Source organism: Vigna angularis, chromosome 5 (assembly GCF_016808095.1).
Source record: "Vigna angularis cultivar LongXiaoDou No.4 chromosome 5, ASM1680809v1, whole genome shotgun sequence".
Taxonomy (NCBI): Eukaryota; Viridiplantae; Streptophyta; class Magnoliopsida; order Fabales; family Fabaceae; genus Vigna; species Vigna angularis.
Window position 1 is genome coordinate 9,460,450 of NC_068974.1, and position 72,089 is coordinate 9,532,538.

The window sequence follows — 72,089 nt, forward strand, 5'->3', positions numbered from 1 at the left end:
AATTACGTATATCTCCACCGTCCTAAATAAATAACTTTTTTGATTTTTTTTATTAATTATTCAAATTTTTAGTCATGTAATTTCATTCAATTACTTAGATAATTACATTCTCTTTTCTTCCTTTATTTTTATTTTACAATATGTATTTGGTGGTGACATCGTAGGTCATCCGATTATTTTTTATTTAAAATATAAGTTATATCAATTAAATAAATATAAATATAACAATGAAATAAATAATATCAAACACAATATTGTTACTAACATTATATATTTAATCTAAAATTATTCATCATTGATTATTGTTGGACAAAACCAAAATTACGTATCGTTTTGAATAAATAACTTTTTTTATTTTTTTTATTAATTATTCAAATTTTTAGTCATATAATTTCATTCAATTAGATAGAGAGTTAATACTTATTCATCATTCTCTTCTTAACTCATACACTATAAATTATTATAATGATTTTTATTTCTAATATAAGTTTTAGATAACATTGTGTATGTCTATCGCTCTAGTGTAACAAAGTATCACTGAAACATCTTATATATGCATTGTATCTAAATTAATAATAGATATATACAATGGACAAAAACAAAAATTATATATATGTCTCTAACATACACTACAAAAATAATTAATTTTATGAGGGATTATTTACCGGCGGTTTTAGAAACCTCGAATAATTCCTGCGGTTTATGTCTAAAACCGCATGTATTTCTGGCGGTTATAAGAAAACCGCCCCTAAAATATAATTTTTTAATTCTTAGAATACTTACAACCTATATCCCCTCCCTCGCCTTCAGTCACTAATTTCAGGAATATTCCATCTAATCTAATTCTCTGAAACTATCTCTAAACCCTAACCTCCTTCCCCGCGTTCATCAAATTTTCCCCCAAACCTTTCACCGCACCACAATCTTCTCCTGCTTGGCTTCATGTTCGTCTTCTCCTGCTCTCCATCGTGTTCGTCTTCTCCTGTTTAGTTGAGCGTGGAGTTGGAGGCGTCGAGGCGTCGAGCCATTTGTGGGTTAAGCGAGTTCGAGGTGCTCTGGCGCGCTCCCGCACTGACCGTCAAGGTAAGACTGTGTTCGATCTTGGCTCTCTTGTTCTTTGTTCAATCTACTGATGTTTGATCTTTGTATTGTAACTCAAAACATTTCATCTCTGGAGAAGTTGTCTCTTTTGGAGTGGTTTGCAAATGAATATAAACGGTTTGGTTGCACTCTTGAGTTTGTCACCGATAAATCTCAAGAAGGTTCACAGTTTTGTAGAGGTTTTGGTGGGATAGGTGGAATCTCGCTTTACCAGCTTGATATGCGAACATTTGATGATTTCTCTCATGATGGAGGCGTCTATGACTCTGAATAGCAATCAATGAAATACTTCCTACTGCTGGTGTAGGAAAGGGGAGCCAAAATACCTGCACCATTGTTGGAGCTGGTTGCACTCGCTGCTCCTCCTCCTCCATATCTGTCCGTGGTGTTGCTTGGAATGTTTGATTGTGAATCAAGGTTTAATTTTATTACCCTTTTTCTGTTTCATTTTTGGAATAGGTTTTAGATTAGGTATATTGTTCTGTTGAAAATAAAGCAAGTTTCTCTAATTCTTTTCTTAATATGGTTTTTTCATATGCTTTGCCTCTGAAGTGCCTCTTTCTGATACGAGTTACTTTCTTGTTCTCCTATCTTGCACACTCTGGCTCCACAAATTTCTACAAAGCTTCTGGCAACACCTGGTGAAAATTTAGCATATCCTCTTACATGTAGTTTATTGCTATTATTTTTACTTAATGTGCGCATAATAATTTCTCTAAACATCATTGTTTTTTGTTTTCTAGCTCCCCAGCTCTCTATTGCTTGCCCCCAGAAAAGCCAGAACAAATATATGTTCCTCAGAGAAACGCTGCTTGGAATCAAAGAAGGTCAGTACTCATCAACGAACATACACAACCAAAAATCTTTTATTCCTTTGGACATTTAATTTTAAACTGCTGAAAAGCAGAATGTAGACGTTGAGTTGTTTCTCATGCTTTCAGATCCCTCACACTGGCTGCCATCTTTTTCATATTCTATGCTATGCTAATACACTTTTCTTGACCATAGATCCACTGTGTGAAGAACTTATTTTTTTGGCTTAAGAATTGACTGACTATTTCTTCATTGTTGGACATAATTGATGCCAATAACATTGTTTCTTAGAGACTTTATGTTAAAGATACATATTCTATTTGGATTATTCAATGAAGGATTTTTTTTATTTAAATAACGAATATCTAAATTTTAACCTTATCTTTTCGGTTGCCTTTTGAATTTGGAAACGTATTTTGTGGCTCTAGTTAATTTTGTCTTACTCTCCGAATTTATATCCGAGCTTAGATTGAAATCTTTGGTTATAGTTTTCTGTATTTTGGTGCATTCTTTTTTATGGTACAAGATTTCAAACAAATTGAAAGATTCTTTACATTGTAGTTTTCGTTGAACTTCAAGCTGCCCAAAGTTTATATTTAGAACCTTACTTTTTAAGTTATTCTGCCTTAAGGTGCATTTTTATTTTTACCTTTTTCAATTGAACATGATGTCACATACAGTTCTTTGTTTTTGTTGAATAATAAAATGTTTTTTTATTAATGATAAGGTGGCTAATGGATGTTTTTATTTGTTTCATGTTCTGAATTGAGTAATGGACCACGTGGTCAAGGAAGGGGGAGAGGAAGGAACCCTAACTATGGAAAACAATGCTCCTATTGTAATAAAATGAATCATACTATCGATGAGTGTTATTCCAAACACGGTTACCCCCCTTGGTATAAGAAAGCTGACAGTAATCAGGACAGGAAAGGAGACTGGAATTCTGCTAATGCTTGCCAAAACAGTTCAGGTTCAGAGGGCGTTCAATCTGCTCACCAGGTCAGCACCAATGCTGCCCTCAACTCTTTTACCCCTGAGCAGATGCAGAAGCTCCTCAAGATGATAGAGAAGGTTGATGAACCCACTCACAAGATCAACCAGGTGCAGAGAGATAACATAGAGGCCAAACAAGGTATTTCTTCTTGGATTCTTGACACAAGGGCCACAGATCATGTGACCCATGATAAAAGAAACTTTGTTACTTTTTACAAAATTAAACCTATCTCTATCAGATTGCCAAATAACACTATTATCACTGCTGAACATGCAGGGACTGTTCAATTTTCTAAAGTTTTGGTCATTTTTAATGTTCTATATATCCCAGATTTTTGTTTCAACCTGATTTCTGTCCAAAGTCTTATTAGAGACTTAAACTGCAGTCTAACCTTTTCTTTTAAGATTTGTCAGATAAAGGAGAATTCTACATTGAGGACGATTGGGTATGCTAAACAGTACCAAGGTCTCTATTATCTACAAGCCTTTCCTAATCTGGATCAAAATTTCATTTCAAAGTCTGTTTTCTCTTATGAACATGTTGATGTAAATTTGTGGCACTATAGGTTAGGCCACCCTGGACATAAAACTATGAAACAAATATGTGAAAAATTCCCTTATGTGCAATTGGGTCCTGATATTGTTTGTGATGCTTGCCACTATGCTAAACAACATAAATTACCTTTTTCTAAAAGTGATTCTTTGACTGCTAATTGCTTTGAAATGATTCACTGTGACATATGGGGCCCTCTTTCAATTTCTTCTGTTCACGGCCACAAGTATTTTTTTACTATAGTTGATGACTATAGTAGGCATACTTGGATTTTTTTAATGAACAATAAAGGTCAGACAAGGGATTTATTACAAAATTTCATTGTCAAGATTAAAAATCAATTTGATAAAGTGATTAAAACTATTAGGTCGGACAATGGACCAGAATTTAACTGTGTTAATTTGTATAATTTGTATGGCATTAATCATCAAAAGAGTTGTGTTGAGACCCCTGAACAGAATTCTGTTGTGGAGAGAAAACACCAACATATTCTTAATGTGACCCGTAGCCTTCTTTTCCAATCAAATATGCCTAATGCCTATTGGTCCTATGCCGTTAGTCACGCTGTTTACCTGATAAATAGGTTGTCTTCCCCCGTTCTTAATAACAAGACTCCTTATGATCTTGTTTATAGTGTTCCCCCTACCTATTTGAATCTCAAAGTTTTTGGGTGTCTTTGCTTTGCTTCTACCCTTGAGAATAGCAGAAATAAGCTTGACCCAAGAGCTAGAAAGGGAGTTTTCCTTGGTTACAAAGGTGGTGTCAAAGGCTATGTTGTTCTTGATATGAACACTAAGGAAATTTTCATAAGCAGAAATGTTGTCTTTTATGAAGATATTTTCCCCTACAAAAACCAGTGTGACAACAGGGAAGTTACTGACAGAGGAGAAGGTAGAACCACATCTCTTGATGACCTCCTAGGCAGTCACAACCCCATTGATGATGAAATACATACGGAGATGGATGCCAATGAGCAAAGGGAGACTCAACAAACTGTTGCTGATAACAATAACAGTGACAGTGCTGCTAATGGTGAAGAAAATCATAGTTGCAGGAGATCCAACAGGGTTAGAAGGACCCCTGAATATCTCAATGACTATGTGCATCAGGTTAATCAATCCTTATCTGTGAAAAATAATTTCAAAACTCCTTATCCCATTGCTGATCTATTGTCCTGTGACTCTTTGATAGCAAAGAACTTAAAGTACACTATGGCCATCTCTGCCAATGATGAGCCTCGGTCTTATAATGAAGCTAAAGGCATGTGTGAGTGGAAAGAAGCTATGTAGAGGGAAATCAAGGCCTTGCAAGATAATAACACCTGGTACTTAACACAGCTACCTCCAGGAAAGAAACCCATTGGATGTAGATGGGTATACAAAACCAAATACAATGCTGATGGCACTATAGAAAGACACAAAGCACGCCTAGTGGCAAAAGGATACACTCAACAAGAAGGGATAGACTATTTGGAAACTTTCTCCCCTGTTGCCAAACTCACTACTGTTAGACTACTTATTGCACTTGCAGCCTCTAATAATTGGCTTTTACATCAACTTGACGTGGACAATGCTTTCCTACATGGAGACTTAAATGAAGAGGTTTACATGGAACCACCACCTGGTCTTAACACCCATAAAGAGGGTCAGGTTTGTAGGCTTACCAAGTCCCTATATGGACTAAAACAAGCTAGCAGACAATGGTTTGAAAAATTGTCCTCCTTTCTCATTTCTGTCAACTATACTCAGTCTAAATCTGACCACTCTCTCTTTATCAAAGGCACTTCTACAGATTTTACTGCCTTACTTGTCTATGTAGATGACATCATATTGGCTGGAAACTCCATGACTGAAATCAACAACGTAAAGACTTTATTGCATAACAAATTTCAAATAAAGAACCTAGGAGAACTCAAATACTTCCTAGGCTTGGAGGTGGCCAGATCTAACAAAGGTATACACCTTTGTCAAAGGAAATATGCGTTGGACATCCTTAAGGAAACAGGAATGCTGGGATGCAAACCGTCTTCTACCCCCTTTTTAAGTGATACAAGCTCACTGTATCGAACAAACAACTACTTAGAAGATCCTGGCTCCTATCGAAGATTGATAGGGAAGTTACTATATCTTACCAATACCAGACCTGATTTGTGCTTTTCTATTAATCTATTAAGTTAGTTTATGAAATCTCCCACTAACCATCATTATCGGGCTGTGCAACATGTTCTTAGGTACATCAAGTCTAAGCCTTCGGAGGGATTGTTCTTTGGAGCTGATTCTCCAGTTCACATAAAAGCTTTTAGTGACTCAGACTGGGCAACGTGTCCAAATACTAGAAGGTCCAGTACAGGGTTTTGTGTTTTCCTTGGATCATCCCTTATTTCGTGGAAATCCAAAAAGCAACACTGTTTCCAGATCTTCCACCGAGGCGGAATATCGTGCCCTGGCAGCCACTGTATGTGAGATACAGTGGGTTCACTATCTCCTACAAGATCTTCAAGCACAGGAAGCTGGCACTCTTGCTCTATATTGTGACAACAAATCAGCGCGACACATAGCTCATAACTAGAGCTTTCACGAAAGGACCAAGCACATAGAGCTTGACTGTCACGTTGTTCGTGAAAAAATACAAGCAAATCTCCTACGTCTTCTCCCTGTCCGGTCGGATGAACAGCTGGCCGATATCTTCACTAAATTTCCCCATCGCGTGCGGTTCAAATCCATTGTTCCCAAGCTTGGATTAGTGACTATACACCATCCAGCTTGAGGGGAGGCTATTGAGCTAATCCCAAACAGTTACTGTCAAAAAGACAGTAATCAGTTTTAGTTTGTTATTCCCACTTTCCCAAAAGAACTCTATAAATAGAGTTCTTCCCCTTTATTTTCAGTTGTACAAAAACATACAGAAACATATATAACAAAAGCGTTCTTTACTTACCTCTGACCGAGTCTCTGTATATCCTTTTTCTTCTCGTTGAAACATCCATTGTTGCATCATCTTGGAAGGCATCATTTCACTTCTCTCGCTAGCGCCTGGAGAGCCCTAGGCTCTTTCCCTCTCTGCTGTCTGACACGAAGACCAGCTCCCTTATCTAAATGATGCCGCGCTTTCTTATGGGTTTCCAATCTAATTGGGCCACTCTGTTTTCAGAAATGTGCTGGGCCATATTTTAATAGTTTTGAAGGATGCTCAAAACCATACCCTCATCTGAAGTCCAGGTTGCCCCCTTCTTTATCCTCATTATTTGATTTCCACCAATTGTTAACAAGTTTGATCAAATAAAATACATTATCTGATCAATGTTCCTTTTAATTTTGTAGATACATTGTTGTGTTTGATCCTTTGGATGGATCCTCAAACATTGACTGCGAAGTTTCTATTTGAACTGTATGAATTTTAACTTCAAATTGTCAAACAAAATTGTTGCATTTAAAAACTGAAAACATTACAATAACTGCCAGCATTTTCTGTTGCACATAGATCTTTGGAATTTACATGGTAAAGAATGAGGCTAAAGTAAGTCTTGAAGATGCAATGCAACCTGGAAACCAAATGCTAGCAGCAGGTTACTGCGTGTATGGAAGCTCTTGCACGGTAAAACAGACAAAATCTGTGAAACACGACTTGTATAACTATTAAAAAAATATATTTTCTTTTCACAATGAATTTCAAGGTTGTCCTGTTTTTCTTATACAAACATAATTGGAAGTTCCCTATTTTTCTAGTCACGAATATATGTGATTGGTATTGATGAAGCACAATTCTTGGTTTTTGCACGAAAGTAGGTAAATATGCCCTATTTATTACCAAAATGGGCAAATTTTGACCCAAAGTCAAGTCGTGGGGGGCCCAAACGACTTCAATTGAAGAAGTCGTGCCCCCCTGCACGACTTCACACTGTTCATATCTACAGTGGTGAAGTCGTGCACCCCAAAAACGACTTTTGATGACCGTAATCGATTACAATGTAATGGTAATCGATTACAGAGTGTTGAAATCGTGACCCCCTGCACGACTTCAAATCAGTATGCCAAAATCGCACTGGTAATCGATTACCAGACTTGTGTAATCGATTACCATCACACTCGAACCTTAGTATCCGCAGAGACTCAACACACTATTTGGGCGATCACTACCTGGCCGAACACTATTCGGTCGAACACTATTTGGTCGAACACTATTTGCCGAACGCTATAACCGAGCACTATATTGGATTCAACGCTATTAGGTCGAACGCTAAAACCGAGCACCATATTGAATTCAACACTATTAGGCTGAACGCCAAAACCGAACACCATCTTGGATTAAATACTATTAGGCCGAATGCTAAAACCGAACATCATATTGAATCGACTACTGTTTGGGTGAACGCTCAAAGATCAAGCCTCATCAAGTCCGAACACTACCTTTGACGAGTACTTCCTGAGGATAAACATCATCGAGAACGAACGTTCCCTATGAACAATCACTAACTGAGAATAAACATCATCAAGACCGAACGCTTCTTGCAACACAACAAACCTGGTAATCGATTACCGAAATGTCGTAATCGATTACCAATACGTTTTCTGCCTACTCATTTCAAGTCCTGCAGGGGTCACGATTTCAACACTCTGTAATCGATTACCAAATCAATGTAATCGATTACGGTCATCAAAAGTCGTTTTTGGGGTGCACGACTTCACCACTGTAGATATGAACAGTGTGAAGTCATGCAGAGGGGCACGACTTCTTCAATTGAAGTCGTTTAGGCCCCCCACGACTTCCCCATTTTCGTAATTTTGGTTGAATTTGTCCATTTTGGTAATATTAAAGGCAAATATGCCTAGTTTGGTGCAAAAACCACAATTCTTCGATGACCTTTATGAATTCTGCCGTAAAGTTGCTGATGATGATGGAAAAACAATAATAGTTTCAGGATTAGATGGGAACACATGAGGTAATACTATATAGATTTAAAATGCCCCTTCTGTTTGGTGGGGTTGAAATAACGCCAAACTTTTAGATGATTTTGAAAGTGTTCATAATAAGTTTTATGTTGTTGGTCATATGTATTTTGATTTTATGAAGAATATTGCTAACACTGTTGCAATTATTGATTTAAATGATATTTTTCCTCATTCTAATATTCTTGGTTTAGCATTTGTCATTGATTCTATTAATATAACTGTTGTTAGTAATGTTGATTCTTGTTCATATTTAGATGCATTTTTTATAATGAAGTTGATTCTATACTTTTAAGAATAACAACTCTTCAATGTTAAAGATTTGAAAGTATGTTATAGATTTGGATTTTAGTTCTAATACTGCTGATATTCATGTGGATGCAGATTATTTTTGTTACTTGCTCTAGTCACTTTTTACCCATTTTAGTTTTTTTTAGAGTTCTCTTCATTTTGTATCATAGGTTTAAAGAGGACTTGGATACAATCTCATGTTAATGAATATTTAATATAATATATAATATTATATATTTAAAAGAATAAAATACTTACTGAAACATTTAAATAATAATAAATTTAGTTAAAATCAACATAACACTCTAGACTATCAACCTGTAGTTTACACTACCTTCACTTGTTGTATGGTGAAGAAATACACTTATGACAACTTATATTCTTCTGTATGATATAAAGTATATTAGTAAAAGAAATTCAAAGCTAAAAACAACAATTCATAATATTTTTTTCCCAAACAAACTATGTAACTTTGATCTTGTATTGTACTTGGATATGCAAGGGTAAGGGCTCGCCCTTTCTAAGCTGAAAACGATAAATAATAACTAAAAGCACTTTGTACTAGATCAGGACTAACTCTATTCTTGGACATAATGCGGCAAGTGTATGTTGTGTTGCTTAACCTAGATCTCTTTTTGGTATGCATGTTTCTTACCTATGTTATTTATATTTTATCCTGAGCAACTTAATCATAATGCACTGTGTATCAAATTACTCTTTTCTTCATGGATAACCATAATTGAGGTTGATGCTCCCATTTAAATAAGTCTCATTTTCTGTATGTGGCTGGATTGAAGGATATTTTGAAACTATATTTCCTCTGGGATAATGTATTCGAGCCTTTTCCATACACAGAAAGATACTCCCGATTTCTCAAAATTTGTCTCTCTCTCCTAACCATTATGCACTGGTAGAATGGGTTAGCTGGATAAAGTCTCCTTTCCAGGTCTTCTTCTACATGTAAGTAGCTCAAATGGTAAATTTGGTTTCTCATATAATTACATTCACTTTTACTTTAGAAGTGACTATGATCCATACCATTCATTATAATCACACTGAAGATGCTTCACTATTTATTTGTAAATATTTTTCTTTTACGAGACATGATATTTTCCATTTAAACCATAACTATATTAAGGTCACTTTTATGGGCTTGGCATAAATATTTATGTTGTAAAAATGTCCTCTGTTGTTGTTAATTTTAATGTTACTTTTGGAAACCTCACTCATAATCATGAATCAATCAAGAATGAATTTTGTTGTCATTTCCTCATATACCTTTGTTTGCTGCAGTTGGAGGTTACTCAAGGATTTTGTTACCCTAACCCTACAGAATATGTTGATATTGAGAAAACAGAGCCTGGACATCGATTCAATAAAGGGGAAGTTCATGAAGATTATAAAGAATGGCTATGAAGGTTCTCCTGGGAGGATGTAGATGTCCATCCTATTCACTTCTCAGCTGCCAAATTGATGTTAAGAAAAGGAATTCGGTCTTTCATATTGGCTTGTTTGCAATGTATCACCAGTTCGAGTGAGGATTATAGTGGCTAGATCTATTTTATTTTGATTTATCTGCTATCTTGTTGTATTATAGACCTGTATATTCTATGTTATATTGTAGGTATATGATAAAGCAAGTATGCCAAACAATGAGAAATGTAATAAAGAACAAAATTAAACATTGTTTCTTTTTAGTAATGTAATGAACATCTCAGTCATACTTTTAGTATTTTAAGTTAGAGTTGAACATATTTCTTTTTTAATATATATGAACAATTAGTTGTATGACCATATTAAAAGATATTGAACAATATAGTTTATTTTATATGTAATATTCAATTTTAGTTAATATTATTTCATCTGTATGATTAATACAACTAATTTTATCATAATTACATTTTATTATAATAAAAAAAATTGTACACATTTTCGGAGGTTTTAGAACCCCGATTAGGTAAAACCCTACAAATAGGGGCGGTTTTAAAAAACCCCGGTTAGTTCCGGCGGTTTTGAAAAACCCCCGCTAATATCGACAGTTTTGAAAAACCTCCGCTAATACCAACGGTTCTGAGAAATCCCCGCTAATACCGACAATTCTGTGAAATCCCCGCTAATACCGACAGTTTCTCCAAAAACCGTCGGTAATTTTTTTAGTGACAGAGCTTTTCCCCACGATTTCTCTAACCGCGGGTAAAGCACTTTCTGGGGGTTAAAACCGCCGGAAACTAAAAAAAACCCCGGAAAAATTATTAATTTTTGTACTATATGTTGATATTTTATTACATCAAACTTTATATTGTTTTTTTAATTTTAATGTATACTTCAAATAATTGCATATAAAATTATAAAGATTTATAAATTTACATTTCAAATATTTGTATAACAATAAATATCAATAATTTTTATATAAATATTAGGATTGATTTAAAAATAATAGTTTTATAAATTCAAAATTTAAATTTTAAAACAATTTTATAACAATGTAAAATAAATATATTTAAAATTTAAAAGCAAATTTTAAATAAATTTTAATATAAAATTTGAATTTAAATAAACCTCATATTATTAAAAATATTTAATAAAATATCAATTTTAACAAAAGCATAATTATAACATTTATATAAAAATTAAATTTGGTATTAATTTGAAGATAAACAAAATTATTCAATTTTAAAAAAATAAAGTTGAATTGAATCAAAATTTAAAATACAAATATCAAATTAAGATTAAGACGCTCACTGAAAAACAAAATAAAAGTAAATAAAAAAACTTAAAAATCACACATTAACATATGATATATATTTAAGAATATTAGATAGTGATAAATAAAAGAAAAATCTAATTATCACACATTCTAAAGAATAGAAACTAAAATGAAACTCTTTAAAATATAGAAACTTAATTTCTGGAATAAAATTATTGGTGCAAAATTTTTGAAATCGAATTTTTGAAACGCATGAAATATATTAGGAGAAAAGTTTTCTGGAATAGAATTTAAAAATAAAAAAACTTTTCAGGATATATATAATACTTGTGGAACGAATTTTCCGTAACATCCTTAGATAAAATATTTTTCGGAAAGAATTTATATTCTTACATATTTAAAGCTAAAATATTTGAGATTTTGTTTTCTGTAAGTCAACTGATTTGTTTCTCTTAACGAATCTTCACTAACATATGGATAATATAAAGGCTAATTTATTTTAAGAGGAAACTTTTTTCTGATGTATTTTTACATTCAAAACCACATATTCCAAAATAAGTGAGAGATGACAAAAAAAAAATAATCCTAAAACACAAGATATTGAGTTCCAATATAAATTTTCCCTCTATAGACCTGGCAGAGATAAAAGAATGATGAAAATAAGAGTTTGATTATATTTTTATTTCTGATAATTAGGCTAAACTTTTTGTTAGTTACTCAAATTACGAAATATTCATTTTAGTCCTTTGTTTAGTATTTAAAAGACATCAAATTATCAATCTACATATTAATTAAAAGTGATAAATAATTATAATAAAAAATTATAAAAAATAATTAAAAAACTAATAAAAATGATTGTTAATGGATTATAAATCAATCCAACTTAACCAAAATAATTGTTAATTATACTTTTATTATAAATCTTTATGGTGTCAAATTCCATGTCAAACATGAATACTCATAATAAATCTATGGATTGTACAGTTTGCCGCCACACGTGCATTTCCAGATCACAGTCTCAGGCCCAAAGTCATCGGGTCGCTGGAAGGCTGTGTGAGGTTGCTCAAAGGTAGAGTGGGTTTGTTGTGGAACAGGAGGTGGCAATGGTACAAGAATTGGTTTGCAAGGTGTGCAGTTGTTACACCTGGAAATGCAGGTTGGTGGACTTGATCCGATAAGCATCTTAGGCCTATCCGTTGATGACACCAAATTTTCTCCAATTTCACTATCTGCTAATACAATTATATAAAAGTTAATGATTTTATAGCCAAAATGACAATTTAAGTATATATATATATATATATATATATATATATATATATATATATATATATATATATATATATATATGAAAGAACTTCATACCCTTGATAGAAGCAGCACCGCTACTGAAGATCAGTATACAAAACAATATCAATAACAAGACATTGCCACAAAGAGTTTGCTTCACTGTGGTATCCATGTTTCCCTTCCTCACTAACAAGTCCAAATAATTCAAAGGTTGTGTTGCATTCACTCTGCCACCATGGATTTATATAACCAAATTCTCAACGTCCTACTCTTAATTACAAATCGAAAGTAACCTTATAAAATCCAAATAAATAACATTAAAAGGAATAACATTAAAAGAAATGTCACGAAATCTATGTAATTAATAAGATTTAATAACTTCTAATGTTTAGTATCATTTTTACGTGATAATAATTACATTTATAAATATATTTCTAAAAATTTTTAATGACATTTTTTCAATAGAAAATGTTACAAATGTGTTTTAACAAAACATTAATATTACAAGTTTACATGGTGTAGCTACAACTACAAACTCTGGTCCAAGTGATACTAAATTTGCACAAACGATGAGAGACTAAATTAGTTTAAAATTTTAAAAAGAGAGTGTCAATTTTCAATTTTGTCCGAGTAACTAATATATATATATATATATATATATATATATATATATATATATATATATATATATTTATATATATATATATATATATATATATATATATTATATAAATATATAAATTTTAAAAAAATAATAAATGAATTTTTCTTTCTTTTTTTATCATGTTCATTTTATTTTATTTCATTTGATTTGATTTATTTTTAGTTGATGTTCCATGTAAGTTGGTTTTGATATGAGCAGATGGAAGCGCGCTACTTGAAGAGGCGTTGGAAGAAGAAGTTTTGGAAGACGCGAACCTCGTAGACGTGGAAGTGAAGGCCGAACAGTAGGACGTTCGGTTGTAATTAGTAGTTTAGCATGAAGTGACCGTTTGGTCACTTCCTTTCCCTTTTGTAATTTGACCGATCGGTAATTTAACTTTTGTAAGCCGTTAGGTCATGTTTTTCCTTAATCTTGTACAGTTTACTTTTGGCAAAGCTATGTAAGGCCGTTCGGCCAGAATCGTTCGCTTGTTTAGTATAAAACTGAATTGGTTTATCATTAAATGTAATTAATTCTATTATATGGTTTTTACTGTATTTTTGGGATGTTACAGATTTCATGTCATTCTATTTTATTTTGTTACTTAATTTGTTTTATTTAATCTTATTTTGTGTGATTTTATTTTATTTTATGTGATTTTATTTATTTCAAATTGATTTTATTTGATTTGGTTTTATTTTATTTTAGTTTATTTTATTTCATTTCATTTTATTGTTATTTTATTTTCATTAACGTAATTTATTTTATTGTTTCACTTTATTATTCTGTTTCAGTTTTATTTATTTTTGTATTTTGATTTGTTACAAAATGATTTTATTTTATTTTATTTTATTTTGTTTCACTTGTATTAGATTTTATTTGATTTGGTTTTAATTTTTATTTTGTTTTTTAATTCGTCTGCTTCTTCCTTTTGGGAAAAAGCTCACGAGCTCCAAGACTGTTTTCTTCTTTTCCTTCATTCTCCCACCATGAAGCTGACAGACACCATATCACCTATTTTACTCCTCAGCTTCGATAAAGTTGGACCAGGAGTTACACAAGATTAATATTATATGTGTAAATTGAGCTCTCACAAGTTTTATAGTTGATGAACATCCTCTTCAATTCCACCCGTTTTCCAATGATTTCACACCAATCAACATCATGTTTACATATCTGGTCACTAATTCTAAAGATAAAAGATTAAATTAGTTTAAAAATTTGAAAAGAATAGTTTCAATTTTTACTAAAATTTAAAGAACTAAAAATATATTTAATTTTAAAAAACAAAATTGATTATTACATTTGACATCCAATGAAATTATAATAATATTCCTGTATTATCATCTCATCCAATCAATTTATAATCACTATAGCTTCAAATAAACAAATTTAATGAAACTAACAAAATAGAATTCATTTCAAACATTAAATAGTCTAATAATATTTAAACATCATTTATACATGAAACTATATATTAAATCCAAATATTACATTAATGTACATATACACTTTTGAATTGTAGCCAAGTTTCTACTAACACTTAAAATAAAAGAAGTTCAGTTCCTTCTAATGTCTTCAATGTCTGCAACTTCCATAACTTCCATGTGAGATGAATCACTATAGCTTCAAATAAACAAATTTAATGAAACTAACAAAATAGAATTCATTTCAAACATTAAATAGTCTAATAATATTTAAACATCATTTATACATGAAACTATATATTAAATCCAAATATTACATTAATGTACATATACACTTTTGAATTGTAGCCAAGTTTCTACTAACACTTAAAATAAAAGAAGCTCAGTTCCTTCTAATGTCTTCAATGTCTACAACTTCCATGTGAGATGAATCACTAAAGATCTACAAATAAAATAATAGAGTTAAAACAATATTGAAATGAATAGTTGATAAGTATTTAGTTAGTATTTTAATACCTTATTTCATGATTCAGTAATGTTTGTACAAATAATGGTATGCATGTGTTTTATTACATAATACCCACACTCATAGCTACCCAATTGACGTCAACACTACAAATTAAATATAAATAATCAAGACTCATTCAAACCAAAGACACAAAATATCATATTATACTCTAGCTAGCCTTTGCACCATGTAGCTTTGTATATTTTGCTAAACCAAATTTCACAAAACCAACAACACAGTCAATTCCTCATAAAAATAGAAATCATAAAACAAAAAACAAAGAAAGGTCAACTTCTCTTACATTAGGTGTGATTATTTGCATCTTCTTCCTAGAAACAGATGGAACACCTCGTAACCTTGAATGAGCTTCCAAAAACCTATAAAAAAGTTAGATATCAATTACATCATAATAATAATATAGGAAGGAATCAAAATAGAAAGGAAAACTTACGCCTCTAATATATTTTTGATGGACAATGTGTTAGCTTTCTTATGCAAGGAATATAAGAGAACTACAAGAGAACGATCAGGAACAATAACTAGCAATTGCTAATGACCCCTACAAGTTAGAATAATATTAATTAAAAGAAACTTTTAAACTAGTCATGAAAAATTCAAAAATTATGTACCTACTTATGCAAGTAAGGTGCTAAATAGACCTCTTTACCAGCTTTTTCAAACATTTCTATCAAGTACTTTTGCACCTCCTTTGATTTATTTCCTACACTTTGAATTATAACAAGATCAAGAAATCCATCGAGAGTACGTAGCATTCCTTTTCTCAATGCAGAGGTGATGCAAATACCTTCAATATGAACAAATAATGTTAAAATAAATACACGAATGCAATATGATAGTATTTTCATGGTTTGTGAATGTTTACTTACAAATTCCAAAGTTGTAGAACTGTTGTAGAGAGGAGATCATTACCAATGACAATTTCACAAATATCCCTATTACATACAAATAAAGTGGTGGTAGCAGTCTTATATGTGAGTTTAGGAGGCATATCTATCTCAATAGTTTTATTCCCCATTATGACTACCACTGCACCAAGTTGTTGGAGAGGAGACAATTGTGGTTGAGGAGGTATAACAATGTTTGTCTTCTTAGAAGTGTCCTACATTTGACCACAAAATAAGTCCAATATTATATGCATCCAGATACAACAAATACATAAGTAATTAAGGCAAATATGAATAGAAATACTTACTAAAAATGGCTTTGCCAATCTAGTTGGCCAAATGATAAAATTTCCTAGAGTTTGTCCTACTGTTTGAACCTCCTCACTAGGCAAAGGAACACGAGCAGAAGAATCTTTAATATATACAACCACCACTCGCAACATATCATCTTTAATAGCCTCGTGGTGGATGGTGCTTCCCAAATTATATATTTTACCTAAGAGACAAAAAAGATGACAATTATTAAGTAAAATGGTATAAATGACTTACTTAGTACATATATAGAGAGGCAACAAGTATAGAGAGGCTGCAAGTATAGACAACATTGTGGTTCAAAGGCTAAATGTAGTTTTAATGCAGATTTCAAAATGATTCAATATCGGAATGTGGATGCAGATTTAAATGATTCAGCAATGATACACTTGTGTTAAATGATTCAGCAATGATACACTTGTGTTAAAGTTACCTAAAGCCACCAAATGTCAGTGGGGATCATCAACATACAATTCACAATCAACAGGGACATCAACACCATCCCCTGATTCCTCAGGAAGAGGACAACTCCCCTTTGTGCTAGCAACATGGGAAGCCCCCTTTGGTAGACCTTGAATAGCCAATCCTAAGGATGTTATCTCTGATTTGATTTTTGACAATAACTCATCTCTCAATTCTGGGAACAATTCTTAAACTCATTTCTTAACACCTTTTTATCGGATTCACTAAGTTGTGTTAAAGTAACCTTTCGAGTAGGACCACTAAAGAATTGCTTAAGTCCTACCCCTCGTCCAACACCACGAATATATCCTGGATGCTCCGGACGTCCAATGAAAACCGCTAATATGTCATCTCGGCCTTCTTGAGTGAATGACCCTTGAGAGCTTTTTTCCCAATCAGTAACTACATTTTCCCAATGAAGTTTATTGTCTAATAAGTAAACTAAATATTCTAGAAAACTCACCAAATAATAATTAAATCTTTATGCCACCAAGTGAGGTTATGAGAATCAATTAATGCCTTTGGGCATAAAAATCTAATATTTCAGCCAAGCTATTTAAACAAGGTATTTTTATTAGTTTATTGGTCTAAATGTTTTCTTCATTCGACCTCTACTACTTTTCATCAGCTATCTTCAGTTTGATCCACTTTCTTCATTGGAGAGATTTCTTAACCTCAACCAAAACAAAAAAAGTTTAAAATAATAAATAAGTAAATTTATAAAAGAAACAACTTGTGGATAATTTGATGACTTTTAAATTTTAGATATGTTGCCCCCTAGTGGCCTACCAGGGATGGCTATTTATTAAATTCATTCAAATTAGTCTTTTTTAAACTATTCATTGCTTAAATTGAGTACTAGATCATGATGGACATTTAATAATATTAAGATGATGGATATAACTTTCATGAAGACAACATTTTGAAGACTTTGTGCTCGCACCTGCATACCCACTCACATTACCAAAATAATGTTATTTAAGATGGATATTTTCACAACTCCTTCAGAACAGATAATAAAAAATAATGTTATTACAGATAAATAGTCAATTTTTAAAATCTCCTTTGTCATCTGATTTTCAGGTGTCCCACCAACTCAACAGCCCACTAGCTAAAAATATTTCTAACCCCGTCAGAGTAATACACTAGTGCAAAAAGGACTTTAGACGTCTGTTATTTTGGGCTTTTAACGTCTGATCTCTGTCCGACGTCTATATGGGTGACGTTAATGAGACGTTTGATCCATACAGGTTAGATGTCTCTGAGGTTGCTCCTGACTCATGGTGATTCGAGTTTACAACTTTATATTTTAGTTGAAGAGAATGTATTGTACATTTTTTTTATTGGATGGTTTTAAAAACGTAGTGGAGGGAATTGGAGGAGTACAAAACACAAGAAATCGCCGCCATAGAACGCCGCCTAAACACACGAGAATAACTGCACCAAAACCCAACGAAAACACATTTTAATCGGTTCAAATGAAAGATAATGCATCAAAGAGTGATGTAATCGGAGTAAAATTAATTTAAAATGATGCAAAAGTGAGAAAACGAACCTGAAAAGCGTAACCGTAGAGAGAAAACGCGACGAAGATGATGAACAATGAGTGCGCGTAACGGCTGTCTCGCGTTCACGGTGTTTTAATGCCAAAATTTAGACGTCGGTTCCCCCAATTAACAGACGTCTAAAGTGCTTTAGAAGTCGGAGTGGTGGGATCAGACTTCTAAACAGAGTCAAAAAGTGACTTTTTAAATTTCTGGATTTAGGGTTTAGACGTCGGTTCCCCCAATTAACAGACGTCTAAAGTGCTTCAGAAGTCGGAGTGGCGGGATCAGACGTCTAAATGGAGTCAAAAAGTGACTTTTTAAATTTCTGGATTGAGGGTTTAGACGTCGGTTCCCCAATTAACAAACGTCTAAAGTGCTTCAAAAGTTGGAGTGGCGGGATCAGACGTCTAAATGGAATAAAAAATATATGAGTATTTAGACGTCGGGCCCTTCCATAACCGACGTCTAAATAGTTGTTTTATTTACGAAAAATGTCACCGGTCATTTTTTACGTTGGATATTCGAGGGTCAGACGTCTAAAGGGTGACGTTAAAGGTCTTTTTTGCACTAGTGATAATATATATTGAAACAATTAGCACCACAAAAAAAGGAATTAGGAGGGCTCACTTAATACCTATGAAGCACCGACTCTGACGTTGACACCACTAACACAGCTAATGACCAAAATATTGGACACCGTATAACTGCTGGTACACACCCATAACAAATGCATACATGTAATATAAGCATCATGACAAAACTCTCGATGAGGATTAAGATTTTCATGTTGTAAAAACAAATTTGTTACAGTTTTCCTTGCAATAACATCTTTCATAGTAGAATCTTAAATAACAAACATGTAATCTTAATAGTTAAAATAACTACTTAAGTATTTTTTATAAGCCTAAAAAATAAGTCATCCATTATATCTAATATAGGTTGTCTTCTTTCAATTTCTTTTTCCTATTTTTAAATACAGTAACGTCAACCAAACCATGTCAAAGAGATGTCAGCCAGCAAAAAATTGTGACAGTTGAATAGTATTCGTGGAAGCCTTAAAACTGACTTTCTTTTCATTATGGAGAGAATTAAAGCTATTTATCAAGATGGCTCAGATTCCCCTGCGATCTACTGATAGTATTGCTGACAATAGTATTGTTATCTTTAATAGTAGCAATAGTTTTCCACAATTAATGTTATTTAATAATTCAACAAACGGTTCTAAATATTTATGATATGACTTGATATGAGATGCAAAGACACAAATGAAGAGAACAGACTCTAGTTGGAGTTCTCACGATAGCCAAACAGGAAGTACATCCCAGAGTGACACTGCTACACAACCCCTTTAATTCTAAGTTGCGCTCAGACCCGGGTATAGGGCCTCACTCATGATTTGCATAATGTGTTTGGAGGGAGATTATAATGCAAAACAACACTTGCAAAATAAACACAAATAAGTAGATATATAACATGTCATCTACCCTAGGGTTCAATATGAAACAATCAAAACAAACGCACATGCAATTACACCAAATATAAAACATAGATAAAGAAAAAGGGGAAGAAAAACATAAAGTAAAACCACATCGAATTTGCGCATCTAATTAAATGGCTTGACTCTCTGAAGTCCCCAGTGGAGTCGTCATCTGTCGCAACCGGAATCGCGATGGGACGATGATCAAAAAGAGAACGTTTTTAAAAAAGATATTTGGAGTCGCCACCATAGTTTATTCTGGAAAACTACGGAAAAACCATAAAATGATAAGGCATGGTCTACGAAAATGAGATTCTAAGTTCGGGAGTCGGTTACGTGTAGGGAAGGTATTAGCACCCTACAACGCCTGCCCTAAGGCAGTACCTTTAACTAAACACGCGAATATGAATTTGGTTTTCAAAATGTTTAACTATTTCCTAAAATAAAACTCTAAAGAGACAAAATATTTTTTAGTTTTGAAAATTTGTTTTGAAATGATTTTGGATTTTTGGGAAGTGAACCTGACAAGGACTAGCCTTGCTCCTACATATCTCCACTTTTGATGGAGAATCAAGGATCACGTAGTTCTGGTTGAGAAATATTGTTTGTTGTTTGAAAATGTGGATGTTTTTAGTTTTTGAAGATTTTATATTTTTTTTTGGTATTTTTTTGAGAAAAAAGAAGGTGAAAACGTTTTTTAGCACAAGGACGATGCGAGCGATCACACATGTGCTTAACCCTTTAAATTGTTTTTGGGATTTTTGATGTAATATTTAGATTTTTGCATAATGAGCACTAGGCTGATGCGTACGATCGCACGAGCACTCACACAGCTTTTTTCTTATTTTTATTTTTTTGTGTAATGAGCACTAGGCTGATGCGTACGATCGCACGAGTACTCATACGACTTTTTTTGTTTATTGTTTTGCGTAATAAGCACTAGGCTGATGCGTACGATCGCACGAGTACTTATACGACTTTTTATTTTTATTTTTATATTTTGGGCAATGAGTACTAGGCTGATTCGTACGATCGCACGAGTACTCATACCGATATTTATATTATTACATGTTTTTTAAAGTTTTATATTTTTTTTATTAATAAAGATAGATGAGTTAAAATATATATCACATAAAAATGTGAAAAGCATAAAGAAAAATTGTGATAGAAAAAAAGATAAATTTGTAAACTAAAAAAAATGATCAAAATGCATATATAAATAGAATGAAGAGAAAATGTGTCCCTTGTTGAAGATTTGTGTGATGAAATAAAACCTTACTTGTAATAAGTTGTGAGAAAGATAGATGGAAGATGAAGAAGATGGCTTTATAGTAGAAATGTGGTATGGGATTTACTATGTATAGAGAGATTAGGAAATAGTAAAATGTGAGAGAAAAATGAAGTAGAGTTTTGGGATGAAATGAAGAGATTTTGAGAGAGAAGAGATGGATATTATGTAATTGTGTGTATGTGAAGTGAAGAGAATGTAGGTATTTATAGAGTTAAGAATGAAGAAAGTTGATGAATAAAAATAATATAATAAGTTGGTGGAAAATTTAGATGAAATAAAATATAATAAAAAAAAGATGAATAGAAAAAGTTAATGTGAAAAATAAGTGAAAGAAATAATATAAAAAGTTGATGGAGAAAGTAGGTGAAATAAAATATAGTGAATAGTAAAAGTTAATGTGGAAAATAAGTGAAAGAAATAATATAAAAAGTTGGTGGAGAAATTAGGTGAAATAGAATATAGTGAATAGTAAAAGTTAATGTGGAAATTAAGTGAAAGAAATAATATAAAAAGTTGGTGGAGAAATTAGGTGAAATAAAATACAGTGAATAGTAAAAGTTAATGTGGAAAATAAGTGAAAGAAATAATATAAAAAGTTGGTGGAGAAATTAGGTGAAATAAAATATAGTGAATAGTAAAAGTTAATGTGGAAATTAAGTGAAAAAATAATATAAAAAGTTGGTGGAGAAATTAGGTGAAATAAAATATAGTGAATAGTAAAAGTTAATGTGAAAAATAATTGAAAGAAATAATATAAAAAGTGGGTGGAAAAATAAGGTGGAGAAAAATGGATAATAAAAAATGTTGATGGAGAAGATATAATTAAAAAATATAAGTGGAATAATTAGAAAAGTTGGTATATAAAAATTAATATGGAAATGAAGTGGAAAAAGTGAATGAAAAAGGTAGATGATGTGGAATGTGATATGGAGGGTGAGGTGGATGGTGATGTGGAGAGTGGGGTATGGTAAGAGAAAAGGGGTGTTGAGGAAGTAAAAAAAAGTGGGATTATTTTGGGCCATTGGATTAAGTGTTTAAAAGAAAATTTGGGGGTGCAAAAAGTAAAATAAATAGTATTTTTTTATTTTGGTGTTTTTTTATGTTTTTTTATTTATTTTTGTGAAATCTTATTTACCCAGATGAAATTGGGTATTGACAATACGTAGGTAACAGTTGGACGCAAGCCTATGACTGCACTGAGACTTGGTCTAGAAGGAAACAAACAAAATCGACTTGCAATTCATCTGCAACATTTTGTCTCCCTCCCAAAAAATCTTCTACCTCACTAGGACACACACGTGGCCATAGGTGCTCCCAAAACATCTTCTACCTCATTGACAAAGAAAGGCTCCGATGACAAAAAGGAGGATACTTCAACTCACATAGGAAAACTGGCAAAAACTGTGGACACGACAGAAATGTTCAAGGGGCCTCAAGATATTCCTGGCCATTGGTTAGTCACAGGGGCTAAGCTTGGAGTGGAAAAAGAGAAAATTGTACTGAGGATAAAGTACTCTTTACTTAACTACTGATTGGTTTTTTCATCTTTTATTGTTTTGTTATTTTCCCCCTCCTTTCCAGCAGAAACTTACATGTTTTTCAACATCAACAGCAAACAAAGAAACTTACATGCTTAAAAGATGTTATCTTTCTTCTAATTGCCCTGTAACATTTGAAGCAAAACATTAGTTTTATATGTCCATGGTTTGATCAATGCGCACCCATTAGCTAAACTTTAATTGCTACTATATACACGTCTAGGTTAGGAAAAAGGAAGTTTTGATGTATATATTAGTCTTGAAAGTAAAGTGTAAATACATAGTAGACCTATAAAAATCAGACAAAAAACTAAATTAACAGGATAAAGAGGGGGGAAAAGTGTTATAAAGAAGGATTGGGATAGCACGTCGAGACAAAGATCCAAGAACAAGGGAGTGAAAGCAAAGGATCAAATCTCATAATTCTAACAACTTCTTAGCCTATCTTCAAAATTCTCCAATCACCGCTGTGGATTCGGCATTGAAGGCTCCCTCCTCCTCCTCCTCTCTCGTGCTAATGCCGCTAACTTCCCCACCAATCTAAGAGAAATTAGTGAAATTAATAGAAGAAAATCATAACAAATTAGGAAAAAACAAATAGTAGAAGAAATTTTGGAGATTTCGAACTATGAATCATAAAACCTACTTTGTTAGACTTCAGAGATTTCGACAAAGAGGTAGAGAAGGCAGAAGCAGTCTCGGAAGGTTCTATAACTTCTTGGTAAGTTGTAGAAACAATGCTTTAAGTTTGCTGGCCTTCGCCTTCCCCTAACCTAGCTCTCCTTCTCTCTATAGCCTAAACCACAACCACAGTTGCACCGTGGAGGGAGGAGTGTTCTCGGAGCCGAGAAAAGCACAAGCGCCAAGGAGTGTTCTCAGAGTGTTCTTGGAACGTGAAATGCCAAGAGCGGAAGAGGGAACGTGAAATGCCGAAGGAGTGCCGAAAGCGGAAGAGAGGAACGAGAGTGAAAGGGAACGTGAAATGAAATTAGAGATAGTGATGACAAATTTATGAACACCGAAAACGGCGCCACAAACTTGTTTAACAATCGGCAAGTGTGACCGAATCGTATCAAGTAATAAAACTAGGTAAGACCAAGTATCGTTTTCCCAAAGGACTCACGGCCTAGTTAGTTATCTGATTTGTTGATTATTTAAGACTTGTGAACAATTGATTGTAGGTTTTTAATGCAAAAGACAGTAATTAAACATGTATGCATGAATTTGATCAATGGCAAAAAGAGTAAAACAAACACGTAATGAATGATATGGATGAGTATGTTGTTGGGGTTATCAATTTCATCTTATCCACTCTCATATACTTTAGGAATTCATCAATCTTTTCATCAATGTTAATGCCACTCTCTAAATTACCTTGTCAAGAAGGTCTATCCTTAATTACGAGTTCATACAATTCCTAGAATTCCTAGTAATTAGTTCTGAAGTGCAGGAGCTTAAAGGCAACCAATATGCTATTGGGAGAAATTCCCCAGATCTAGACTTCCCCGTACGTTCCCATATCGACAAAATCAATGATCATGACAATGAATGAGTTAAACAATGCAAGCATTAAGCAAAGAGGAAAAACCCTAACTACTGATGAAAGAAAGCATGTATCTCAAATAAGATGTTTAAACACAAATTCCATATATGAGAGTTTCACAAGATTACATTGATTCCCCAACAACAATACAAAGTTTAGTTCACCATATTCATGGTGAATCTAGATGAACAATAATGAAAGAATGAAAGATAAAACCCTAGAAAGGTAGAGAGGTAGCCTGAGCATCCAAGATCTTCCTTCAAAGGGGTGGAAAAAGAGAGTGTTTGCTTCGTCCCAGCCAAAGATACAAACCCTAGGAAACCCTAAAGCTTATATACTATTTGTAAAATTACAGAAAATTAGGCCCAAGCCCAAAATAGTACCGCTCAGCGGTAAGTGCGTGAGTTGGTTTCCTCCCGTCAGCGGCCTTTTCACCCCTCAGCGGAGCCAACGTGGGTTTCTGAGTGCCACTCAGCGGTAAACTGCCGCTGAGCGGTGGTTGCGGCTTCTCCTTTTGCACTTTTTAATGTCTTTTCTAATTCCATTCCTATCCTTCTTCACTTCTTTCACCAAATTCACCTTAAAACCTGCATAAAACACTGAAATCAAGCATAAACCTGTCCAGCTCTCTTATTTCTAAAAATATAACCAAAAGCATGATTTCAAGCTAGTTTCTAAGTGTTAAAGGTTGCTTTTAGTATCAAATTTAAGCATGAAAATAACAGTTTTTCAACTGTTATCACAACCCCAAACTTAGAACTTTGCTTGTCCTCAAGCAAACAAAATGTAACTCAATCTTCTACCAATCTGTACAATGGTTCACTCATTCAAAAATCCTCTTTTCAAGATAAGTAAAAACTTCAATTAAACTCATGACAAAGATTTCAATCAAGACATGCACACGCTTTGAGTGTTGACAAAATCACTTAATATCCAACAAATGCTATTTTTCATGAATGATCAATCAACTAAGCAAAGATGTTTATGTGCTCATGGAATCTTTCCTCACTAGGTAAAGTGTTTCTCTCAAACACAAGTGTGTAAAAGGTGATCACTCATTCACTATACTATCACAGTGTCACATGAATTAGCTTTGCCTTTCATTTAACCACAATCAAATAAATTCACAAGCATGCACCATCACAAAGACTTTCAATGGCTTATAATGTGGCTGGGCTAACAAGAAAATTGGTTTTGCTAGATCACAAAACCCTTGAGTTAAGAGAATCATATAAACACAATCATTCTTACTTTTCCCAACTTTCCTTTGCATTGAGCTTTGCTTTTTCTTTTCTTTTCTTTTCTTTCTATTTTCACATACTTAATTCTTAGCTCTTAGCTCAATGCTTTTAATTTCCCTTTTTATTTTCCAACAACCCCAAACTTGAACATTTATCAATACCACAAAATATTTTCTACTTAACTCAAGGTAAAGCTCTCAACAAGGGTTTTAAATTTATGTTCAAGGCTAGGGGTTCAAATGATAGAACACATAGTGTTCTCTTTTATTGGCTTATTTCATGCAATTTGGCTAATATAAGGGTTTCCAACAAACGGCCTTGATCATATAATGCAAACAAGCAATTGATTCAATCATAGAAAACCTGGGCAAAGTTATTCATGCTTCCAAAGTAATAGCACTCAATCACAAAAACTCTGGAACTCAAAACCTCACATATAATCTCATTCACATTTGACATACACATCCTGCTTAATATCATAATCACAATCATAATAACTTGCATTTATTCACAAAGCTTGTGAACCACCTGTATAAACATGTAATTGTGCACATCTCAACATCAATCCATATCAAAGCATCATTCAAGCATTACTTATCACACATTCACAATCATCAAAAAACCATCATAACAGATAAAGTTTCCATTGAGTACATCAAACCCTATTCTAGTAACAATGAATTATAAAACAAACCCTGCTCTAGTGTTTTGAAAAACTCATCCCCATCAATGATGCTCTCTCCCAACCCCAAACTTAAATGGACAACAAGTTAGAGAGTGAGTGGAAAAGAAATTTTCTCAAAAGGGATGAGGGAAAAGTTGTAGAAAACCTTGGAAAAGTATGTAGGAGTGTGTGCAGAGAAGAATCTAAAAAGAGAGGCCAAGGCGCAGCTTAGGGTATAAAAATACCCCTAATGGGCTCGGGTTCCGCTGAGGGGCAACCCAAGCCCCTTCTGCGACACTACCGCTCAGCGGCACTTACGGGAAGTGTTCTTCTTCTTAGCTTGACATAGATGCGTCCTAAACATACCCCTCACTGGCTCCCTGCAATAAAATTCTTAGATCACTCATGCACAACCCTATAATGCAACTAAAGCAGGATCAAAACAAAAAATTATACAGAAAAGTCAATCAACTGGGTTGCCTCCCAGGTAGCGCTTGTTTAACGTCACGAGCCTGACCCAAAATCCTCCAGCACCCTTCAGTAGGTGCAAATTTTCCTTACCAACACCCATCAGTAGGTATATACAAACATAGTATCCTTCAGTAGATACTCTTCCGCCTAACATCCATCAGTAGATGTAAACCCTGTAACAAACTTATAACAAAAACAAAAAATAAACTATCCAAAAGTTCAAAATTGCATCACCAAACCAAAAATTAAAAGTTCTTAAATCACTGGGTTGCCTCCCAGCAAGCGCTCTTTTAACTTCATTAGCTTGACCTAATAAAGTTCAAGTTCCTTCTTCAAGATTAATATCCGTACCCCACCAACTCTTCAACTGCTTCCGGTGTACTGTTTTAACTCTTCTAGAATATGGAGACTCTATCTCTATCATCCCCTTTTCTTTATAGCCTTTCACAACCCACAACTTGTTTTTGAATCTCACATGTGTACCAAGTTTGAGTTGTTCTTTCATCCCATCATCAAGAACTTTTCTTCCTCTGCCAATCTTCTCTTTTTCATGTACCTGAAACAACAAACAATGTTTACCTTTAACTTTGAGCTTTTCATCTTTGGGGCTAGTCATGAGTACATCTTGAAATGCCGCTTTATGACTAGCTTCTTCCTCCTGCATCTGTCTCTCCTCTTTGAAAACATCTACAACAACCCTTTCTTCTCGGTCTTCGAATACAACTATACCTTCGTTCACATCAATGATAGCTTTGGCCGTTTTCATAAACGGTCTTCCGAGAATGATGGGTATCTTTTCGGTCTCCATCTCTATCACCACAAAGTCTGCCAAGAATTGTAGTTTGCCTACACAAACTATAATGTCCTTTGTTATTCCATAAGGTGTCTTCGAAGATCCATCTGCCATTACTAAGTTAACCTTTATAGGTTTCACATCCACATCACCAATCTGTTCAAGTAAAGAATAAGGTATCAAGTTGACACTTGATCCTAAATCAAGTAAAGCTTTTCTGACTCTTTTCTTCCCTATTGTGCATGGAATGGAAAATCCTCTTGGATCCTCGGCTTTTGGAGGGAATGACTCCTTTTTGACAGTTATATACTTATTTGTATCTTCATCTCTACGTCTTTTCTTTGTAGAGATTTCTTCCTCAGGTTTAGTATAAACTGCAATTTGCTGTAGTATCTCCTTCCAAGGTGCATCATTGTCCACCATACTGAATAATTTTGTAAAATCAAATTGTTTCTCATGATTTATTGGAAAAGGAAACATATCATTACTCTTTATCTCTTTTCTCTCTCTCTTCTCTTTTCTCTCTTCTTTTTCTTTTTCTCTCTTTTCTCTCTTTTCTTTTTCTTCCTCTCCTTTCTCCTTCTCTTTATCTAACTCAACTATTTCATCAGTTGTACTCTCCACCACTCTACATTCTTCCCTGGGGTTAACCTCAGTATTAGCCCCAAAATTTCTATTAGGCCTTTCTTCCACTTGCTTGGTAATCTGACCCATTTGAATCTCCAAATTCTTAATAGCAGCATCAGTACTCTTTTGAGAAGATTCAATTTTCTGTATAAATTGATTAAGAGTTTCTTCCATCCTTATGGACCTTTCATTAAGTGCAGAAATCTGTTGCCATAAAGTTGGTTGTTGCTGTTGCTTGTTGAATTGCCCAGTTTGTCCAGCCTGCCCACTTTGTCCTTGACCAATGCTTGGGTGTGGTTTCCACCCTTGATTGAAGTTCCCCTGACGGTACGGAAACTGATTGGCCATGAAGTTTACATCTTCCAAAGCTTCTGCTGGAAAGGCACACTGACCATTTATATGGTCACCTCCACACAATTCACACAATTGTGATTGAACCTGTGCAACAGTCTTTAACTCTTTCGGCAATTGTGCAAGTGTTTTCGTAAGAGCTTCCAGTTGTTGAGTTAGTATCTTATTTTGTGCTAGCAAGGCGTCATGGGTTTGCAGCTGTAGAACTCCTTTTTGTTGACTAGGAGCTCCTCTTTCACTATTCAGATCATTATCACTAGTAGCCATATTATCAATGATTTCTGTAGCTTCCTTTGGAGTTTTCCATTTGATGTTTCCTCCAGCTGTGGCGTCAAGCATCATCTTGGTTTGGGAACCAAGACCTGTAAGGAAAGCCAAGACTACTTCCCCTTCGTCAAAACCATGTGTGGGAGTTTTTCTCAGTAAGCTTTTATATCTGTCCCATGCATGTCCTAGTGATTCCTCCATACCTTGCCTGAAAGATGTAATCTCTTGCTTTCCTTTATTTACTTTTGATTGTGGAAAATATTTGTGTAGGAACTTTGTTACCACCTCTTCCCACTCTGTAAAGCTTCCTTCTGAAAAAGAGTTCAACCAAATCTTAGCGTTGCCTCCTAGTGAGAATGGAAACAAGCTAAGTTTGATCGCTTCGTCCGGCACCCCATTTATCTTTACTGTGTTGCAAATCTCATTAAATGTAGTGAGGTGCTCATATGGGCTTTCGTGAGACAACCCATTAAACTGGTTACTCTTAACCAATTGGATTAGTGCTGGTTTCACCTCCATATTAGCCGCATTGACTCTTGGTCTTGCTATGCTGTTGAAATGCTAAGGTCCAGCTACATTAGTATAGTCAGCAAGATTTCGTCTGTTATTATTGTTCTCCATCTCCTCAATGCTATGGTCAGAACTTTGTGGTGATGGTTGTAACAGAGTTTCCGGAGAAGGAAAGAGTTCTCTAGATGTACGGATTCTCCTCCTCTGTCTACTCTCGTCTAAACCTTCAAGAAGAGGTTCTGCAGTTTTCTTGCTCCTAGTTCGGATTGCTTCCTGCATACACAAGAAAACAAATCCCTAAAAGAATTGGTTAGCACAAAAAGATATAGAAGAAATAAGATTAAAGATAAGAAGATAAAATAAAAAACAGAAAACAGAAAAATAAAAACCGAAAAAATAAAGAAAAATAAAAACATAAAAATAAAATAAAATAAAATAAAATAAAAACTGAAAAATATAAACAGAAAATAAAAACAGAAATTCAAATTTCAAAATTCAAGTCAAAGATAATCAATAATCAAACAAATAAACTAGTTAAACCACGAGTCCCCGGTAACGGCGCCAAAAACTTGATGACAAATTTATGAACACCGAAAACGGCGCCACAAACTTGTTTAACAATCGGCAAGTGTGACCGAATCGTATCAAGTAATAAAACTAGGTAAGACCAAGTATCGTTTTCCCAAAGGACTCACGGCCTAGTTAGTTATCTGATTTGTTGATTATTTAAGACTTGTGAACAATTGATTGTAGGTTTTTAATGCAAAAGACAGTAATTAAATATGTATGCATGAATTTGATCAATGGCAAAAAGAGTAAAACAAACACGTAATGAATGATATGGATGAGTATGTTGTTGGGGTTATCAATTTCATCTTATCCACTCTCATATACTTTAGGAATTCATCAATCTTTTCATCAATGTTAATGCCACTCTCTAAATTACCTTGTCAAGAAGGCCTATCCTTAATTACGAGTTCATACAATTCCTAGCATTCCTAGTAATTAGTTCTGAAGTGCAGGAGCTTAAAGGCAACCAATATGCTATTGGGAGAAATTCCCCGGATCTAGACTTCCCCGTACGTTCCCATATCGACAAAATCAATGATCATGACAATGAATGAGTTAAACAATGCAAGCATTAAGCAAAGAGGAAAACCCCTAACTACTGATGAAAGAAAGCATGTATCTCAAATAAGATGTTTAAACACAAATTCCATATATGAGAGTTTCACAACATTACATTGATTCCCCAACAACAATACAAAGTTTAGTTCACCATATTCATGGTGACTCTAGATGAACAATAATGAAAGAATGAAAGATAAAACCCTAGAAAGGTAGAGAGGTAGCCTGAGCATCCAAGATCTTCCTTCAAAGGGGTGGAAAAGGAGAGTGTTTGCTTCGTCCCAGCCAAAGATACAAACCCTAGGAAACCCTAAAGCTTATATATTATTCGTAAAATTACAGAAAATTAGGCCCAAGCCCAAAATAGTACCGCTCAGCGGTAAGTGCGTGAGTTGGTTTCCTCCCCTCAGCGGCCTTTTCACCCCTCAGCAGAGCCAACGTGGGTTTCTGAGTGCCGCTTAGCGGCAGTTTACCGTTGAGCGGTGGTTGCAGCTTCTCCTTTTGCACTTTTTAATGTCTTTTCTAATTCCATTCCTATCCTTCTTCACTTCTTTCACCAAATTCACCTTAAAACCTGCATAAAACACTGAAATCAAGCATAAACCTGTCCAGCTCTCTTATTTCTAAAAATATAACCAAAAGCATGATTTCAAGCTAGTTTCTAAGTGTTAAAGGTTGCTTTTAGTATCAAATTTAAGCATGAAAATAACAGTTTTTCAACTCTTATCAGATAGCGAGAGGGAAATGTGAAAAATTAGAGAGGAAGAGAGATTATAACTGATTTCTAAAACTCCGTTATAATAAATTAAGAAATTTCCAACAGGTGCCCATATCTATGTAATAATAGGTTTTGAACTTATTTACAAGTTTGCCACCGCATTTCATCTTATAACTGATATACAAAACTACGTCATAATATGTCTCAAAATTATTTACAAGTTTGGCATTGCGTTTCATATTATAACTGATTTACAAAACTACGTTATAATATGTCTTATTTTTATTACCATTCTGCCACCGGTCAACCTATTATGATGGATAATTTTTATCCGTCATAATAGGTCGTCATAAAATGTCATTTTTCTACTAGTAGATGTACATCCTGAAGGGTCTCAAGAATCTTATGATGGACTTGTTTTTAAATGCTCCAACAATCTAGTGAAGTGAAGCTACAATTGCTCAACCTGCTCCCAAGAAGACGCAAAAGATTGTAATTAGATGTTCTTTCAGACAAACATCTAAGCTACGATGATGACCAAGGGCTACTCACCCATTTTTACGAATCCGTAAGTAAAAATTTGTATGTTACTCATTTTTCTGAATCCGTATGTAAAATACGTATGTAATATAATATTACATACGAATTAGAATCCGTATGTAAATATCGGTAAGTAACTCCAGTTTTTCTTGTAGTGACAACCTAGAAACTCACACATGCACCACCCACCTTATATGTCAAATTTATTCTACCAACCATCCCAAGCATACCTTAACCTACCACCCAACGCTATTATCACCTTACCCCCTATCTACATGGACAATCGAGACCTACCTAAACCATCCTAGGCAACCCAAATACTCCTCTATTAGATTAATGGCAATTATACGACCAAACCACGAGCATCCAGTTGGATTGTTAATTGCCATGAAGGACAATTTTCAAATATTTACCTTTTTTTTTGTTTTAGGTTAAATATTGGTTTAATGTTTCGGTAGATCCTTATTTTTGTCCAGAATCTCAAATAGGTTCCTTTCTTTTTCAGCATCTCAATTGAGTTCTTCTTTTTGTGAAAATTGCATCAATTAGACCCTACCATTAAATTGGACTTAACAACGTTAATGTAGACTTGACGTGGCACGGTGAACTGTCTTTTTTACCGACGTGGCTGAATGATGTGGATTTGAGTAGTGCTTCAGGTGAAGGGTATGGCTCGCTTACTGGGAGAAGGAGAAAGGGAGCACGCGTGCTTGATGAGGAAGAAGAAGGCAACATGAGAAGACAATGTCGTCAGAGGCTTATCTGGCCGCGAGCTGGTGACAAATCAAGGGGAAACTATGAGCAATTTGTTTAGTTGCAGACACCAGTTTCAATCTATTTCGTTTCCAAACCCTAATTGCAAGTCCTGTTTACGGTTGTTCTTGAGGTAAATTTGAAATCGAAAATTACTTTAACACTAATCAAATAAACCTTTTATTAAAACTTATTTCAAAAGAAAATAAAAAGTCAAATAATTTAAAATAATTTAAACTTTCAAATAATTTTAAATCCACATCATTCAGTCACCTCACTTAAAAAGATAATTCATTGTGCCACGTCACGTATACATTAACGTTGTTAGGTCTAATTTAACGGTAAGAGTCTAATTGATGCAATTTTCACAAAATAAGGATTCAATTGAGACGCCGAAAAAGAAGATGACCTATTTGAGATTCTGGACGAAAATAGGGATCTACCGAAACATTAAACCTTAAATATTTGTCTTCATAAGAAATTTTCAAATTTTGTAGGTGTATGCTATATAAATAGAAACTAACTTTGATGTTGATAACCTATTTTATGTATTTTTATTTCAACTATTTTCTTTTTTTTATTTAGGTGATAAATTTTTTATTAAGCAACATAGATATCGTGCATTTTGTCTCTTTTAATTTCGAATAATTTTTTACCTTTCACTTTTGGTTTTAATAATTTTAGTTCACATCTTGGTTTTCTATTACCGTGGTTAGAAAAACATAGTTTGCTAGTATTATAAAAGTGAAGTTTCGTATTGATTTATTTACTTCAATTTTAACTTTAAGTCTTTCATTTAAGTCTTTCATTTCAATTTTAGAGTTTTATTTACTTCAATAACTTAAAAAAAGTCAAATTCCAAATGAATAACTTTATTTCTTTTTTGACACATTTCTCTTGAAATATATGATTGTTCATTTAATTTTGTAACTGTTTATACAAAATTTTTAAATGTTGAGTTCATAAATGGATTATTTAGTTATTAAAATATAGGACTAGATTCAAAAATAAACTCATTTAAAGTTTTATACAACAAGTATAAATAAAACATTTTTTTATTTTAATTATAAAAAAAGTATGCAATACTTATATTTTTTTTTCTGATTTTGATTTTTTATTTATTGAATAAAATACGTCAACTAATGAATGAAAAATTTAAACAGAATTTTTTTCTAATTTTATCTTGAAAAAAAATTTTCTATGTTTTATTTTTTAATTGAATTTTAATATAATTATCTTTAACTATAAAACATAAAAAAATTATTATTAATTTAAACATAAAAAACGTTTTCCACATCACCTATTTGGCATTATGCAAGCAAAAAGTCAATTTTAAAAATGATCGGTGAAAACTTTTTAATTTTTTGAGTGAAATTGACGTTGGAGATGTAATCCTGAAAGGTCTCAAGATTCTTATGATGGACTTGTTACTAAACGCCCCCAACATTATAGTGAAGCTACATTTGTTATGTAATCTGACCATTTTCTTTAATACAAACTAATGATGTTAAGTCAATGCCACATGTCACTATGTGGTTTATTTTATTTTATTTTTTTTAAATTTTTATTTTAAAAATAATTTGTCACGTAGTGGCAGACAATGTGATGTGGAAATGATAATGACACGTGTCATGTGAAAATCTCAATTTTATTTTTTTATTTGTATTTTATCTCATTTTAATCCTAATGTTTTTTTTTAAATTGGACCAATTTCATCTTTGTCCAAATTAAAACCAAATTTAACTTTTATATATATATATATAATGATATCTTCATTAAAATTTATATTTTTATTAAATAATTTTTACAATATTAAATTTATATTATACATTGAACTTTATTTAAAATATGTTTCAAATATTTATATATTAATAATTTCTATACAAATATTAGAGTTGGTTTAAAAATAATAATATTATAAACTTAAATATAAAATTTTGAAATATTTTTATAACAATTTAAAATAAATATATTTAAGATTTAAAAACAAAATTCAGTGTAAAATATTAATTTAAATAAACTTAATCTTATTAAAAATAATAAAAATATAAATTTTATTAAAAATATCACTATAATAATTATAACATTTATTAGAGGTAACAAAACTGATCAACCAATCTTTTTAAATAAAGTTCAATGTAAATTAGATTAAGTTTATTTAAATTAGGTTTAATTGCTTCCTTTGTCCCCAGTTTGGTTGAATTGTGTCAAATTCATCCTCATTTTTAAAAAAGTTTCATTGTCGTCCTCACGTGGTGTAAAAGTGTCAATTGAATCCAAACATAGAAAAAATTTGTGTCAATATAGTCATCTCCGTTAAATACACACTAACGGTGTTAAGTGGCTGACATCCACGTCACCATCAGCGTCCCCAACAACCAGCTCCTCGCAATCGGTTCCTCCAACGCCACCGCCTCCTCCTGGATCCGCAAAAACGTCGCCGCATTCCGCCCCGCCACCCTCCGCCGTCTTAGTCGGCGACAAGGTCCTCACCACACTCCCCTCCGCCGCGCCGCTCCTCCTCCCCGCACTCCTCTCCCTCCGCCGTCTCCCTGGTTGATCCCAACACTCTTCTTCACTACACCAACCTCCTCGACGCCATGATCGACGCTGCGTACTTCTCCATGAAGAACCTCAATGTCTCTGACATCGTAGTTCTTGTCACGGAAACCGGCTGGCCTTCCAAAGGGGACTCCAAAGAACCCTATGCCACATTTTCCAACGCTGTCACATTCAATTCGCCACTTATTAAGCATGTTTTGGATCGGAGTGGCACCCCTTTGCATCCCGAAATCACTTCTAGTGTTTATATATATGAGCTTTTTAACGAAGATTTGAGGTCCCCGCCTCTGTTAGAGGCTTATTGGGGTTTGTTTTATGGGAATGCTACGCCGGCTTATTTGCTTCGTGTGTCTGGGGTTGGGGCTTTTCTGGCCAGTGATAATGCTAATCAGACATACTGTGTTGCTGGGGATGGTGTTGATTTGAAAGTTTTGCAGGCTGCGTTGGATTGGGCGTGTGGACCAGGGAGACGGCGGAGATTGGCGTGGAGGGAGAGGAGTGCGGGGAGGAGGAGCGGCGCGGCGGAGGGGAGTGTGGTGAGTGTAAGATCCTTGAAAATATTTGTAAGTTAAAATGTAAGATCCATAAAAAAAAAATATATTTATAATTGTAAATTTTAACATTTTATTAGTAATAATAATTTTAATGGATAGAAAAATGTAAATTTTTGGATATAAAGTTATAGTAATTCTAGAGGGAGAGCTTCAAATTTTTGATAACTTATTTAGGATTTTTTTTAAGAAAAGTGAATAGTGAATAGTGAATAGTAAATAGTAAATAGTGAATAGTGAATAGTGAATAGTTAAAAAAAATATATATATATTAAAATAAATTGTGGAAGAGAACACTCCACGTAGAATTAATCATTCAGAGATAAGAATGATGAATAAAAAATAATTTTTGAATAGTAAAAATGAATAGTAAAAGTGAATAGTAAAAATGAATAGTAAAAAATGAATAGTAAAATTTTTTGGCTATAAATAGCCAAGGGGGGGAGGCTGAAAATTGGCACCAAAATTCTAGAGAAATTGTGAGAGAAGAGAGTTGGAGGAAATTATAGTTAAAGAGGGGAAATTCTGGAAGTTTCCGGAGAACGGTTTGAGAAGAGGAAACTAAGTCTGGAATAGAGGTAAGGGAAGCTAACTTTGAGTATTTCTTTTTTGTATTATCTTGAGTCTTGAATATGCTATAATTTTTCTTTTGTCTGATTTTAAATCTTGAATATGGAGTATTTTGTTTCTGTATGATTTTGAATTTTAAATAAGAGTATGTTTTGTGTTAATATCCAAGTGTGATAGTTGTAAAATATGATGTTGATTATGTTATGCCAATTGTATGTTATTAGTGGTTTATTTTTGTATTTTGGAAGGATTAGAAATTGTCTAACCGGCTCTGCCAGATTCAATTTCTTGTTTCCCCAAACATTTTATTGTTTTCCTTATTTATTTTTATTGTTTTTGGAAGGATTAGAAATTGTCTAACCGGCTCTGCCAGATTCAATTTCTTGATTCCCCAAACTTTTTATTTCCTTCTGTATTTATTTTATTACATTTTTGGAAGGATTAGAAGTTGTCTAACCGGCTCTGCCAGATTCAACTTCTTGTTTCTCCAAACTATTTATTTCTTTGCTTATTTATTTTATTGCATTTTTGGAAGGATTAGAAGTTGTCTAACCGGCTCTGCCAGATTCAACTTCTTATTTCCCCAGACATGTATTGTTCTTGTTATTTAATTATATTGTATTGATGGATGGATTAGAAGTTGTCTAACCGGCTCTGCCAGATTCAACTTCTTGTTTTCCCATGAATTTTTATATTAAGATTATTTTTATGATTGTCAAATATTGTATTCTTCTATGACCATTTATAGTAATGTTTTATTATTGTTAATTGTTTATAATTATTTTGTATGAATTCTATTATGGATGTTTATTGTGATGAATTTATTTAATGAGTTTGTTGGCTGAAATTAATCTTGTTGGAAGGTTTGGAATAAGGGTTCTGTAATAGCTTGTATATGGGTATTAAATATATAAACAGTGTTTGAGGTTGTTGTGAGAGGAAGTAAAATTAGGCATTTTAAGATTTAGAGCATAAGAAAACAAGGCAGATAAATTAAATAAATAAATTGTTAATTATTGAAGGCCTCCCTTTGTTGGTAGGATAGAGGAACCTTAAAAACCTGAGTTGGCACATCCCTGATCATAGAGCAGCCCTGGCCTGGTCCAGTCAGTTGTGACTAGTCATATGTGCTGGCGTCGAAGGTGAGTTTGATGCGTTCAGACATCTGGGTCCTCTCCGGTGACCAATTGGGGTAAAGAAAAATCTCTACTAGGATGAAAATAAAATAAAACAAGTTGATTGTAGATGCATAATATTATCATGGTAAAAATTTCATATATATTTTATTTATCATTACATTGAGCCCAGACTTTAATATGTAGTTCCTAAGATATGTTGATATATTTTGGTTGATCCATGATCTTTGTTTGGTGAAAATATGTTGAGTTATACTCGGTATGGTCAAAATGAGTTTATAATATGAAGTATGATATCTGGCAATATGTTTAATTTATTGACACCAAAATAGGTTATTGTCAAATTATGATTAGAGAATGAACATGATTGAGTTATGCGGAGAAGATGTTATGAATTGTTGATTTGATGAAATGTTGGAGTGGATAAGAGGGTATGAAATGTTGATTTGATGAAATGTTGGAGTAGATATAAGAAATCATTGCTTATGAAATGATGTTTCCTACGGGAAGTAGTATGTTCGGTTTATACCATGGGAGCTTGATATGAGCAAAGTAACACCTGAGGTTTATGAAAGCAGGCAGCAAGTGGTCTGACCATAAGGCTTTGACATAAATATGTGGTTCATAAGTTTTATAGAAGCAGGCAGAGAGAGGTCTGACCATAAGGCTTCAGAGAGTAATACATAGTATACAGGTGAGGCTTAAGGAAGCAGGCAGAGAGCGGTCTGACCATAAGGCTTCGTGAGTAAGCATGGTAAAATTGTAAGGTTTATGAAATTGAGGAAGTTGATTTTGATAATGATGAATTAATGACATCGGGGTAATGATATTTTAGTAATTGTAGAAATACATGTTTGAACTATTCTTATTACAAGTTTAATGATTGATATGATATGGTTGGCTTACCCTTATTTGTTTATTCTATGATCATATAACTCATGTTATATGTGATTAGATAATGTTGCAGATGCGGTTGAAAAAGCTTAGAGATGAGAGAGATGCGGGGAAAAACTTTCAGGGATTTTTGTAAAAAGAATAAATTTGTATTGGGAAGATTATGTTGTGTAAAACTTATAAGTTGAAATTTCAATGATGAAGACTATATTGTTTAAAGTTTGTAAGTTTGGTATTGTACTTTGGAGTAATTGAAATAAAGTTTGATTGTTTATATGAGATATCAAATTAATTTAGTCTCTACTATCAGTAATACCCTTTAAAATATTTGGGTGTTACATTATGGTATCAGAGCAATGGTTTTCGAAAGTATTTTGGGACTATGGGTAGTGAAATTATTATTCTTAGTAAAACTATTAATTGTTATGATGAAAATGACTATTGGAGGAAATTGATTATCATATGCTAAATTGTATTGTTATCTTTTTGAAGAAATCATTTAAACTCGACAAAGATGCAGCAACAACAAGTTGATCAAGTACCTCAAAATCATTCTAGCTTGAATGACTTCTTAAGGCATGATCCAACTAAATTTAATGGGGAGGCTACTCCTGATGAGGCTGACTCTTGGCTAAGGCAGAATGAGAAGATTTTTCGGGTAATAACTTGCTCAGAAGAACAAAAATTAACTTATGCATCATTTCTTTTGGTGGGTGAAGCTGAATATTGGTGGGAAAGTATGCAACAGTTGATGACGGTTCGTGGTGAGGCTGTGAATTGGGAGAACTTTAAGATAAGGTTCTTGGAAAAATATTTTCCAAACAGTGCAAAATTTGCAAGGGAGGCGGAGTTTCTGACCTTACAACAAAGGAGGTTATCAGTACAAGAGTACGTAGTAAAATTTAATTATCTCTCGAGGTTTTATACTCAGAATATCACAGAAGAATGGAGATGTCGAAAATTCGAGGGAGGACTAAGGCATGAACTGAAGAAGGTACTTATGCCATTGGAAATACAAGAGTTTCCAGCATTGGTAGAGAAAGCCAGAATGATAGAATTGTTGGAGTTTGATCCAAGTAGAGTTTCCAGACTTGCAAAGGGAGAATCTTCAATGAAATTCAACAAAAAACCTTATGAAAAACCACAATTATCATATCGGGGAACGGTGAAGTGTTTTGAGTGTGGAGGGGCACATTTCAGACGTGACTGCCCTAAACTTATTGGGGAAAAAGTTGAAGGGAAGAGATGTTTCATCTGCAATGATCCGGGACACTTTGCTAATGTTTGTCCAAAGAAAAAGAAGGTGGGAGAACCACAACAACAAGATTCTGCTGAAGTAAAGCCCCGGGCAACAGGAAGAGTATTCGCAATGTCTGCAGAAGAGGCTACTAAGCCAGGTACATTAATCTTACACTCCTGTATGTTGTTAGGAGAATGCGTATATGTTTTTTTTTACTCTGGAGCCACACACTCCTTTATATCCCTAGCATGTTTAGAAAGACTCGGATTACCGATGCTTGATCTAGGGTGTGAATTAGTAGTTTCTACACCAGCATCGGGACCAGTTACGACCAGTTCAGTCTGTGTCGGATGCCCGATCCAAATTGCAGGACGCAAGTTCAAAGTGAACTTGATCTGCTTACCCCTTCAAAATCTAGACATTATTTTGGGAATGGATTGGTTGACTGCCAATAACGTTCTTATTGACTGTGGGAAACAAAAGATAGAGTTTCTAAATTTGAACGATTTAGAACTAAGCTCAACTCGAGTCGTTGTGAAGGATATCAAAGATGGAGCTACCTGCTATGTGGTGTTAGCTCAAGAGAAAAGAGAGAATACTGAAGAACAAATCATCGGAATACCTGTGGTAGAAGAATATGTTGATGTTTTTCCAGAAGAAGTGCCAGGTTTACCACCTAGTCGAGAGATCGATTTCACAATAGATCTAGTGCCCGGAGCTGGCCCGGTTTCTATGGCTCCATACAGAATGGCTCCTGCCGAACTAGCAGAGTTGAAAAAGCAAATCGAAGATCTGTTGGAGAAGAAGTTTATCCGTCCAAGTGTGTCTCCATGGGGAGCTCCTGTATTGCTGGTGAAGAAGAAGGATGGAAGTTCAAGGTTGTGCGTGGATTATCGACAGTTGAACAAGGTTACAATAAAGAACAAATATCCTTTGCCAAGAATCGATGATCTATTAGATCAGTTGAGAGGAGCAGAGGTGTTTTCAAAAATCGATCTCAGATCTGGGTACCATCAGATTCTTGTCAAGACGGAAGATGTACAAAAGACGACTTTCAGATCTCGCTATGGACACTTTGAGTACGTGGTAATGCCGTTTGGTGTGACGAATGCCCCAGCGATTTTTATGGACTACATGAACAGAATATTTCGATCATGTTTAGATAAGTTCGTGGTAGTATTTATAGACGATATTCTTATCTATTCAGAGAATAAGGAAAAGCATGCAGAACACTTGAGGGTGGCGTTGGAAATTTTAAGAAAACATCAACTGTATGGGAAACTGTCAAAGTGTGAGTTCTGGATAGAGAAAGTACAATTTTTGGGTCATGTGATTTCTGCTCAAGGAATCTCAGTGGATCCAGCAAAAGTGGAAGCTGTGCTAAAGTGGGAGCGGCCGAAAACTGTAACTGAAGTACGAAGTTTTGTAGGATTAGCCGGTTATTACCGACGTTTTGTCGAAGGGTTTTCCAAGATTGTAGGTCCTCTAACTCAGTTAACTCGTAAAGATCAACCATTTCTGTGGACTGACAAGTGCGAAGCCAGTTTTGAAAATATGAAGCAACGACTAACGTCAGCACCAATATTAATCATTCCAGACTCTAGCAAATCTTTTGAGGTGTACTGCGATGCGTCATATCAAGGATTGGGGTGCGTTCTAATGCAAGGAAGGAGACCTGTAGCTTATGCATCTAGGCAGCTAAAAGCGCATGAGAAGAACTACCCAACGCATGACATCGAACTTGCAGCAGTAGTATTTGCATTAAAGACATGGAGACACTACCTCTATGGGGCAAGTTTCCAAGTTTTTAGTGACCATAAGAGTCTAAAGTATTTGTTCGATCAAAAGGAATTGAACATGCGACAAAGAAGATGGATGGAATATATGAAGGACTATGACTTCGAGCTTTTATATCACCCAGGAAAAGCCAATGTGGTGGCAGATGCATTGAGTAGGAGACAAGCTCAGATAACAACGATGATGGTGAAGGAATTAGAACTGTTAGAAAAGTTACGTGATATGAACTTGGGGTTGCAGTTAAACCCAGATCACATATGGTGTAGTCATTTAGTAATCACTAGTGACTTCTTAGAACAAGTGAAGGTTGAGCAGTCGATGGATCAAGAGTTGCAACAAAAGATCATGTTGTTGGATACCGATCAAGCTAAGGAGTTCGTTCTAAGTAAAGATGGCATACTTCGATTTAAAAACAGAGTGTGTATCCCTGCAAAGAGTGAATTAAAACATTTAATTTTAGACGAAGGCCATAAAAGTCGTCTTAGCATACATCCAGGTATGACTAAGATGTATAAGGACCTGAAAGAGTCATTTTGGTGGAATGGAATGAAGAGGGATGTGGCCGAGTTTGTAGCAGCCTGCTTGGTGTGTCAAAAGGCAAAAGTGGAGCATCAAAAACCGGGAGGGATGTTACGACAGTTAGACATTCCTCAATGGAAGTGGGACAGTATCTCGATGGACTTTGTAACACATTTACCAAAATCATCAAAAGGTCACGATTCTATCTGGGTTATCGTTGATAGACTAACCAAGAGCGCTCACTTTTTACCTATTAATCAACGTATGTCACTAGAAAAGCTGACGGAGTTATACATCGGGGAAGTAGTGAGGTTGCATGGCATACCTACAAGCATTGTGTCAGACAGAGATCCAAGGTTTACTTCAAGGTTTTGGCAGACGCTACAGAAGGCTCTGGGAACACAGTTGATGATGAGTTCGGCTTATCACCCTCAGACTGATGGTCAAACAGAAAGGACTATTCAATCTTTGGAGGATTTGCTGAGAACTTGTGTATTAGATCATCTTGGAAGTTGGAATGAGATACTACCATTAGTAGAATTTACTTACAACAACAGTTATCATTCCAGTATTGGTATGCCACCATATGAAGCTTTATATGGAAGAAGATGTAGAACACCGTTGTGTTGGTTTCAAGATGGGGAAGCACTGACAGTGGGACCCGAGCTATTACAACAAACCACAGAAAAAATAAAATTAGTCCAAGATCGGATGAAAGCAACTCAAAGTAGACAAAAGTCATATGCCGACAAAAGAAGAAGACCGTTAGAATTTGAAGAAGGAGATCATGTATTCTTACGAGTAACGCCAACTACAGGAGTCGGGAGAGCTATCAAGATGAGGAAACTGACACCAAAATTTCTCGGACCGTATCAAATTCTCAAAAAGATTGGACCAGTGGCTTATGAGATAGCACTACCACCTCGATTGACAAATTTGCATAATGTTTTTCATGTATCCCAACTGAGGAAGTATATTCCAGATCCAAAGCATGTGTTAGAAGTTGATGAAATTCAGGTCAAGGAAAATTTAACAATGGAAGTTGGCCCAGTGCGTATACTAGATGTTCAAATGAAAAAGTTAAGAGGGAAGGATATTCGCACGGTAAAGGTACTTTGGAATGAAGACACACAGGAAATGACTTGGGAATTGGAAGAATTTATGATAAAGGAATATCCATATCTCTTTTGTAAGTAATTTTTTTTTTAGTCTTTGTTTAAATAAATAATTTTCGAGGGCGAAAATAATTGTTGTTGGGGAGATTGTAAGATCCTTGAAAATATTTGTAAGTTAAAATGTAAGATCAAAAAAAAAAAATATTTATAATTGTAAATTTTAACATTTTATTAGTAATAATAATTTTAATGGATAGAAAAATGTAAATTTTTGGATATAAAGTTATAGTAATTCTAGAGGGAGAGCTTCAAATTTTTGATAACTTATTTAGGATTTTTTTTAAGAAAAGTGAATAGTGAATAGTGAATAGTAAATAGTAAATAGTAAATAGTGAATAGTGAATAGTGAATAGTTAAAAAAAAATATATATATATATTAAAATAAATTGTGGAAGAGAACACTCCACGTAGAATTAATCATTCAGAGATAAGAATGATGAATAAAAAATAATTTTTGAATAGTAAAAATGAATGGTAAAAGTGAATAGTAAAAATGAATAGTAAAAAATGAATAGTAAAATTTTTTGGCTATAAATAGCCAAGGGGGGGAGGCTGAAAATTGGCACCAAAATTCTAGAGAAATTGTGAGAGAAGAGAGTTGGAGGAAATTATAGTTAAAGAGGGGAAATTCTGGAAGTTTCCGGAGAACGGTTTGAGAAGAGGAAACTAAGTCTGGAATAGAGGTAAGGGAAGCTAACTTTGAGTATTTCTTTTTTGTATTATCTTGAGTCTTGAATATGCTATAATTTTTCTTTTGTCTGATTTTAAATCTTGAATATGGAGTATTTTGTTTCTGTATGATTTTGAATTTTAAATAAGAGTATGTTTTGTGTTAATATCCAAGTGTGATAGTTGTAAAATATGATGTTGATTATGTTATGCCAATTGTATGTTATTAGTGGTTTATTTTTGTATTTTGGAAGGATTAGAAATTGTCTAACCGGCTCTGCCAGATTCAATTTCTTGTTTCCCCAAACATTTTATTGTTTTCCTTATTTATTTTTATTGTTTTTGGAAGGATTAGAAATTGTCTAACCGGCTCTGCCAGATTCAATTTCTTGATTCCCCAAACTTTTTATTTCCTTCTGTATTTATTTTATTACATTTTTGGAAGGATTAGAAGTTGTCTAACCGGCTCTGCCAGATTCAACTTCTTGTTTCCCCAAACTATTTATTTCTTTGCTTATTTATTTTATTGCATTTTTGGAAGGATTAGAAGTTGTCTAACCGGCTCTGCCAGATTCAACTTCTTATTTCCCCAGACATGTATTGTTCTTGTTATTTAATTATATTGTATTGATGGATGGATTAGAAGTTGTGTAACCGGCTCTGCCAGATTCAACTTCTTGTTTTCCCATGAATTTTTATATTAAGATTATTTTTATGATTGTCAAATATTGTATTCTTCTATGACCATTTATAGTAATGTTTTATTATTGTTAATTGTTTATAATTATTTTGTATGAATTCTATTATGGATGTTTATTGTGATGAATTTATTTAATGAGTTTGTTGGCTGAAATTAATCTTGTTGGAAGGTTTGGAATAAGGGTTCTGTAATAGCTTGTATATGGGTATTAAATATATAAACAGTGTTTGAGGTTGTTGTGAGAGGAAGTAAAATTAGGCATTTTAAGATTTAGAGCATAAGAAAACAAGGCAGATAAATTAAATAAATAAATTGTTAATTATTGAAGGCCTCCCTTTGTTGGTAGGATAGAGGAACCTTAAAAACCTGAGTTGGCACATCCCTGATCATAGAGCAGCCCTGGCCTGGTCCAGTCAGTTGTGACTAGTCATATGTGCTGGCGTCGAAGGTGAGTTTGATGCGTTCAGACATCTGGGTCCTCTCCGGTGACCAATTGGGGTAAAGAAAAATCTCTACTAGGATGAAAATAAAATAAAACAAGTTGATTGTAGATGCATAATATTATCATGGTAAAAATTTCATATATATTTTATTTATCATTACATTGAGCCCAGACTTTAATATGTAGTTCCTAAGATATGTTGATATATTTTGGTTGATCCATGATCTTTGTTTGGTGAAAATATGTTGAGTTATACTCGGTATGGTCAAAATGAGTTTATAATATGAAGTATGATATCTGGCAATATGTTTAATTTATTGACACCAAAATAGGTTATTGTCAAATTATGATTAGAGAATGAACATGATTGATTTATGCGGAGAAGATGTTATGAATTGTTGATTTGATGAAATGTTGGAGTGGATAAGAGGGTATGAAATGTTGATTTGATGAAATGTTGGAGTAGATATAAGAAATCATTGCTTATGAAATGATGTTTCCTACGGGAAGTAGTATGTTCGGTTTATACCATGGGAGCTTGATATGAGCAAAGTAACACCTGAGGTTTATGAAAGCAGGCAACAAGTGGTCTGACCATAAGGCTTTGACATAAATATGTGGTTCATAAGTTTTATAGAAGCAGGCAGAGAGAGGTCTGACCATAAGGCTTCAGAGAGTAATACATAGTATACAGGTGAGGCTTAAGGAAGCAGGCAGAGAGCGGTCTGACCATAAGGCTTCGTGAGTAAGCATGGTAAAATTGTAAGGTTTATGAAATTGAGGAAGTTGATTTTGATAATGATGAATTAATGACATCGGGGTAATGATATTTTAGTAATTGTAGAAATACATGTTTGAACTATTCTTATTACAAGTTTAATGATTGATATGATATGGTTGGCTTACCCTTATTTGTTTATTCTATGATCATATAACTCATGTTATATGTGATTAGATAATGTTGCAGATGCGGTTGAAAAAGCTTAGAGATGAGAGAGATGCGGGGAAAAACTTTCAGGGATTTTTGTAAAAAGAATAAATTTGTATTGGGAAGATTATGTTGTGTAAAACTTATAAGTTGAAATTTCAATGATGAAGACTATATTGTTTAAAGTTTGTAAGTTTGGTATTGTACTTTGGAGTAATTGAAATAAAGTTTGATTGTTTATATGAGATATCAAATTAATTTAGTCTCTACTATCAGTAATACCCTTTAAAATATTTGGGTGTTACAATGAGGACCTCGTCGCCGACTGAGACGGCGGAGGGTGGCGGGGCGGAATGCGGCGACGTTTTTGCGGATCCAGGAGGAGGCGGTGGCGTTGGAGGAACCGATTGCGAGGAGCTGGTTGTTGGGGACGCTGATGGTGACGTGGATGTCAGCCACTTAACACCGTTAGTGTGTATTTAACGGAGATGACTATATTGACACAAATTTTTTCTATGTTTGGATTCAATTGACACTTTTACACCACGTGAGGACGACAATGAAACTTTTTTAAAAATGAGGATGAATTTGACACAATTCAACCAAACTGGGGACAAAGGAAGCAATTAAACCTTTAAATTAATATGTTACAATGAATTTTATTTAAATTTTATTTTCAAAATTTAAATATATTTATTTTAAATAGTTATATGATTATAGATATATCTATATAAAAGTTAAATTTGGTTTTAATTTGAAAAGGATGAAACTGCATCATTTAAAAAAACATTAGAACTGAAATGAGATCAGATAGAAATAAAAAGATTAATTGAGATTTTTCACATGACACCGATCACATTTACTACTATGTCATACTGTTTCTACTACGTCACACTACCTCTACCACGTGGCATGATCCTCATTTGACACATGACAAAGTTTTTAAATAAATAAATAAATTAAAAGGAAATTAAAAAAAAAAACATCTTGACACGTGACATTAAATTAACATTATTAGTTATTGGGTTAAATATGTTTTTGGTCCCTTAACTTTCATTGAAAATTGGATTGAAAATTGGAATTAGTCCGTCTTCAAAACTTTGGCCTAATTGAGTCCTCAAACTTTAGAAATGTGTGAATTTAGTCCTTTTAGCTAAATTTTATTAGGTTTATTTGATGTTTTAAGTGCTAAAAGGACTAAATTCACATATTTCTAAAGTTTGGAGACTAAATTGGTCCAAAGTTTCAAAGAGGGACTAATTCCAATTTTCAATGAAAGTTAAGGGACCAAAAACATATTTAACCCTTAGTTATTAATCGAAAGAGTCCAATTGTATCCCATTTTTAAAATAGAACCCAATTGGAATAACTTAAAACTTAATAGTTGAATTGAAATTCTGTACAAATTCGAGGGTTTTAAGTTATAAAATTTTAGTTTTGTGAAATATGATAAATTAATTAATCATCAAATAAAAGTAAATTGTAAATTTTATGTGAATTGTGTTTTTTTTTTATTTTAAAATATTTATATTTAGTATGTTTGATTTTGAAGTCATCCTTTGTGGATGAATGGATGATGATTATAATGATCTCATAAATAAATTACTCAGGGAGTGGAAATAACTGGAGATGAAGAGAATAAAGAGTATAATTAGGAGAAAATACTTTTCTACGATTAGAGAATTATATATAATAAAGTATTTATGTTAAATTTTGTAGCGGAGAAGAGTTTGTAGGAATTTTATTTTAAATGTTTGGATTTAAATAATTTTAAATAACATATTTTGGATTATAATCCAAATTTGATAATTTTTTATTTAGACTTTTATATTTATTTTTATATTCAAAATAGAAAAAAATTAATACATATGCAAATAGAAATGCCTGGATTTTGGAGAAAATTTCTAGTTTACAATCTCAATTGCATAAGACTATTTTCGCAAATAAAATAAGATAAGGTTATAGGGACAAAGGTGATGACATCATGATATATTTTTAACTTAGGTTATTTTCTTTTTGTGTTAGATATGGATCTTCGTATTGATATTTAAGTTATTATTTATGAATTTGAAAACTATTTTTGTATTATCTTTATGTATTAAAATAATACAAACTATATTAGGTTAAAAATATTATATTTATTTATTAAGTTTAAAAAAATGTATTAAAATTTAAATTTTTTATTCAAATTTAAAAGGTAGACACACACACGTGTGTGTATATATATATATATATATATATGATAATACATATTTATATAAAATTAAAATTAAAATTAAATTATAAATTTAACACTCTGTGAACTGCAGTAGTTGAATCATAAGGGTGACCTAACCTGGGGTTATAAAATCCTATTATTTCAATAGCCATAAAAATCACCAGTACGGTGTCGTTTTGTTGTATCCTCTTGTAGACATCACTTCTCACCCGACCCATTTCAGCGCAAACCCAAACGAACACTGACCTTTTGCTTCTCCAAATTCCTCTGAAGTTTGCGCCACTATTCTCTTAGACTGCAACACTGAATTCTTCACCTTATTATTGAAGCGGAAGTGTAGGTGTACCCTTCAATTGACACTGCACAGCTTGCCTTCACCTTTTTCTTTTCTTTGTTTTGCCCTGTCCTTTGATCGAATTGATTAGCTTTTATTGCTTATTACGCGGATAATTTATCAAAATCAAGTTTTTAACTGTTATTTCAAAAGGGTATTTTCTTGGTGTTGTTTCAGGGTGTCCTGTTTCGTGCTTGAAAATTTTACTTTGAGCCTTTGATTGTTTCCGCATAGACTTGTAGATTGTTCTGTGTGAATACAAAGGAAGTTTTCTTTTTCTTGTGTGTCATTGTGGATATGGCTATAGTTGAATCAGTGGGGAAAATTCCCTTGCAAGACCCACCGGAGGAGGAGTTTAGTGCTGCTGACTTGACTTGGACCAAGTTTGGCACTGCTGAACACCATGATGTCGTTGCCCTTATTCCCTATGACAGAGTTGATGCTTTTATAATTGGTGAATGTTCGAATGTGGAGTGCCCCACTCGGTTTCATATCGAGAGAGGAAGGAAACGAACTATTGGAAGCTTGAAGGAGTACAAGGATGATGAGTATCTTGAGTACAGGCTGTAAGTTTCTGCCATGCCTATAATGTATTTCAAAAATAACTATGATCGAGCTTTTAGACAGTTTCTTCCTCTTCTGGCTTATATTATACATGTTTAGCGTTTTCTAGCTTGTTCTGTTTTGATAGAACACAGGAACTTTGAAGTGTGAAGGTACTTTCCTTGTAGGAAATTTGGTCCTTGTTAGTTCCTGTTTTTTTTTTTTTTTTAAATTTGTTCATAAGTTCAATAGTTTCCTTGTTGCTGTCTGAATTTTGGAAGCAGTAGCTGACTAGTAATGAACAATTTAAAATTTAAAGTGATGATCTGCCCAATTAGGATTCCTTTACTCATGTTTTGTAGTTGGACCCTGCTCTTTGTGAAGGTACTGGTGCTCGTTTGGCCCAGAGAATTATGGGGAGGGAGGAGGTATATTACCAAGTCGAAGGTATCGACTTAACACTCGAAATCGTGCTGCTAGACCTCAATCGATGCGAGGTTGTACTTGTCATTTTGTTGTCAAACGTCTTTATGCTCGTCCATCCCTTGCACTTATTATATACAATGAGAGGCGTCATATTAACAAGTCTGGTTTCATCTGCCATGGACCACTTGATAGAGATGCCATTGGTCCTGGAGCCAAAAAGATTCCTTATATAGGCAATGAAATTCAGCAGCAAACTATGTCCATGATATATCTGGGCATCCCAGAAGAGAATATCTTGGAGAAGCACATAGAAGGAATTCAACGATATTGTGGCTCAGATGCAAAAGTCAATAGCCTTGCTTCTCAGTATGTCCACAAGCTAGGGATGATTATCAAAAGGTCTACCCATGAGCTGGATCTAGATGATCAAGCTAGCATCCGCATGTGGATTGAGCGCAATAGAAAGTCTGTATTTTTTCACCAGGATACTTCAGAGTCTGACCCTTTCATCTTGGGGATCCAAACAGAATGGCAGCTGCAACAGATGATTCGCTTTGGTCATCGAAGTGTTGTTGCCGCAGACTCTACTTTTGGCGTGAAGAGACTGAAAGTAATTTTGTTTTTCCAATCATCACTAAGTTATGCTAGATATAAAGCAAAAGCAGTTTTCTTTTTCTCGTTGCTGTACATTTTCAATTGACCTTACTTAGTTATCTTTTCATATTGGCAGTATCCGTTGTTCACAATTCTTGTTTTTGATTCAAGACAACATGCACTTCCTGTTGCATGGGTCATTACACGTAGCTTTGCAAAGCCTGATGTGTCCAAGTGGCTCAAAGCTTTAATTGATCGAGCTCGCAGTGTTGAGCCTGGATGGAAAGTCAGTGGATTTTTAATTGATGATGCTGCAGCTGAAATTGATCTTTTGAGGCAAGCTTTATTGCTTTTGAAATGAGTTTGGTTTAATATTCAGCAGTGGTAATTAAGTTTCATACTTCTATTAATTGATTTTACAGAGATATATTTTGCTGTCCTGTGCTATTTTCTCTGTGGCGTGTCCGTAGATCATGGCTTAGGAATATTGTTAAGAAATGCAGTACTATTGAGGTTCAGCGGGAGATTTTTAAGCGTCTTGGTACAATAGTGTACAGTATTTGGGGAGGCATTAATACAGCAAGTGCCTTGGAACAATTCATGTTGGATTATGTTGACCAAACTGCTTTCATGGAATACTTCAAATCCTCCTGGTTGCCCAAGCTTGGTTAGATCTTTCTCCTTTTTTCTCTTGCATGCACATAAAATATCTTGTTGAGTGATGATATATTCAAAAGTATGTTTGAAAGCCTGACATTGTGAATGATATGTTCCTTAATATTTCACTTCAGAACTTATGGGCTAAGTCAGTAATTGATAAATTAGCTTGCTTTCCCCTTGTCCTTCTGTTCTGTTGTGCAGAAATGTGGCTTTCAACAATGAGAAATTTTCAACTAGCCAGCCAGGAAGCTTCTGGAGCATTAGAAGCGTATCATGTTAAACTGAAAGCCAAACTTTTTGATGACTCACATCTTGGAGCCCTGCAAAGAGTAGATTGGTTAGTCCACAAGTTGACAACTGAGTTGCATTCAAGCTACTGGCTTGATCGCTATGCAGATGAAAGTGACTCGTTCCAGAATGTGAAGGAAAAATATATTCTCTCTACATCATGGCATCGAGCACTTCAAATTCCAGACTATGCCGTTACCTTGGATGATAGAGACCACCTCTTTGCCAAGGTTGTGAGCCAAAAAGATATTAGCTTAACTCATCTAGTGTGGAATCCGGGATCTGAATTTGCATTCTGTGATTGTTCTTGGTCAAAGCAAGGTAACCTTTGCAAGCATGTCATCAAAGTAAACATGATTTGTGAAAATCTTAAAGGTTATCAACCTTCCATGTCTTTCCGGTCTTTTGAAGAGGTTTTGATGGATTTATGGAGAAAACCAGTGGATGATTCATTTGCATTAGATTTGTCATTGGCGTGCACCCATCAGATGCTAGATCAAATCCAAAAACTTGTTGAACTGAACAATTCTACTGATATTGGCACTGTAGTTAACAATATGCCTCTGAAATGGGTTTCTAAGAAAAGCAGAACCTGCATTGGCAAACCATCTTCAAGTTTGGCTCTTTCTCATGGTAGCAGTAACACAAAAAGTGTTGTTGTGCATAAGAAGAATCGGAAACGGAAAAGATTGTCACGATTAAGATGACCAATTTGACTAGTACCATAGTCATTATGGTTGACCTAGATTCTAGAATGTCTGACCAATGCAAACTGGAATTATTTCCAAATATTCTGCTAGTTTTATAATGTCTGACTTTCTAGTTCTGTTGCCTCGTGTCTCTGAAGTTGCAGCATCTGTTAGAAAGGTCAGCATACTTCCACCCTGATCAGAGAACAGTTCTTGCTGTAATTATATGAACATGGTCGGTAGTTGGGGATAAAGTGGACGAAACAAAGCAATTGTGGTGTGTATGCTGTTTTCAGCTTTTATGCCTGGCAATGCTTTTAGGGGATCGCGCGGGATGAGGTAGTGGTAAATTTTACATAGAAAGTAGAATTCGTTTTCCCTTTTCAATTTCATCGACTTCTTGTCACTTTCATAGCCATGCTAATGTAATCATTTATTTTTTTTATTTTTTACGTTGTACCATCTTAAGAATTTTAGGTCTTTTCAACATCAAGTCCTCAGTCACTGTGGAGGATAGGTCATTCCATAGATAATTTCTACTCTTTTAGATTTGGCTCTGTTATTCTTTTTCATTCATTTACATGTTATGTACATATACTATTTACTGATTTGTTACTTGAAATAAATTGCAAAATATATATAAACACACGCACACACTCTAGTTAGTGAGAATTGCATACTTATATCATTTGTTATCTTTACAGGAAAGTAGTGCGATTCAATACATCCTTCAAGCGAATACCTTGCTCTACTTGTAAAACAACAATTTGTCTCATGTTATGACATGTGTAAATTCTTTTGTCATGTTAGTAATCATATGTTAGCTACATGTATCTAATCCATCATACGCATGAAATAGTACTATTGACTAGAATTTATGCATTGGCCTAACCGTACTAAAGGTCCTGGAATTTTCTTAAAGTTCAGATTGCAATAGGATCAATAGGATAGAGGCTGCATTCACCTGTGAAAATTGAACACATTCCAACACCAATGCAGAATACCATTTACATTTATCTTCTTATGATAGCTGAAGTCCAATTGATTATTGTTGGAAGTCCCACATCAAATAGTGATAAAGTCAGTTTAAAATATATAAGTGGGTGCGAATCTCACCTTATAAACCGGTTTTGTGGGGTTGAGTTAGGCTAAAAGTCTACTTCTTAACATGGTATCAAAACTAGGTTTAGAGTCTATCATAGCGAGATTTGTTTTTTGTTGGGCATATTGTTCCACCCGCTATCGGGCTGCTGTCAGACTACCTATTAATGTCTAGTCTCACATTCGATATACCTCGGCATGAGAGGGGTGTGTTGGAAGATCTCGCATTGACTAGAGATAAAACTAATTTATAGTATATAAGTAGGTGCAAGTCTCACCTTACAAGTTGGTTTTGTGGGGTTTAATTAAACTTAAAGTCCACTTAATAATTATTATGCAGACATCCCGACTCTTTAATTCTTTTTAGTTGTCACTTTAGGTTCAAATTCTCATTGTACAAGTGATTCTCTCATTCAGCTTCATTATTGCGTTCTCATTAGCTAGTCCTATGCTTATTCTTTAGAGTGCTCTCGGGTGAGATCAGGTGAGATCAACTCAAGACTGTAATTTGTGTAATACAATCCATCTTCCATTAGTGATGTTGAAAATCAGCTTGGTTTTACATCATTAGATATCTTAGTTGATGGAAGAAGTACTTAAAGGATGTGAATAACTTCTCCCAAATTAGTTGGACGAGACTCCACCAGGGAACTAACAACCTGGTGTGGTTTCAAATGAGTTCAAGCATTGACTCATTTTTCTGTGCTTTTGAATACCATTACCTTCTTACTTATATCAGTGTTATCCATTTGTATCTCGAAGAGAAGTTGATACATAAGACGTTAAATTAGTTGTTTGATGTGATATTATTGATATCATATGTTCTTTCCACTAACCATCCAATCCAATTTGCCTGTGTTTGTATATTCCAGTAATCCATGACATGTTGAAACGTTATTGTAACTGTTGTAATAACTTAAGTCATGGTTAGTTGATAATTCACTTGATAACAAAATGGGTAAATGATTACGAAAGAGGCCAACCCCATAGTACATTTAGAATAAATGAACAATTGAAATGTTTAGTACTCACACCTGAACTCGAAAGAAGGGGAATCTCGTGTTATGTTGCATTTGTTTTTCTCTTCCATTCTACTTCCTGGTATCATTGGTAATCATGATTCCCAGTAATATATAGAGCTAGGAAATTCATGTTGAAAAAAGGTTGACACGATTATGGATTTGAGGCACAAGTAATAGTGTATAATATAAGTTGGGAGTACAATAAATAACCAAACAAAACACACTGTTAAATGTAATTGAACTAATACCATGGAGTTCAATATAGAATAGGTTGAAATGGCTAACTGTAAATGCTTTCCATTTCTGGAGAGATGAAACTGTTTACATCTTGAGTTTCAGAGGCAGAGAGTGATATGAGTTTTCTCTTGATCTTGTCTAGTGATTCTAATGTAGTGTCAGAAGTTGTAGGACTAAGGGATACAAAGCCAGGATTTTGGCTGTTGTACACTGAGAAGATAGTGGCTTCTTCAAAACCAGTATTTAGATAGAAGTGGAACAAAGCCTTGGGGAACACAAACACATCACCTACTTTAATCAACTTTTGGAAATACTGGTTTTTGGTATCAACAAATCCAGCCAACAACACTCCTTTGGTAACAAAGATAATCTCAGTAGCTCTAGGATGATAGTGGAAGTTAACCAGGCCATTCCCATCAAGATCAGTTCTTCCAATGGAGAGGCCAAGAGTATTCAGACCACCAAACTCAGCAGCACTGACAATTTTCATCGACGCACCAAAAATGTCTGTAGAGCCGGCAGTGCTTAGTTTTGTGGTCCTGAAATCTTGAGCTGATACATTAACTGGGTTTTTGCATTGTAGACCATTGATGAATATGGTCTGCTTGTTGGGTGGAACTGCTGGACAAGAATCCTGTAGGTTATCACAGTCTGCAAAGCAGATTTTGATGTTGGAAAAGGCAACAAAAAACAACATAAAGTAAAGGTGAGCAAAGGATTTCAACTTCATCTTGAATCTCCACTTGGTTACTATTTCTTAGATATCGTTATGTTGGCTGAATAAACCATCCTCCTCATTTATACATACCTACATCTACACACAATTAAGTTCTTGATCTTGTTGTCTCTGACAGTATGTCTCTCAGGATTGCAAAAAATGCAAGTAATAATAGTCTTGAAGTATAATGTAAGAAGTGTTTGCTTGAAAACATAGGAAACACTAGCCAATTCACTGAGTCTGCACTATGTCATAATTCCAACGTTGTTTTTGAGACTTGAAGGTTGTATAATGGGTAATTCCAAATGCGGATTACCTTACCAATAATACCATTCACTGATAGCAACTGTTTGAGGAATGACACTAAGTGGCTATCAATTTAATGGTCAAACTCAAATATAGTTATCATGTCAATTTTTAGGCCATGTTTCTATTTTGAACAGGACCTATTTTAGTAAACTACAAGATTTTAAACTTTAAAGGAGGGAAATTCCTTTGTACTCACTCTTCACTATTATATTAATTAACGGAAAAGTAAAGGGAAATTAATAGTAATAAAAGGGTAGTTTCAATGGTATAAAGTGGAATGTTTTCCTATAGTGAAGTCCTTTTAGTAATTGGCAACAAACTTTGGATATATTTGGAGTAAACTAAATTTTCCACTAGGCAAATACTATTATGATAATACTTTGATAAAAAAAAAATCAGTTCACCACTGTTTGCACAACTCCATTTCAGATTACATTCATTGTCAAACCAGTGAAAAATACAGAAATAAATTTATAAATAATTATATTAAAAATGCTGCAGTGAGCAATAAGGCTTCAATTACGTGTCCTCTATGTAAATTATGGTGTCTCTATTAAATTGATAATAGAACAGTTTTATCTCACCATATTTTCATGTGACTTTTCCTTTTTAAGCCAATTTAGAATATAATATCATTGATAATCAATTTATAATAAAAAATATCAATAAATTTAAAGCTTCTTAATATATAAATTTAAATTTATCCTTTTCATTTGCTGTTATCCATATAATTTTCTTTAATTAATCATTCACCAAAGATAACAGCAAAAATACGGAAGCTAGATTTTCAACAATTCTATTCAATTAAATAGTATAATTTATACAAACACGGTAAAACCCGAAGATAATAAAATAAAGTATGTAATAAAACAAAATGAATTAGTTGTGTGGATTTGTCTTAAAATTGTTGGTGGATAAATTAATTTATAGTTTTATTTATTTATTATTTTATTTATATGTAGTGTGTTTTGTATGATTTATATGTGTATTGTTGTGTGTAAATATCAATGAGAAACCTGTAGTTTAGTGGTTGAGGGTAGCATTGGTGATGCATGGGGTGAAGGTTTGGGCTAATTCACTTGGGTTGTTTTATTTAATATGTATGTAAGAGCAACTGGTTTTATTTGGGTTGGCACAGGGCACACGACTTTAGGAGTGTTTTCTTTGTATCACCTCACATTTCTTTCTTTTTCAATCAATTTCGAAATCCGTTGAAGAAAAAAATTCTTCAATGAATTTCAAAATTCATTGAAAGATTTTTCGAAAGCTTAAACGAATTTTGAAATCTATTGAACGCTTGAAAAATCCTTCAACGAATTTTGAAATTTGTTAAAGTATTTTTCTTTAACAAATTTTAAAATTCGTTGAAAAAAAGAAGTGGGTATAGGGTTTTTTAAAATATAGAGGATAGTTTTGAAATTTTTTAAAAATGTGAAGGTGTAGGGAAAAATGTGGGATGGTGAGAAACACTCTAACTTTAGATGTGAAAGGAGAGATAGTAGGTGTGTGCAATTTACTTGGTTGTTTTTTGGGTTAAATATGTTTTTTGTCCCTTAAGTATCACACGATTTTGGGTTTAGTCCCTACTCGAAACTTTAATTGCTTTTAGTCCTCATAGTTTTGAAACTATTACTATTAGTCCTTAAAATTGAACGACGTTAACTTTTGTTTGATGTGGCAAACGACGAGGTCACGTCTTATGCCAGCTTCTCTCTTCACTCTCTACCACATTGCTTTTCTTTTTATTGATGAGATTAAGTGATTGCCACGTGTTGGTGATTGAAATCAGATTAGCAATTAGGGTTCTTAATTGGGCAAACTTGCCACCCCAAATTAGGGTTTTCTAGATTGGGGAAACTTGCCCCTGCACCTGCGCCACGATTTTGCTCTTTTATCTTACGCCGTCATGAGCCTAGAATGCGAGAAGGGAAGGGTTATTCTCTTGCAGGTGGCGAATGAAGTTTCTGTTGTGTTTTTGGATTTGCAGGTCTGTTGCAGGTGATGGCGCATCTGGATGACGATGATGATGCGAGGGGGATGTCGCGACTTGCAAGGATTTTGCACGTTGAAGGTGGCGTTAATGGAGGATGGCGTCGCTGTAGGGGAGCTTGCGAGATGAAGTGGCGACGGCGGAGAGGCTTAGGCGATTTAGGGTTCGTCACAACACTCGTGATTTGGGATTTCGCTTGGCCGTGGTTCTCGATTGGTCGGAGTGAACTCGGTGTGCGTCTTCCGGCACAGTGCGATTTGCGATTGGGGTTGCTCACATTTTCTAGATTTGTCTGAGTTTTAGGTGATTCTAGGAATGCCATGGAGGACTCACGAGGAAGAAGAAAGGGCTCCGTTGTTTGGATTCTTTGCAAGTGAAGAATGAAGATGCTTGCTTGATCTACGGCTTAGGCTGTTGCGCGATTAGGGTGATGATGCACAAGAAGCGAAACTATGGTTGCTCTGCTGGAGAAGATGAATGAAGTTTTAAGCACAAGCAACGTGGCAGAGAGTGAAGAGGGAAGCTGGCATAAGAATTGACCTTGCCGTTTGCAGCATCAAACAAAAGTTAACGCCGTTCAATTTTAAGGACTAATAGTAATAGTTTCAAAACTATGAGGACTAAAAGCAATTAAAGTTTCGAGTAGGGACTAAACCCAAAATCGTGTGATACTTAAGGGACGAAAAACATATATAACCCTTGTTTTTTTTATGGATGGGCCTACGAATGCATGAAATAAGGGGTTAAATGAATTGGTTTGCAAACATAGGTGTGCATGTGAAGTGTGGAAACGTGAATGGTCTTGCTTTACAAGAACAGTGCAAGGGTAAAGGCGGTTTTCTTTAAATAAATTGGAAACGTGAAAGAGAGAGCAATCTTTGGTTTTAAACAAAAACGAGAAAATGAATTGGGTATGCATATATCTCTAATGAAATTAAAGATAGAAGAGGATAAAACACGTGGGGTTCTTTTAAGGGTTTGGGGGTTCTTAGATGAGAAAACAAGGACAATCGTGAAGGTGTAGAAAGGAGAAAAGATTGTTAATTCTGAAAAGGAGACGTGGGTAGTACGATGACTCAAAAGAAGATGAAGAGTATTAGTTTGGAGTTAAGGTAGAAAGAGCTAACCCTCTATGTTTATGAATGTGAATTGTGTGCATCTTCAAACCGGATGGGTTCTGGTTTAGGGTGAGGTTACGGTATGTGTCGAGATGTTTATATCTGTGATAGGTTAAATGTTTATATCTGTATTGGGTTGTTTATTGGATTATGGACCATATTACACACTTGGAGAAGAGAGAATGCACTTTTTATGATTTTGCAAATGATTGAAGAATATTCTCTCACCTACTACATCACTAGGCTTCTAGAAAGATACTTTGTGATTTTGTTAAGTAGTCCTTTGTCTTTGTATCATTGTTAGGAGATGTCTTTCTCTAACCTATTCAAAAAGGACATTTTCCTTATAATATTTTTTGAATGAATAATTAAAGTTATTATAACTATTTTTTTGTTGTGAGTTTCTCTCATTGACAATGAGCTATACCTTAGTCTTATCTTGAACTTTGTTCAACTAGTGACAACCACTACTCATCTTTGGTTGGTTCATCTCCAAGTGGCGTCTCACCATCCCTATCCTCTTCCATTCCTTTTATTTTTCATCTTTGCTTCTTTATTTCAATTACTTTATGTTTTTATCGTCATTAATTTCACTATTTTTGTTTATAGATTCTTGTCATTTTGTTCTTTTCTTTATTATTTTCAATCTATTTTTTCTTCTTTCTTCCTATGAAGTAAATCTTTATGGAGATATCTTTGTTATCTTAATAGTCTAGTCTATGTGAATCTTTCTAAGAGGTTACCATGACAAACACCTTATAATCTAAAATCAACAAAAGTAACTATAGTAATAAAACATAATTATTATTTTTGGAATTGTTAATTATAATATACTAAATTTTTATGTAATATGAAAATAAATATTATTCTTTTTTATCCCTATATAAATTAAAATCAATATAACATAAGTTTATTCATACTGTGTCCACAATAAATTAAATTGAAATGATGATTTGCAAAATGTCATAAAGTTTTTATTGATGACCTTTGTATAAATATCTATACATAAAGTAAAATTAATTTATTCATAAACTAAATATTATGTTTTGGAAAAAAATACGTATACGAAAGCTTTGATAGATTAAATTGTATGTAATATTATTTTAAGTTATGAAAAAAATATTTTAGTTTTATCACGTAGATATTTATTGGAAAATTTTGAAAGCTGAAGCTTCAATGATAGACAGAAGCAAGTGAAATGATAAACCAGCTTAGAGGGTTACTATCTACACCACCCCACTTTACTTCCTGTACCACCACATTTTTTATAAATTCTAAAACTATCATTTATATTTTAAAATATCCTACACCCCCACCTCTTTTCTTCAACGGATGTGGCGACATCCGTTGAGTTTTTTTCTTTTTTTAATTTTTAGTTTTTTAATTTATTGTATTTTAAATTAATATATAAATATTATTTAATTTTTTTAAAATTATTACTTAATTATTTATAAATTAATTTAATTTTATTTAATAAAATAATTATTATTAATTTTAATTTATTTATTATTATTTAAATAATAATTAAAATATTTTTTATACATATATATTAAAATGGATGTGGCACATCCGTTGAGTTTTTTTTTTAAAGTTGAATTTTTTTTATTTCTTTTTATTTTAAATTAATATATAAATATTATTTAATTATTTTAAAATTATTACTTAATTATTTATAAATTAATTTTATTTTATTTAATAAAATAATTATTATTAATTTTAATTTATTTATTGTTATTTAAATAATAATTAAAATATTTTTTATACATATATATTAAAACGGATGTTGCGACATTCGTTGAATTTTTTTTTTAAGTTTTTAGTTTTTTTATTTTTTTATTTTAAATTAATATATAAATATTATTTAATTATTTTAAAATTATTACTTAATTATTTATAAATTAATTTTATTTTATTTAATAAAATAATTATTATTAATTTTAATTTATTTAAATAATAATTAAAATAATTTTTATACATATATATTAAAACGGATGTGCCACATCCGTTGAATTTTTTTTATACACATATATATAACGAATGTGCCACATCCCGTTAGTTGAATTTTGTTTTTTAAGTAAACGGATGTCAACATCTGTTGAAGGTGAAACAGATGTTGACATCCGTTTTATAGAAGGGCAAATTAGGTATGAAGTGGTGCAGGGAGCGGTTGGTGGTGGTGGAGGGAGCAACTCTCAACAGCTTAATACATGAAAGAATTATAAAGCCCAAAGATAGATTCTTCGTGCACCTGCATAACTCTTTTCGTATTATACAATTCAATAATTATTTTTTTTTAATTTTTAATTTTATTTTGTAGGTTAAAATCTTCTGATGATATTCATATTTGTACAAGAATATCAATTCAGTTATTTCATTCTAAATTGTTTTAATTGGATCTCAATTTTAAAGTATAATGTAATTGAGTTCTTTCTATTAGTACAAAACTAACAACGTTAACTCAATGTCATGTGTCAATTCGTGAATATTTTTTAATTTTTTAATATTTTATTTTCAAAAAAAGAAAACTTTGTTACTGAGTCTTTTTATTTGTATTTTGTCTCACTTGAGTCCTAATTGTTTGTTTAAATTAGACTAATTTCATCCTTCTCCAAATTAAGACCAAATTTAACTTTATATAGATGTATAACGGTATTTTCTTTAAAATTGATATTTTTATTAAATATTTTTAACAGTATTAAATTTATATTTTACATTGAAATTTATTTAAATTTTGTTTTAAATATTTATATACTAATAATTTATATACAAACATTAGAATTTGTTTAAAAATAATAATATTATAAATTCAAATATAAAATTTTAATATTAAATTTATTTAAATTTTTATTTTACATTAAACTATCAGTTTTTACCACCTCTAATAAATATTATAATTATTATGATATTTTTATTAATATTTTTAATAAGATTATGTTTATTTAAATTAATATTTTACATTGAATTTTATTTAAACTTTTCTTTTAAATTTTAAATATATTTATTTTAAATTGTTATAAAACTATTTTAAAATTTTATATTTGAATTTATAATATTATTATTTTTGGACCAACTCTAACACTTGTATAGAAATTATTAATATATACATATTTGAAACAAAATTTAAATAAAGTTCAATGTAAAATATAATTTTAATATGGTTAAAAATATTTAATAAAAATATCAATTTTAATGAAAATATCATAATACATTTATATAAAAGTTAAGTTTGGTCTTAATTTGAAGAGGAATGAAATTGTTCTAATTTAACAAAAAATATGACTGAAATGAGACAAAATACAAATAAAAGAACTAAATTGAGATTTTTGCATGACATTTTTTAAGTAACGAAATGTGACGCACACGATCCTTATTTGACACATGACAATAAAAAAATAAAAAATCCACGGACTGACACTTGTATTGAGTTAACGTCGTCAACTCTATACCAACAGAAAAGGTTAAGTAGTAATTAACAAAACCCAACTTACTCCTAGGATCAAGCACAAATGAAGTACTTGAAAACCTTAGAAGGAGGTGTGGTGTGATGTTGAATAGTGTTAATGAAAAACTTTTTTACAACCTATATGATATAACACTTTTGTCGAGTATAAAGATTTTTGGGTAAGTTGTCAAACGCTTGATCTTGCGATTAATTTAAACGATAAATTCTTTTCAAGTACTATTTAGAATATTGGCTACAATGTTTTAATGAAACTCCTTCTTTAATGAATACTTGTTTAATATAGGAAGCTCTTATATTTGAAACGAAAATAGGTTTTTATGAGAGAAGTGTTGAGATAGAATAAAATAGTAAGTGCACAAATATTTTTATACTGGTTCACTCCAACTAAGCTACGTCTAGTCTCCTCTAACCTTAGAGAGTTCCACTATAATCTTCAACAAGATTAGAATTGAGTATTCTAACCACTCCTGGTATCCCTAGGCAATGTATCCCCTGATACGCTACCTGGTTGAGTTTTACCCAGTCTTGGTTGCGTAATATTCTTCACTACACCTTCTCCTGGTTTCCGCTAGACAATCCTGGTATCCCCTCATATGCTACCTAGTAATCCTTAACTCTCCTGAGTTAAACAACAAGTGTTTGAATTCTCTTTAGAATTTGTAATCAATCTGATTGCTTAAAAGACGTTAGACGATTACTCTCATAGAGAGGATATATGTTCAATACAATATTGTCTACAAACTCGTTAGGTGTTTTTCTCTCTATTTACAAATAGAAAGCTAATGTTACAATGAAGCTTAAGAGTGTTTCTCGACTTTTTCTTTTTCTCTTCTCAGATATTCTCTTTTTGATCTTAACCTCTTCTGTGCTTTTCTCTCGACGATATTGCTTTTCGTATGATATTATCTTCATAAGTTATTCTCGTGATTCTTTCTTCAAATCTTCTTCTATATAACGGCTTCTAAAAAAATATTTCTTATCACTTGTTTTGGTTTTTGAAAGTTGAACATTTAATACTTGTTCAGAAGAACAAAGTGTTTTTTACATTTTCTACTGTTCAGGTTGAATTTTATCATTTAAGTTTTTCTCTAAGATACCAATTGTTGGATGAAATAGGAGGTTTAACTCATGGTATCATCTAGTCTGTTGTAGACGTTTTAATATTCTGCTTCCTTCAGTTGGAGCATTTAACAAGTTTGTCTTCTACAAGTTTTTGGAATATAAAAGGAGACTCTTAAAAGGCTTACCAAAAACATTGTCTCGACACTTTTACATTCTTATCTTTTTGAGAGTTTAACTGATTACTGTTTGGTATAGTATAACTTTCACATTTAGCACAATTCTCATAGACGCTTTAAATTTAGGAATCATTTAGTGATGCGTCTCATTTAGGCCTAAGTGTTTTTCTAAGGCTTTCTTATGTTACTAGGTTATTAGGGATTTTGAGCTTAACACTTAAGTTTTTGCTTTCTTGATATTCTACTGATAACATTTTCATCTTCTTATTCCGTTTAATGTTGTTTTGTTAAACTTCAAAACATGAGAGCATTTAGACATATTAGTCTTATAGACGATTTTGTCTTAATAACAACAACAACCAATAATAAGATAATAATTCCATTAGAATTTCCCCAATATTTTTCATACTTACCCTTTATCCTCATTGCCATCAATCTTATCCTCATACTTACCAATTCCAAATACCTTTTTCATATATATATGATATGCGTATGGTAGAGTCATAAAACAACTTTAAAAATGGTAGAATAGACCTCACATATTACTAATCCTCTTCTAATGGTACACCACAATTATATTTGGCCATTTCAACACCAAATTTCTTATCTTGCATATCTAGCAAGACAAAGGAATCTTTGTACTTCAAGCTTGCCTTTAACATTAAGTAAGTTGAATTCCACCTAGTTTCAAAATCAAGACAAACAATATTACAAAAGGAGTGTCCACAAGAAGACAACTAAATCAATTCTGTATAAATGTGGCTTTTGTATCTCAAATTGAGCCCAAGAATGTCAATGATGCCTTGAAAGATGAAAATTGGTTCTTAGCAATGCAAGAAGAATCGAACCAATTCAAGAGAAACAATGTGTGGGAACTTGTTCCAAGAAAAAGTGCTCACAAGTGATAGGAAAAAAATGGGTCTTTTGAAACAAGATGGATGATTCAAGAGTCACTATAAAGAACAAGGAAAGACTTGTGGCAAAATTATATAGCCAAGAAGAAGGAAGAAATTATGATGAGACGCATGCACCTGTGGTAAGACTTGAAGCAATAAGAATCCTACTTGCTATTGCATCTATGCTTAACTTCAAGCTATATCAAATGGATGTGAAGAGTTCATTCCTAAACGATTACATCAAAGAAGAAGTTTTTGTGGAACAATTGTCTGGCTTTCAAGACTTTGAGTTTCCAGATCACATCTTCAAGTTGAAGAAAGCACTTTATGGTCTAAAGCAAACACCATGCTCTTGGTATGAAAGTTTAAGTGAATTCGTCATTAAAAATGAATTTCAAAGGGGTAAAGTATATTCTACTCTTTTTATTAAGAAATTTGGAAAAGATCTATTATTTGTGCAAATATATGTAGATGATATAGTTTTTGGCTCTACTAACCCTCTATTATGCAAGGAATTTTCTAAAAACATACAGGAGGAGTTTGAGCTGTCACTGATGGGAGAGCTAAAGTTCTTTCTTGGGTTGCAAGTAAAACAAGGAGATATAGGTATATTCATCCACCAATCCAAGTAGTACACTGAACTTTTGAAGAAATTTAAAATGGATGGATGTAAAGAATCTGCAACTCCAATGACCACTAGCTTTTATCTTGATAAAGATGAAAAAGGTAAGGATGTTGACTAGAAAATGTATCAGGTATGATTGGTTCTTTACTATATTTGACTACTAGTTGTCTAAATATCATGCATAGCGTGTGTTTATTTGCTAGATTTCAGTCTTGTCCAAAAGAATCTCACTTAACTGCTGTAAAAAGAATTATGAAATATCTTAAAGGAACTAAAACAGTAGGTTTATGGTATCCTAGAGGTGCCAATATATCTCTAGAGGAATACCGTGATTCTGATTTTGGTGGTTGTAAGCTTGATAGAAAAACTACTAGTGATACTTGTCATTTACTAGGATGCTCACTCATTACATGGCATTTGAAGAAACAAGCTTGTGTGACTCTTTCTACTACAGAAGCTGAGTATATTGTAGTTGGAAGCCGTTGTGCTCAATCACTATGGATTAAGAGTTAATTAGAGGATTATGACATTCATTTAGAAAACATACCTTTAAAATGTGATAATACAAGTGCAATCAACTTAACCAAGAATCCTATACTACATTATAAAACAAAGCATATGAAAATAAGACATTATTTTATTAGAGATAATGTATCAAAGGATGAATGCAAAATTGAATTTGTAGATACTTTACACCAATGCACAGACATCTTTACAAAACCATTGCAAAAAAAAAAAAGATTTTATACCATAAGAAATGAACTAGGCATTCTAGATAAAAGTTGTGCAATATGAATTTGAAAAGCATTTTGAAATTGCATATTCTTACATTATCATTCATTGTTCATACATTGTGGCATAAAACTATTGTACACATCATATTCTTATAGTACTAACATGATTCAATGTTCAGAAAGATGCTTTTGCAGGTTTTAATGTGAGCAAAACGATCATGTATTAATATACTCTATTTTTTTTACCACCTCTACACATTTTAACAAATTAAATAGATGATATAATTTTTTAAATGACCACTACTGTAGTTTTTAATCTGTTACACTGATAGTGTAATCGATTAAGTGCCTGAATCTAGTTTTATAAGCATATAACTACACTTTTGGTTTGCTGAAAAAGTTTAAAATGCCTTGAAATACATGTTTTTGAGTAAGATTCATGTTATATGATGCATACTGCACAAATTCACTTTGAATCTCATTATACATAGTGCAACTTGCATCATTTTGAGTTCATTTATGCACTCATATCTATGCTACATCTATGCTGATACTTTTATCATATTCTCTGTTGCTAAATAAATGTCATTTATGCAATAATACTCGTTGCTTCATCTACATTTTGAACCTTATATGAGTATTGTAAAATGACCTTGGTATCAATTGCTATATCATGTGAAATCAATATACTTGCTCTAATACATGTCAAAATTACTTTGATATACTATTTTGAATTAGTTACATTGAGGTGATCTTAATTGTGATATTATTCATATATTGCTCACACACTTTCAAAGTGCTTTAACTCTTTTTGATAGGGGAAGCATCACATTCTTTAATGGTTTATAAGTGATTTTGATGTTTTTAGCACCAATGTATTCCATCTTACGTGTTTGTTCTGCCATGTTTTGCTAATGCCCAAAGGGGGAGAATAAGTGGAAAACAAATTTTTTTTGGTCATCATAAAAAAAGGGGGAGATTGTTGATAGGGGGAGCTTAACCTCTTATATCTTAGTTTTTGATGATGAAGAATTAAATGATTATTAATGGTTTCTTGCACAACAAATGGAATAAAAAATGTTTTATCTATATCATGTTTGTGCTAAATATGTGAATCCATTAATGATGAATGAATCAAGCTTAAAAAAGATTAATAATCTCATTTATGGTATAAATAATCGATTAAATCTGTTATATAATCTGTTAGATTTTGCATATCACTTAGAAATCTAACAGGGGCAAATTGTTCCGTTATAATCGATTATAGAAGGTACATAACCGATTAAAATAGAGAAAAAGCATAATCTGTTATATAAGTGAGATAATCTGTTAAGGATGGCAAATGGATAACTGTTAGAAAAGAATTTGCCTTGTTTCCCTTACCAAGAGGGGGGAGAAGGTGAATTGATGATCAATCAAAATAATTGCTTTTCAAATCTTTTTGCAAACTTAGAATGATCTTGAAATCTATCTTGCAATCCAAGTAATAAGGGCATGCAATTGAAAGTGAAAGAGATAAGGAAAGAAATAAAAACAGAGGATTTATATTGGTTCGCCTCAATGCGTACATCCAGTCTCCATCCAATCAATCTTAGATTGAAGGTTCTTTCACTATAATGATTTGAGTTTTACACCAAAGGTTTTACAAAGAACTCTCTCAAAATGTAAACACCTCTCCCACTGAACAATCAAATATAGAAAGATAACACCTGCATAAAGAACCACATGTCTTCACTACAGAACCCTTTGAGAACCCCTCTCAAAGTACCAAGAGCTCCTCACTCTTCTTCCTGGCCGCATGCACAGGGAACAACACAATCCAAGATTGCATAATCATGTTTTTGACTAATGTAGAAACACCTCAGTAGTGTAGAGAATGATCAGCCAATACGTTCACAGTTCGTCTCCATAGGAATCCTTCAAGCTTCTTCCAATTCTTTGAGTTCTTGATTCTTGGAGTGTTTTAGCACACTTGTAATTCTTTCCTCAATTCACAATATCAAATATGAAAGTTTTGAAATGATCAAAAGTCTTTTAAGATGTGTTCAGTGCGTCAATTTATAGTTATCTCATATAAGACGCAAATCAATCGATTACGTTAGTAATGTAATCGGTTACATTAGTAGCAGATGTAACAAAATTACAATCAACACAGTTCTAATTGAATGCACAATTAATGTAATCAATTCACAATTAATGCTAGTCAACATATTTGAAAAATATGACCGTTATCAATGTTATGAACTATCTTGGAAACAATTTTCAAATAATAACAGACTTAATTGATTACATAAACAATGTAATTGATTAAGCTTTACACTTAAACAAATTCTGAAAACTTTTTCACTTTAAAAACTCATCACAACACAATTCAAATGATATATGCAAGGACACAAATTTTAATCGATTTTACACTTAATGTAATCAATTAAAACTTGTTGTTTTGCCACAATTTAAAACATAAGTTGTTTGATAAACTTAATTGATTATAATTTCACTATAATCGATTAATTCATACAAAATTCCTTTCTGTTGTATCATGAAAACATGTATGTGTTGTTACAATCAATGTGTTGTTATCATAAAAAAACAAACACATCAGGGAGTGGGTTCAACACTCATATTGCTCCCCCTATCAACAATAGCTAATATGGTTAAGTGTTGAAATAATCGATTACATAAGTTTGATAATCGATTAAAACAAAGAAATAACCTAGTCAATTACATAAATAGCCTAATCTGTTAAGACTGTTAAATGAATTAATAATAGGCTTAAGTGTTTAAATAATCGATTATACATATAGGATAATCTGTTAAAATAGAGAAAAAGCATAATTGATTATGCAATTAACATAATCGATTATAATGCCATAGGATTTGAAAATCCTATATATATGTGACTTGAAACTTGTTTCCATAAAGTTACAATTTTAAAATAGTAACATTCTTGTTGAGCTTTGATTACAAGTGCTCTCAAGAAACATTCTTGGAGGATCTAAGCTTCATTGGTTGATTACACATCAATATTCCTTTAAGACTTTGTGCTAAAGTGGTTCTGATTCAATCTACACTTGGAGAGTGTGTTTTAAAGATCAGGTTTATTCAAACAATTTGTATTGTGTACCTGTGGAGGTTTGCTAAGGGTTAAGAGCTAGAATTGCTCTTTGTATTTGCAAGAGATTGAGGGTGTTCATCTCTTGGGTTATTATTTTGATTTTGAGTTGTGAGAGGAATGGATTGAGAGGGTTGTCTTTGTATTATAGTGGAATCCCTTTAACTAAGATAGTTGAAGGAGGAGTAGATGTAGGCTTGTGATAGCCGAACCAATATAGATTGTTTGTGTGCTTGATCTTTCTCTGCTCTTTCTCTACTTGTTGATTCATTAATATTTGTTTATTGATTTCAAGAAGCCAAAAACTCAAAGATTTCAAATAAATCATTAAAAAGGTTTAAACCAATTCACCCCTCTCTTGGCTTGAGATATAAGGCCTTTGTTTTCTTACACAACTCTTGCCCTGGATTGTTCCTAAGACTTTCGTATGATAAATGAACTCTTCCAAAAATTTCTTCTCCAACATCACGTACCATTTCCTTTAAATGATCACTCATCCATTTGTCCATATAATTTGAACCTCTTGACATGTTGGGTGGTATAATACTTCTTCATTCGAAGTCCAAACTGTATAACTTTTCATTATTCCATAGATGAATAGATGATCACAAATATTATCCAAGTCTTCCAATATTTGATTAAGACAATGACCACAAGGACAAAAATATGTCTCGTTCACTAGGTGTGCATGTTCTTTAACATATTGTAAGAACTGAAAAACTCTCCTTTCATACTCTTCACTAATACAACGTTCATTTATCCAGCTTCGATCCATACTACTCTTACAAAAATATTAAACAATAAAGAGGAAAAAAGCCACATCAAAAAATACTTCTAACTTACGATTTAGAAAATGAATACAAAAACACAAACAAAACTAAGAACACGACTTCAAAAACAAATACATTTAAGGTAAATAATATAAAACTGACCTCTCGCTAACCACGTAAAAGCCTCAAGAAAAGCGAAAACCAATCGGTCAAAACATACGAAAAACAACACAAAAGGTCATGAAACCACTTTCGCAAGACAAAATTGAATAAAAACTACCCTATGTTGTTGTACGCACATGTCTTCAAAACCAAAGTTCAAGAAAAAGGAAAGCGTGAAAAAATAGTGAGAGTGGGTTTAATTTTAATTTTTTTTAAAACATATAAGATGTCAGCTCCCTAGTAAATACAACGTTTGACATCGAATCTAGGGCACTCGACATCATATTGTAGTAAATACTTAAACTTCCTACCAAAGTTTCAATATTTTTGGGCTTCTCACTAACCAATTAAACATCGACTTAACCCATTGTCTGACGACTAATTGGTTAGTGAGAAACCAAAAGGTCATCCTCACAACATCACAAGGCATATAACGTTGGTGTATACGAAAGTTAGACGTCATATATCCCTCAAATAGTGTAGTGAACGTTAAGAATATTTATTGCTTTGGAGTTTCTCACGAAGGTTTTAACGTCAAACTGGGAAAAGGTTCGATGTCTAATTTGTCAAGTGAAGGGTAATGTTGTCAACGAAGGGTTTGTTGTCAAATTGGACAACAGTTCGACATATAATCGATAAGGGAAAGAGGGGTAGTTAGGAGAATTAATTACAGTTTTGTTAATGAAGGGTTTGAAGTCAAACTTGGCTATGGTTCAACATATAATTGATCAGGGGAAAGGAGCAGTTGGGAGCATTAATTACAATGTTGTCAACGAAGTGTTTGACGTCGAACTTGGTTGTGGTTAGACATCCAATTCGCCAGAAGATGAGGGAATTTAACAACATTAATTACACTGTTGTTACCAATGAAGGGGTTGATGTCTTTTAGTGTATAATCAGATGTCTATTATTCGTATACAAAGACCATTTTTATTCCATACTTTGTTCCAAAAGTGTTTCCCTGTTGATCATATTAGGATCCATTTTTAAGTTTTCTTGAACATTTTTCTTCCCTTCAGATTTCAGAGCGTTTGTCTTCTCCAAATAGCAATTTGTTGCCTTAGATTTCAAAGTGCACAATCATATTCAAGAAACATGTATGTAACAATGAAGGTGCACTTCGAAATCTGAATACTGGAAAATGCGTTTTGGAGGATAGAAATGTGATGAAATCTTATTGAAATAGAAATATTCAGAAAACTTAAGCCATGGTTCACAATGTATTTTTCAAGTTATTTTTGGACCCAATCTCCTTGGGCTTTCTTTTAGAGTTTCTTAGGTGCCTTAAACATTTGTACCTATATCTAGAGGCACCAAATACATATGTAGACATTTTTGAGTCATAATATATGCATTTACATTTTTTAGAGAGGATTCTCTTTGTTCTTGGTTTATAACTCTGATTCTTATCAAAGATTAATATCTTTGTGGCGAATCTTCCTTGACTTATCAATCTGCTAGATTGTGGCATCCCATATGTGTGTTATATCGCGTTCTTCTCTGATTTATTTTTATTGTGCCCCTAGAGGATTCAAATTCATAAAAGATTGTACTCTTTCCTAGACAGGATCGTATCATCTGGTATCTAGAGCAAGGTTCTGGTTTGAATATCCTCTTTTATCTTATTTTTCCATCATATTAAAAAAAACCCCAAAATCCTCCCCTGTGTTTTTAATTTTCGTATTTTTTGTTATGTTCTTCTTTTAATTTGTGTATTTCTACATTTGATTCATAGAAATTATCTGTTTATTTTTGGGTTTTATGTTAATTGTATTCCCAATTAAATCTTTACCTTTATCTTGCATGAGTTTTAGTGTTTGAGGGATAATCTTTGTTTTTGTGTTGAACTGCAAATTAAATATATATATATATATATATATATATATATATATATATATATATATATATATATATATATATATATATATATATATATATATATATATATATAGTGAATCCAAGTAAAAAAAAAGGAGTTAAGGATCCAAGAGTAAAAAACATAATTGTAGAGTTCAACACAAATTATTATGTTGACCATTGTCTATGAATGTTAATCTATTATATTTCGGTTTTTTTAGAGTCTCCATGTTGTCTCATTTAGCTCTTTTTGGTAGTCCTATAATTGTTTTAATTTTATTATTTTATGTCTTCTAAAAATACCTTGATGTTTTGTCTAGAGTTTTCTATTTTTTTTACCTCTTCAATCAAGACTTAGATGTCGTAACGTTTTTCACATTGTTTGTTCATCTTTGCTTAAGCTATTGGAGTTTTTTTTCCAAGCACTAAAGGGAATTTGAGTGAAAAAAAGGCAAGAGAGTACTTAAAAAAGAAGCCTATTTGTGTGATATACGAGTGAAATTTGAGTGAGACACTTAGAGGTGTGGTGAGGTCCTAAATATATTATTATTATTATTACTAACATTATCTTGTAGGATATGGCTTCTTCCCATAATAGTGATCCTCCATCACCTTAGACTACGAATATTATTGCGGCACTTAAGAAGTTGAACTTACAAATGGCTCAAATGCAACAACACATTCAACTTCAATTTGAAAGGCTCCAAAAGTCTAATGAAGATGTGAGTATGAGATTGGAGGGAGTGGAGAGAAGGAGAAGGAGACATGATGATTCAAACCATTATTCTCATAATGATGAAGATGAGCATGTTTTTAGACCAAGGAGGGGTCAAAGACGGGAGGATTTTGAGAACCACACGCTTGGTAGGGATAATGATGAAGAGGAGCATGATTTTAGACCAAGACGAGGTCAAAGACGAGAAGATTTTGGAAACCACACACCTAGAAGAGATAATATATGGAAGAAGATGGTTATCCTTAAATTTAATGGAGTTAATGACCCGGAAGCCTACCTAGCATGGGAAATGAAGCTTAACCAAATCTTCAGTTCTTATGATTATGAAGATGATGATAAAGTTCTTATGGAATCCTTAGAGTTTGAAGGCTGTGCTATGAATTGGTGGAATCAAATTACCATGGATATAACTAGAAGAAGAGGGTTGCCAATCTCTACATGGGAGCAATTAAAGGTAGCCATGAAGGAAAGATTTGTGCCTCCTTATTATAAACTACCAGAAGAACTTGAAGAAGAACATTTTGAAATTCAAAGGATCTATGACAAGGTCAAAGATCAAAACACGTCTCCTTGAATCTTGAATCTTATAATCTTCCAGGAAGAGAGGAATTTAAAGAACGTGAAGATCATGAGCACAATTGAAAAATAATTTAGGA

At 33.1% G+C, this 72,089-nt stretch overlaps 3 protein-coding genes and 1 long non-coding RNA gene across 6 annotated transcripts; 3 read left to right on the forward strand and 1 right to left on the reverse strand.

Moving 5' to 3' along the window:
- The first annotated feature begins 1,338 nt into the window (after nucleotides 1-1,338).
- Nucleotides 1,339-2,108, forward strand: LOC128196810 (uncharacterized). The gene is made up of 3 exons (XR_008249204.1): nucleotides 1,339-1,518; nucleotides 1,654-1,742; nucleotides 1,845-2,108. It is a non-coding gene; the product is annotated as an uncharacterized LOC128196810 (long non-coding RNA).
- A 21,324-nt stretch (nucleotides 2,109-23,432) lies between these two features.
- On the forward strand, nucleotides 23,433-40,066 carry LOC128196619 (glucan endo-1,3-beta-glucosidase 1-like). Its single transcript, XM_052878106.1, has 3 exons — nucleotides 23,433-23,525; nucleotides 34,885-35,508; nucleotides 40,019-40,066. Exons 1-3 carry the CDS (start codon nucleotides 23,433-23,435, stop codon nucleotides 40,064-40,066), a joined length of 765 nt encoding a protein of 254 aa, XP_052734066.1.
- Nucleotides 40,067-47,995: 7,929 nt separating this feature from the next.
- On the forward strand, nucleotides 47,996-52,290 carry LOC108340729 (uncharacterized). 3 transcript variants are annotated; one of them, XM_017578279.2, is made up of 6 exons: nucleotides 47,996-48,147; nucleotides 48,323-48,711; nucleotides 49,073-49,724; nucleotides 49,845-50,044; nucleotides 50,131-50,375; nucleotides 50,570-52,028. In XM_017578279.2, the coding sequence occupies exons 2-6, from the start codon at nucleotides 48,443-48,445 to the stop codon at nucleotides 51,361-51,363; spliced, it is 2,160 nt and encodes a 719-aa protein (XP_017433768.1). In that variant the 5' UTR covers nucleotides 47,996-48,147; nucleotides 48,323-48,442; the 3' UTR covers nucleotides 51,364-52,028. The 3 variants fall into 3 exon arrangements, 2 of the variants coding, with proteins under 2 accessions (XP_017433768.1, XP_017433767.1); XR_008248987.1 differs by adding an exon at nucleotides 52,050-52,290 and having other exon boundaries at nucleotides 48,001-48,711; nucleotides 50,570-51,684; XM_017578278.2 differs by having other exon boundaries at nucleotides 48,001-48,711.
- A 1,191-nt stretch (nucleotides 52,291-53,481) lies between these two features.
- Nucleotides 53,482-54,533, reverse strand: LOC108340037 (germin-like protein subfamily 3 member 4). Its single transcript, XM_017577265.2, has one exon. The coding sequence runs from the start codon at nucleotides 54,433-54,435 to the stop codon at nucleotides 53,749-53,751; it is 687 nt and encodes a 228-aa protein (XP_017432754.1). The 5' UTR covers nucleotides 54,436-54,533; the 3' UTR covers nucleotides 53,482-53,748.
- Between the last annotated feature and the right edge of the window lie 17,556 nt (nucleotides 54,534-72,089).

Coding starts and splice junctions, on each gene's coding strand:
- LOC128196619 (XM_052878106.1), top strand. CDS start 23,433: ATGAATCATAAAACCTACTTTGTTAGACTTCAGAGATTTCGACAAAGA. Junction 23,526..34,884: donor GAAGGTTCTATAACTTCTTG/GTAAGTTGTAGA, acceptor CCGCCGTCTTAG/TCGGCGACAAGGTCCTCACC. Junction 35,509..40,018: donor GCGCGGCGGAGGGGAGTGTG/GTGAGTGTAAGA, acceptor ATGTTTTTCCAG/AAGAAGTGCCAGGTTTACCA.
- LOC108340729 (XM_017578279.2), top strand. CDS start 48,443: ATGGCTATAGTTGAATCAGTGGGGAAAATTCCCTTGCAAGACCCACCG. Junction 49,725..49,844: donor TTGGCGTGAAGAGACTGAAA/GTAATTTTGTTT, acceptor TCATATTGGCAG/TATCCGTTGTTCACAATTCT. Junction 50,376..50,569: donor CTCCTGGTTGCCCAAGCTTG/GTTAGATCTTTC, acceptor TCTGTTGTGCAG/AAATGTGGCTTTCAACAATG.
- LOC108340037 (XM_017577265.2), bottom strand. CDS start 54,435: ATGAAGTTGAAATCCTTTGCTCACCTTTACTTTATGTTGTTTTTTGTT.